Here is a 60,948-nt window from a genome sequence, read left to right as displayed (position 1 = left end):
TCTCCAAACCTTCTATCCCTGACTCCCTATGTACAGGAGTCTAGTCCCTCCCTGATGCTTTGTTTCTATGGAGCCTGGTTAGTAGGGTGAGTGAGCTTCCCCCAATGTTCTTTGTTGCCCAAAAGCACACTTTATAGTAAGCACATTAATGGGACTATAGCACTGGGAACAAACTTTTCATTCTCCATTCCCCCAAATTATTGAAAATTGATGGGAAGATTCAGAATTGGTAAAATAGCCATAATACAATTGTGTCGTAAATATGTGAATATTAAAATCAATATAAGTCAAATAAGATCAATATAAATCAAATAAGTGAATATTATAAGGGAAAGACGAACCCAAGCCTAGCCAGAAGTTTTGGGTGATTGAAAGATGATTCAGTGAGCCATCTGGCCAGGAAAAGAACCAAGCCCAAGATTCTGGGAGCTTTCTGTGATCCAGTGGGTTAAGGATGTGTTCAAAGTAGACAAATCACCCAGGAATGAGATGGTCAAGGTGGAAGGGCATAGTTAAATGAAAGCACTGTGATCAAAATAAAGACAAGCTTGGGATGCGTTGGTGGCTCAATTCCTGAGTCAGGGGTATCCCTACTTGGGATCCTCTCTCCCTCTCTGTCTACCCTTCCTCTGCTCGTCATTCTCATTCTCTCTCTCTCTCTCTCTCTCTCTCAAAACAAACTTTAAAAATAAAATGTTAAAAAAATAAAGATAAGCTTAACCATTCTGAGAATTTCCACAGGGAGTTGTAAATTTAGAAGATTATAATGGCAAGCAGAATTATTCTGTATCAATGTAGTGGGGTGTTCCATGGAGGAGGAAGTGGGAAGCACCATGAACTCAAGACAAAACAGCCTGTTGTGGTAGTGATTGGGGAGGGTAAAGGGTGGAAGGCAGGTAACAAACTGACAGCAATTCACTCGTGGTAGCATGGACCCCCAGATGGAATTTCTCCTGCTTAAGGAGCACTCCAAGAATACAGAGAACCAGTCTGCCTGGGAATCGTCTTGACATGGAGAACGCAAGTCCAGATCCCTTTACTTGAATAAGCAGACTCACCTATCTCCCATTTCCAACCACAAAGGGGAGTCTGTATCAGGAGTGAGAGATGGTGCCTCAAAGCCAGCCAGGCAGATTTTTTTTTCTCCAAAGGGACTTAAGCTAGCGTCAGTTTCCTTGTGGAAAAGTACGTGTTTTCCCACAGATCATGAAACAGCTAATTGATCTCTAGGGAACTTCCTTTCTCCCGGTATCTTCAAGCCCAACTGTAAGATCTCAGATCTGTGGGGTCATCCTTAGATTCTAAAAATAAATTGGCTACTTCTAGGTATATGCAATGCAGCACTTTTATATGAGACTATGGAGATACTGAATGAATAAGGCAACTGCCAATCTCTATTATAAGCCAGACAAATTTACTTGAGAATAGTATGGAATTTCCCCGTTATAAACACAAACATGCCATCAACATCTAAATTCCTCAAAGCCATTTGCTTCTACTCCCCCATCTGAATTCATATAGATTCCATTTCAAGGAATGTGTGTGATACATCACACGCCAAGAATGGACTGGCTCCCTTGTTGCTAGAAGATAGTGCCAATCTGGGGGCCCTGATACTGAAGACTACCTTATCTCTCCCAGTCACCTTTGGGGAGCAGAGAAGTGAGGCAGCTAGAGGCTCCTGGAGGAACTCAAGCTAAGCCTTACCCACACAGCTGTAGTAAATATTTATGAACTTAACACAAGATGATTTGCCACGTGTTTACATGTACCTGAATGTACATGCTTACATTCATTTGAACTTAAGGAATCTTCAAGGTATTCTAATACCCTCCTCCTCTGCAGAAAGGATAGTAAGGAAACCTTTCTGGTCGGCAACTGGGCCCAATTTATATTAAGAACTTAAAAATTGTAACCCCACTCCCAGTAATTTAAGGAAATAAACAAAATATGCCATGATACATGCACAGCAAAGATGTTCACTGTAATATGTCTAATTGTGAAAAAAGGGCACACAGCATGTTGAATAATATGGAAATGGTTTACTTACCTATGTAAGGCATTATACAACTACTCATAACTACATTTTGAATAGTACTTAATGATACAAAGAAACGTTTAAGATTAAGAAAGTAAAATGTGGGATTAAAGTAAAATGTGGGATTAAAACTATATCCACTGTTACCCCAATTTTGAAAAATAGTATATATTTAATATGTTTATACATACAAAAAAGGACTAGAACAATTGATGTACATGGAGGAGTTACAATTGACTTTTTATGTTTTTCAGTGACTTCCAAAATTTCATTTTATACACGGAACAATTTCCTTAGAGAACCAGAGGCTAAGAGAACCAACATCCGAAATACCCATATGTGGTAGACACTGAGCTAAGAATTTTACCACTTATATTTTTGGGTTCGAGCCTTGCATCGGGCTCTGTGCTGACAGCTCAGAGCCTAGAGCCTGCTTCGGATTCTGTGTCTCCCTCTCTCTCTGCCCTCGCCAGCCCCCCCCCCCCCCCACGCTCTGTCTCTCAAAAATGAATAAACATTTAAAAAAAAAAAAAATTTTACCCATTATCTAACCTCCAGAGCCATCAGGAGAGGGAGGCATCTCAGTCCTTGTTTTACAGATGAGGAACTGAGGCTCCACTATTTAGGCCTGGTTTCTTTTTACCCCGGGGTGCCCTGGATTCAAGCCAAGGACAATGCCTTGTTTCCTGCTGCCCCACAAGCCTCACCTGCTGCAGCTCCTAGTGGGCGCACCGGAGGCTTATAGTGACAAAACAGGGCCGTGTACAGCTTGCCCAAGAGCAAGGCCTTATTTTACTTTATAAACACTTCATATCTTCTTCGCAAAGTAGAAAACCTTTTTATTCCTGGGCAAGAAACAACCTTTATTGCGAGGCTTCGTTCTGAAGTAGTTTTTATTCGTGTGCCCAGCTCTACATGCCTGTACCCAGTCTCAGAGCCTATGGTGTCTGCTGTCCTGCTTATTGGTTTGGCACGTTGTCAGGCTGGGAGCAGAAGGACAGGGCAGAGCTGCACACCCCCAGCCCTTCCACCAGCTGGCTCCTTGGTCTCTGCCCTGGATACTAAAACAAACAGGCTGTGTGCTCTGGCTCCCTACTCAACCCAAGGGGGCGGGGGGCGGGGAGAGCAGCAAATATCCCAGCTATGTGAACAATCAGGAATATCTGGCAGCACATTTGATCTTTTGTAACTTTATTTTGGCTAAATAGTCAGGGCCTCCAGGAGGCTGGGAGGCCATCATACCCTACGTGCACCGTTCAGCTGGGTTCCAGGTATGGCCTTGGCGAAGGGTGCCCACTACGCCAGCTGGCTCTGTTCCAGAGAAGTCTCTAGTAACACTAACTGCAGACTCTCATAGAGGCAGGGGCGAGTTTTTCTCTACCATTCCAGGGTTCTTCACTGCTTCCTGTTCCCTCCCGGAGGCAAAGACAGGAAGTCACTTGGACAGGGTCACAGCAAGTTAGTGACATTCGAGATTGTATCATGCTGCCTGGATCACCACTTTACCCTCCAACAGTTCCTAACTTAAAAAATGGAATTTTTATCTGGGACTTTTATCTGGGGAGAAGGGTAACAAGACTTGGGAATGGCACATGGTGCACAAAATAATAATGGGAGTGACCCGGTCCTTTCTGATTCAGACTGCATCTCTTACTGCACCCATGTCAGAGGACTGCATGTTCAAAAAAGTTGCAGAAATACTGAGTTCAACAGATTAAGTTACTGTAAGACTTCTCAGAACCTTTAGTATGCTCATGTATGCTGTGCAGAGGGTATATTGAAAAGCATTGTTTTATTTTCAGAGACAGAGAATGTGAACAGGGGAGGGGCAGAGAGAAGGGAGAGAGATTTTCAAGCAGGCTCCATGCCATTAGCACAGAGCCCCGTGTGGGGCTGGAGCCTACGAAACTGTGAGACTATGACCTGAGCTGAAATAGAGTTAGATGCTCAATCAACTTAGCCACCTAGGCGCCCCTGAAAAGTGTTTCTTAAACGTAGCCAACCATGAAACTAATGGCTCCATGGGCACTAGGATTCCAATGAACACACTTTGTGAGCTACTGCTCCAGGGTGAGCACACGGGGATCCTGTGAAGATGGAAAAGTAAGGCCTAGGGGTGCCTGGGTGGCCCAGTTGGTTAAGCGTCTGACTTCCGCTCAGGTCACGATCTCGTGATCTGTGAGTTCGAGCCCCGCGTCGGGCTCTGTGCTGACAGCTCGGAGCCTGGAGCCTGTTTCGAATTCTGTCTCCCCGGCTCTCTCTGTCCCTCCCCCGCTCGTGCTCCATCTATCTCTCAAAAATGAATAAATGTAAAAAAAAAATATTTTTAGAAAAGTAAGGCCCAAAACAAAGTCTCTCCAGCAGCCATGGGTCACTATCTTTACAACCACGGTGTTGGATCAAACGAAGGTGTCATTCTCCTCCCTGTACCTCAGCAAGTGTTTATGGTATTTTTCCACTTGCTGGTCAAAGCCCCTGGAAGAGAACTGGGCCTGGAAAAAGTTCACTGGAGTCAGAAGGTATTTCAGTGCCAGGCCCCTGAACTCAGGAGCCAGGAGAGGGGCTGCCTCGCTGCTGTGAGTCAGGGGACAATCCTGGCCCGTCCAAGTGCTCTGGTTCCCTGTGGCTGCTAAGCCATCATGGTTTCCCCTGGGGACCGAGTGGGGCCACACACCAATTTCCTCCCCAGTTTCTAGAGACATAAATTCCTCATCTGTAGACCGTAAGTGCACTGACACATTCAAGGGGGCAGTCAGTACAGTCACCATCTTCTGGGACTCTGAGAAAGGGACTGCCCCATCCCACTCTTTGCTGCAGAGGTCCGGAAGCAACGGTTTTTTGATCTGCAAAGGACGGTGGGAAGCCTGCTTCTCGAGGTGCCCAGAAAGGTTGTCATTCTTGGTCTCCTGCGAGTCCATGTCACCTTGAGATTGATCAGCAGTTTCCGGAAAGGAGTCAAACACGACACCCTGGGTTCTCGGCCTCTTTAGTCTCCTTTCTAACAACAGGCAGAGCAAGCTTGGTTTTCTTGAGGAGGAATTCATATACTGCTGCACAGAGTGCGGGACCAGGGGCACAGAGAGCCTGGGGCTCAGGCTGTCCTGAAAGTAGTCCCTGCAGGGCTGCCGACCAACAATGGGCACCACCTGGCAAGGCTTCAGTGCTGCCACAAAGGCCCGGAGCTCTGAGTAGGAGGAGTGGTCTGAGTAAGGGATGATGTGGATGTCGGGGTGGGAGCTGTGGGTTTTCCGGCTTGTGGGAAGGATGGCAATGGTAGGGTGGGTCTGGTTCCAATGTAGCATGGCAGAACGGCAGACCTCCATGTGGTCCACAGCATGGATGCGGCCGGCCTTCTCCTCCACCGTGAACACGTCTGCCAGGCCCAGAAGCTGCACCAACTCCAGGCGCCGAGGACTCAATACCACCCAGGTCTGAAACTCCAGGGCCAGCTGCTCTAGCAGCGACTCTTTTCCCAGGCTATAGAGTCCTGAACGATGTCAAAGGGAATGGGAAAAGCAAGGGATGAAAGAGAAAGAAGATACTGGAGAATCCTAATAAATCAACCAAATGTTTAACAAAAACACACAAAACTAACAGGGCAATCAGGGAGTGTATCAGGGAGGAGGTGGCATTTGAGCTGAGATACATAGAGGATGGAGGAGGGCTTCACACAGGATCCACTCACTCATTCAGTTCAACAAAGGACAGCATCTACCTGGTGTTAGGCACTATGAAAACAAGCACAAGCCTCAGTCCTCAAGGAGTGTAATCTACATGGGGACCCAGACACAGTGTGGTCAAGAGCAATGTTAGAAGCATGCACACACTATTATGAGAGCATAGGAAAGTATCTACCAGTTGATCACAGGGAAGGTTTCCTGAAAATGGCCACTGAGCGGTCCTAAAGGACAGGTGTAAGTTTACCTGGCAGGGGAAGGGGGTGGTTTGGTGTCACTAAAGTGCAGACAAGGAACTGGTAGGAAATGACACAGGAGAGGTAAGCAAGGCTTGTATGATAGAGAGCCTGTATATATTGCTAAGGAGCTTGAACTTAATTCTGTAAGTGAAAGAGAGCTATTAAAGAGTTTGCACCAGGAAAATGGCTAATTTTAATCACAGGAATACTATGATCTGAGGAGGGCCTTAGGGAAAAAAAATGACAGCAGTGTTACTGGATCGCCTGCATGAGGAGATGCTGAAAGCATAGGTACCAGTTAGAAGGCCCCAAAATGTTTTATGCTGTTGTGGAATCGCTAGAACACACAGTTGGTTTCTCGATGTGTCTGATTTGAAGCTCGGCAATCACTTGAATATCTACGTTCTGATAAATTTCACTTGCTCAGATAACAAAGGTTTATTGATTGCCTCCTCAGGCATTAATCTAAGCATCTGAGATATATCCATAAGGAAAGCAAAGAGCCCTGCCATTGTGGAATTCTAGCAGGGGGAGACAAAAAGCAAATACAATAGCATGTAAATTGTGGAATACATTATAAGGTGATGAGTGCAATATTGGCCCTCTCCTATTTAAAAACCTTCAACAGCTTTTTGTCCAAATGTAACCATTTGGATGAAGTTACATTTGGGATTACATTTAGGATCAAGTTGAAGCTTACAAGCAAGCACTTCAGCCCCTCCTGCCTTTCCAGCCTCCTCACCCACTACGTGTCCACCATACAGGCTGCTGCCTCTCTGTTCCACAAACAAGACTTCTTCCTACCTCCATCCATGCTCTCAAGGAGTGTGAGTGTGTGTGTGTGTGTGTGTGTGTGTGTGTGTCAAGAGAAGTAGAGAACAAACAATAAGTAATAGCTTGGATTGAAGCATGGATAAGAGTAAGGTGATGAGTGCTATGAAAAAATAAAACAGTTGGTTACAGAAGATCAGGAGTTGGGCATGTGAGAGTATGAGAGTAGAGATGGTTGGAAGATTGCCATTTAAATAAGGTGGTCAGGGTAGGTTTCATGGAGAAGGGGACATCTATGAAGACCTAAAAGACACGTGAAACCCTCCCAAAACCCAAGATTCGCTAGCTTTCGGTGAGAGAAAAAGGAAAGGAAACCACTCACCAATCTTTATGTTATGCTGTGGATGCTTTCGAATGAGCTCGATAATCTGGCGGGCAGCTTCTTGTCGGGAGGGAAGAACCCGGGCTGGGTTGCAATTGGTGTTATCTAGGTATAAGGTATGGATCTGTTTCCCTAGTTTCAGGGCTGGCTCCTTTAGCATGGATGGTGTATACCGAAAGTCACCTGGAAGAATATATGGGGGGCAGAGAGTCAGAGACAAAAGTATAGAAGACGAGCCCCTCCCACTTAAAAAAAAATGTTTACTTATTTATTTTGAAAGAAAGAGAGGGAGAGAGAGCAGCAGAGGAGGGGCAGAAAGAGAGGAAGACAGAGAAGCCCAAGCAGGCTCCACACTGTCAGCACCAAGCCCAACACAGGGTTCAAACGCACAGACCGTGAGATCATGACCTGAGCCAAAACCAAGAGTCGGACACTTAACCAACTGAGCCACCCAAGTGCCCCAAGCCTCTCTCACTTTCAACAGCCGATGGACATTTGCTTACCAGCCTGTGGAAAAACTGTCAGGGAGTCTGGCACTAATACAGTATAGCTTCTTTTTAGAAATGTCTCCATTCTGCTTCTGTTTTTATTATTCTTTACAAGGTCTGGACCCATAAAGCATGGGAAATCAGTTGAGAAAGGTCACTGTGCTCACATGGGATGAAGCTAGGAGGCCTCCAGACTTCTGAGTTAAGGCTGCTCAAGAAAAGTAGTATCTAGTCTGGGAAGGTGGGAGAGACCCCTTGGGAGGCCCACCTGTGTAGAGGATGGTTCCAAAGTATCCTTCAAAGAGAAACATGACAGAGCCAGGGCAGTGATTGGCATCCAGGAGGGTTACAGTCATGGTCTCTCGCCCAATTTCATCTAGAGGCAGGACATGGCTCTCACCAACCTCCAGGGCTCGGATCCACTTCTTGGATACCTGGGGGGAAAGTTGGTCATTCTACTGAACACAAACTCTCCTCGATACTGTCTTGGGTTAGGAATCACCCCTTTACCCAAGTGAGGGAAAGCTGACCACATCCTAAACCACCCTGTAGCAGAAGCTGTAGTAGAGATTCTCCCAAATCCCCACTCTTCCCTCCCGCCCTTTCTACAGTTTAAATGAAAGAGTCCAGAACACACTCTAGGCAGCGTCTCTCAAACTATCTGATCATAATAATCTCTTGGGGGCACCTGTTAAAATTCTAACCAGATTTCCAGGACCTGCACCAGCTGTATCTACTGGATCAGACGGGGGAGGGGGGATAATGGGGGAGGGGGTACTGGAGAATGTGTATAGTCACCCAGCATATTAGGTGGATTCTTCTGAGACAAGTTTAGGAAACACTGGCCTAGCTTATATGAAAATACAGGTACAGTTTCCTTGGCTGGACCAAAAGATCTCCCCAACTTATAGCTGAAACATCGCAGGTCAGCCAGTCAAGAAACCACACTCCCATTCTGGGCTTAAGGACGTATTTCTGGGTTCAAACAACTCCCGCACTGGTAAAAATCGGTCCTCCTGGTCCCTAACCTACGAGTCTGAGGCTGTGACAGATAGGAAATCCCTACCCAGATGCTCGGCCCACCTCTCAGAGGACTCCAGCACCCCCCCCCCCCCACCCCCGTACCTGTAAGTGACGATGCACGAGGTAAGCAGTGATTGGGGAGCAGTAGAGGGGCCGGGCCCAGGTGCTAGACAAACCCACGGTGTGGTCCGAGTGCATGTGGGACAAAAAGAAGAGCCGTGCGGAACCAGCCCGGCGCAGGCTCCAAAAGTCCACCGCGATGGGCGTATGTGGGATCAGGGTCCCGTTCATGGTGGCGGGGCTGGAGGGTCACCAGCGAGATCTTCATGGGCACGGAGCTGCCGCGTGAGGCTCCTGCAACCACGCCCTGAAGAAAGTCACGCTGGGGCAAGAACGCGGACAGAACCCCTAACGGGAAGCCAGCCCAGAAGAGGAATAAGTCCCTAGCGTGGGGAGAAAAAGGAAGTGGCCGTGCTCTTGCGAGTCCTGGGTGGAATCGCAAACCGCCAAAGACTCTCGGCCGAGCGCCACTCCTACCCGCGCGCGGGAGCCGGGGCCAAGGCCGGGCACTCAAAGCGCGCGCTGCTGGGCGGAGACAGGCCGAAGCAGCCGATTTCCGACGGCCCGCAGCGCCTCCACCAGAGGGAGCCGCGCGGCTGCGCCTGGAGGTGAGAGGTGGGGGGAAGGGCGCCCTAAGGTCGGCGTCCGGGCGACGCTAGGCGCTGGCCGCGAGAAGGTGAGTGGCAGCTGCTGTGCGCGGTCGGCCTCAAGGAGGCGGGACTTCCGCAGAAAGCTTGACTGGGCCTATCCTTGGCTGCAACCGCGCGGAGGCGCAAGAAGGGCTGGAACTGGAGAGGGAGGGGTCTGCAGACTGTCGGCGGCCCGGCTGGAAATGGGGCGGAGGGCCTCGAGGTAGCGGGAGAGGTGTCGGGGCGCCGCGAGCCGGCCTGCAGGTCCCGGGCAGGAACCACAGAGCCTTGTTCGGGGCTCGCCGGGGCGCGGAGAGGCTTGGTGAGAGTGTGCTGGGGCCTGGGCTCCGGCCCCGGGGAAGCCGAGGCTGGGGCGAGATCACGCCTTTCGCGTCGCCGCTGACTGACCTTTGCTTTACCCAGGTTCCCACGTCAGGGCTGGGAGGAGCCGGCGAGTTACCTAGGGGTGTGCGGGGACTGCCCCGCGACTGTGGACGATGCCGTACCTTGGCTCCGAGGACGTGGTGAAGGAGCTGAAGAAAGCTCTGTGTAACCCTCACATTCAGGCGGATAGGCTGCGCTACCGGAATGTCATCCAGCGAGTGATTAGGTATCCCCTACCGCCCGAACTCCCCGTGGCAGCCCCCATCCCGGCCCTCCACCCCCGGCCGCTCCCAAAGAGTGAATGAACTCAGGGCAGGCTAGGATTTGAGCTTCCTGCTTCTCTGCATGGCCGTCGCAGCCTCCCTTTGTGGGACTTCCTTGACTTCGTTTACTCAGCGGGGTGGTTACGCCCATGTCTTGAACTTACACTGCTGCTTCCCCCCCTCCCCCAGATCTATACAATCTAGTACAGAAACCCCTTTGTATCTTCAGACCCACATATCCTGCTGCTTGGCATTCCCACTTGGACATTTCTTCAAAGACCTGCAAAATAGCACCTTACATCCTTCCCCTCTCCCCAAACCTGCTCTTCCACTTATGTTTGGGTTGATTGAATGTCACCATCCAGCTGACCAAGGGAGGGACTCAGTCTTGATGACGCCCGATTTTCACTTCTCAAGTCAGATGGTATGGATACACAGTTCTAAATATCCATCCTCTTTTTATTTTTAAAAAAAATTTTTTAGTGTTTATTTTTGGGAGAGGGAGAAACAGAGCGTGAGCGGGGGAGGGGCAGAGAGAGGGGGAAACACAGAATCCGAAGCAGGCTCCTGGCTCTGAGCCGTCAGCACAGAGCCCCACGCGGAGCTGGAGCTGGAACTCAAACCGTGAGATCATGACCTGAGATGAAGTCGAAGCTGAATCGACTGAGCCCCCCAAGCTCCCCATCCATCCTCTTTTTAACGAATTTTTGTGTATTTATTTTTTATTGGTCCTGTTCTTCTGGTTTTATTACCAAAGCAATTGCAGTAGCTTGCTAATAGGTTACCTTGCCTCATTTCAAGTAGAATTTTTCTAACATGAATTTGAATGTATATAACTCTTGGCCTGCAATTGTGGTTCACAAACTTAGTATGCACAACAGTCCCTTGCAGTGCTTTAAAAAAAAAAAAAAAAAAAAAGAGGGGCGCCTGGGTGGCGCAGTCGGTTAAGCGTCCGACTTCAGCCAGGTCACGATCTCACGGTCTGTGAGTTCGAGCCCCGCGTCGGGCTCTGGGCTGATGGCTCAGAGCCTGGAGCCTGTTTCCGATTCTGTGTCTCCCTCTCTCTCTGCCCCTCCGCCATTCATGCTCTGTCTCTCTCTGTCCCAAAAATAAATAAACGTTGAAAAAAAAAATTAAAAAAAAAAATAATAATAAAAAAAAAAAGAAAAAGAAAAATCAAAGTTTTCATCCAGTCCAGTAGTGCTGCTTTCAGTAGGGTGGGATGGAACCCAGGAATATGCGTTTTAAACAGACACCCCATCTGACTCCTGTAGGAAACCATAGTTTGAGAAACTGATCTACAGAATAAAGTCCAAATTTCTTATAGTACCCAAAGAACACCCTAACACAACTACTTGCAGACTCTCAAAAGAATGTAGCATTCTTGCTGATGCCTATGTGCCTTATAGCATCTATCATTACCTGTCTACTACACCTGCCTGACAAATTCCAGCTCATTCAACTAAAGTGTTACTTCTGTGGAAACATTTTATGGTTTCTTGGCAGTATTAGACCTCTGATCCCCCACTGCACCTTGTCTGTTACTTCTGTTTTTGTTTTTTTTTTATTTTTTATTTTTTAACATTTATTTTTGAGACAGAGAGAGACAAAGCATGAACGGGGGAGGGTCAGAGAGAGGGAGACACAGAATCCGAAGCAGGCTCCAGGCTCTGAGCTGTCAGCACAGAGCCCGACGCGGGGCTCGAACCCACGGACCGTGAGATCATGACCTGAGCCAAAGTTGGCCGCTCAACCGACTGAGCCACCCAGGCGCCCCTGTTACTTCTGTTTTAATACTTACCGATCATATTGTAATTAGTGGTGTTTTTGTCTTGCTCCTTAATACAGTTTGAGTTGCTAGAGATCTGAGACCATGCTTTTTTTGAAATTATGACCCCAGAGCATACCCCTGGAATGTAGAAGCTGATTTTCACTGGAATGTTCCAGGGATTCAATAACTATTTCTTGAATGAATAGAAGAAAATTTATTGTAGGCCTATCGTGTGAAGTATTGTGCAATGTGATAGACAAGGTAGACCCGGTGCTTTCCTCATAATCTAGTTGGATAACCGGGATGTGTATAGGTAAAACACCTGTTGTTATAGGCTGGGGATCATGTATTTTACTTCTTCCTGCTATGTGTGTTGGTTTTAGGCACATGACTCAGGGCTTGGACATGTCTGGTGTTTTCATGGAAATGGTGAAGGCCAGTGCCACCGTAGATATTGTTCAGAAGAAGTTGGTTTATCTGTACATGTGTACCTATGCCCCCCTGAAACCAGATCTGGCTCTCTTGGCCATTAATACGCTGTGCAAAGACTGTTCGGATCCCAATCCAATGGTGCGGGGGCTGGCATTACGGAGCATGTGTAGTCTCAGGTGAGTACCCTCTTCCAGGACTGTTTATCAGTGGTTGATGTATTCGGAAGATCATGGGACAGGTTTTTAATGATGATAATTTATCTGAGCTTCTTAATCATGGGGAACATGCAGTTGTAACCTGAACTCAGGTTTTCAGCCATTGCTTAGGCTTGAAAAACTATGTCCCATGGTTTCCTTAAAGGGAGTTTAACATCCTCACTCTTGCTGAGATAGTTCGTGCTTTTGGTTAAAGATTTCTAAACAGTTATGTAGACATATAGTTTTGTTGCCCATGCAGTGTTAGTCCAAATGAAAAGTCAAGTATGACTTTTTAAGTTTGGCCAGTGGCTTTCTCTAATTTTTTATGACATGATAGATGTACATTCAAACATCTACCAAACCTTCTGTGTTAAGGGCATAGGGCCTGAATTATGTCAAAACTAGTGTTTTAGGATCTGGCTGACTCCAGGATGTGTTGCTTAGGATGCCTGGTGTGCAGGAATACATCCAACAGCCTATTCTCAATGGTCTGCGAGATAAGGCTTCATATGTCAGGAGGGTGGCAGTCCTTGGTTGTGCCAAGATGCATAATCTTCACGGAGACTCGGAAGTGGGTAAGTTTCAGTGTAATCCATCATGATTTATATTTTTTTGTGTCTCCGTTATATGTTTGACTTTGGAAAAGGTCACGTGGCTTTGGTAGGAAATAGTAATGTGGCTGTGTACTTGTTTCTCTTTTTTTCTTTAAGGTTTATTTATTTATTGTGAGAGAGTGAGAGAGGGAGAATGAGTGGGGGAGGGGCAGAGAGCGAGGGAGAAAGAATGCTAAGCAGGCTCTGCACCAACTCAGGGCTCAATCCCATAAACCATGGGATCATGGCCTAAGCCGAGATCAAGAGTCAGTCAGATGCCTAACCGACTGAGCCACGCAGGCACCCCTGTATGTGTCTCTAAGTAGAAAGGCTGGCTTGGTATTTTCTGAGATTGGAGAAGTCTTTTCTTTGGAGCCCAGGTGAGATCCTTTGCATTAGCTACTTAGAACAGTCTGGGATGGCTTTTTTTTTGTGCTTTGCATTTTATTATTGCCTTTGTTATTTTTGTAGCAGAGAAGTTCAGCTTTATCTGCCTGGAGCTATTGTCCTGGTTCTATTCCTGTGACTCTGAAACTGTTCTTTATCTGAGATCTTTATGCTCTTTTATAGACGGTGCCCTGGTAAATGAATTATACAGTTTGCTGCGTGACCAGGATCCAATTGTGGTTGTGAACTGCCTGAGGTCTCTAGAGGAAATTCTGAGACAGGAAGGAGGTGTTGTCATCAACAAGCCCATCGCCCACCATCTCTTAAATCGGTTTGGATGCCTCAGTCCTCTTTTTGTTATGATGAGATCTGCATCCTAGTGGGGTCTTGATATGTTGGATTAAGGGGACATCTTGAACAACTTCTATAGAGTAGTAAAATTAACCGTAGCTATTAGTTTCCTCATATTTTATTGAGAGAATATTCTTTTATTTGTCTTAGTTTCTTTTGGTCATATAGAGAGATGGCAGAAATATCCTGTGGAAATAGGTTCTGTCCTCCTCTACAATCATTATGTCCCCCAAACTAAGCCATTTGTGTTGTCTTAAAGAATCTGGATCTAGGTATAGCAATCACGGTCTTTGGCCTTAGATGAGTGAGAATGTGTACTGTGAACTCCTCTTGGAATTTAAAGCCTGTTTTGTGTCCACTTTAAATAGTACCTAAAAAGAATAATTCTGTTATGGCACAACCTGTTTTCAAGAATTCTCTCCTTGTTTTGATGAACAGGTGACAGTTGCACGGAGATGGTCCTCATTTGGTTGCTAAAATAATGCTTTCCTTTTTTGGACAGAATGCCAAAACTGGACCAATGGGGCCAGGCTGAAGTATTGAACTTTCTGCTACGCTACGAACCCCGCAGTGAGGAGGAGCTGTTTGACATTCTCAATCTGTTGGATAGCTTTCTCAAGAGCAGTAGCCCAGGTGTGGTGATGGGAGCCACGAAACTCTTTCTGATCTTGGCAAAAAAATTCCCCCACGTACAAACCGACGTGCTTGTGCAAGTCAAGGGACCTTTGCTGGCCGCCTGTTCTTCAGAGAGCCGCGAGCTCTGCTTTGCTGCCCTCTGTCATGTGCGTCAGATCTTGCATAGTCTGCCGGGTCACTTTAGCAGCCACTACAAAAAGTTTTTTTGCTCTTACTCGGAGCCACACTACATCAAGCTGCAGAAGGTGGAGGTGCTGTGTGAGCTGGTGAACGATGAGAACGTGCAGCAGGTGCTAGAGGAGCTCCGGGGCTACTGTACCGATGTGTCAGCTGACTTTGCCCAGGCTGCCATCTTTGCCATAGGTAGGTATCTGCCGCTTTTCCTTTGTGAGCGCTCAGGCCAGCCCGAAAGCTGTGGAACCATAGGGAATAAACAGGAACGAATCTTGCGGCAGAGACAAAGTACCATGCACCAAAGAACTGGGAGTCAGTGACCACAGAAGGAGTGGGGGGGGGGAGGTGTTTTCGTCAACACTGGTGTTGCCATATCTGCCAGGATAGAGGCTACAGGTAACTCAGACTATAGTACCTAAAATTTACATTGCTGTCCAGAATGCTTTCCCATATATCATCTTAGCACGGTCTTGGGAGGCAGTCAGGAAAAGTGGACAAGGGTTAGCGCTTCATTTTAGAAATGAAGAAACTCAGGCACAAGAAGGTTATTGCCAGAAGGTCACGTAGTTCCTGAAGTGCGACTGGAACCCAGCTCTCCAGACTCAACGTCCTGTGTCAATTGACCAATTGTCTATTGAGCTTCTACTATGGGCTGTGTATCGTGCTCAGCGCAGAGCGGCGCAGAATGAATCCTAAATATCACAGGCTTTTTCATACTACTCTGTGTGGAATTCAAAAAGCCAGAATGACTCACAAAATGAAAGCAGCTGGGGAGCTACGTTTTGTTGGAGGGCTTCAAGCGGAAGAGGAGAAGGAACCATCCTATGAGAATAAAGATTGGTTATTTTTAGGGGCAAGAGGAGGGAACAAAGAGGAGAGCGTAGAACTCCTGCAGTCAGGAGACTACTGTCGAGGGTTCCCAGCAGGGACACTCCTGTGCAGCTGTGCTGTACCAAGCCGTGGCCTCGTGTCTGGCTGCCATGTGAATACCTCTGTTACTGAAAGTTCTCAACGTTGTTCAATGGAAAAATCATTTTTACCAAACTTGGGAAGATCAAGCAAGGTGTGATTTTTTTTTTTTTTTTTTTTTTAAGGTATCTTTGGTCCTCTTATGTTTGGCTGGTGGGAAATTATTTTAGAACGAGGTGCTGGTATGTGACTTACCACTTTTCTGTGCTTTCTGTTCCTCTGTAGGTGGTATTGCCAGGACCTACACAGATCAGTGTGTGCAGATTCTAACAGAGTTGCTGGGGCTTCGACAAGAGCACATCACCACAGGTAATGGCTGGCTACCCTTTGAGCATTTTTTTGTTTTGCTTTTTTTTGTCAATTGCTTGCCCTGTAGTAGTTGCCCCCCCAAAATGCTTGTTGTTCAGTAACATAGAGGTTTAAACTTTTCTTTGCGTTATCGTCTGTTGCCATCAGAGAAGCATAGGGTCCATAGATCTAACAGGTAGGGGGTTTTCAGGTTGCCATGACTCTACAAGGCTGTTCTGTACATAATGAAGGGTTCTAGGATGCTGTGCTTGTTAATTCCCCAGTTTTACCCTCTTACTGCTTTATGGCAGCAGTGGCTTCCAGGGCTGGGACTGGGGTGAGGCAAGCAAGGTACCCAGGATGCAAACATTTAAAGAGGCACTCGCTCTCAGGTTCGTGCAAGTGCTAACCCTGCATGTTTTCTTAAATTTTACACCCCCAGCACCTTGTTTGCCTCACCCTAGTTCCAACACTGGTGGCTCCATTTACACCGTCTTCAGAATATCATTGAACATGACCCCACATTTGCTTTACATTTTACCAAGCGCTTTTGCACATGTTAGCTCATTTAGCCTCCTAGCGATCCAAAAGGAGCAGCATTCATGTAAGAAATTATTGCCCGTGTCAGACATTTCTCAGATAATCGTTGACCACCCCTCCAACACCCATTTTACCGAACTTCATCTAGCAAACTAGTCTGAATATGTGACTTCTCTTAAGATTCCTTCCTGCGTGGAGCCTCTAATCCTGTGCTCTTGTATCCTGAGCTGTGTTGTAGTGGTGGTGCAAACTTTCCGAGACCTGGTTTGGTTGTGTCCTCAGTGTACGGAAGCTGTGTGTCAGGCCCTGCCCGGCTGTGAGGAGAACATTCAAGATAGCGAGGTAGATGGTAATTCTCCTTTACTAACAGGCAGAAGGGGAATGCTTGGGACCCTGCTCTGTGAAATGGAATCTAATTCTTCTTTGTACCCAGTCTGAATGTGGCTATCCTTAGAATTGACTGCCACCTCAGATTCTCTTTTGGGTATAGATAGGGTAGAAGAGATAAAAACAGGAGATTGATCTATGGTTTTTATTAAAGATGCTTTAATATCATCGTTCTCTTGAACAGTTTTGAGTCAGAGGCTTAGACAATGGAGTTTTCAGCTGGAATGAGAATCAGAATCATTTGTGGAATTAACAGATATTTGGGCTTCACCACAGGCCTACCTACTTTGATTTGCACTCTAGGTCAATTACCACTTTCATGAAGTGGGTTAGAGGAGTGTTTCAGTTGCTTCCACCGATACATTAAACCCTAACTGAAAAAGCCTTATTACCTAACCAACACGGGCTATGAGAGTCTTGAGTCTCCTTTCGTGTGGTAGCATTTTGTTCGTATTTGTTGTAAAGAGTGGTGTTGGGTGGAGGATCGATGCAGTGCGAGTTGAAGTAAATGTAGGATTATGCTTTTTCCGCTGCCATTGGGTGGGGGTGGGAAGTCGAACCTGCCACCGTGTTTCAGATAGCCGAATGTTGAGCACCTGCTCTTACCCCTTCATTCCCTAGGGGAAACAGGCCCTTATTTGGCTCCTTGGTGTCCATGGGGAGAGAATTCCCAATGCTCCCTATGTGTTGGAAGACTTCGTGGAGAATGTGAAGTCAGAGACGTTTCCAGCTGTGACGATGGAGCTGCTCACTGCGCTGCTGCGCCTTTTCCTCTCCCGGCCCGCCGAGTGCCAGGACACGCTGGGGCGCCTGTTACATTACTGCATAGGTAGGCTCTTCCGAGGAAGTCGCGCTTGCCGTGTCAGATGGTAAATACCCTCACAGCTTACACTGTTGGGTGAGTCATGTCTGGTGCCCAAGAAGACAATGTTAATGATTTTCTGGGGCTTCCTCCCTCCTTCCTTTTGTTTTCCCTGTTGTGGTTGGCACAGGGTAGAAAGAGTGTTTTGGTTTTTGTTTGTAACTAACTCAGTCTCTTGTCTTACCTCAGAGGAAGAAAAGAATATGGCAGTACGAGACCGAGGTCTCTTTTATTACCGCCTTCTCTTAGCCGGCATTGATGAAGTGAAGCAGATCCTCTGTAGCCCTAAATCTGACCCTTCTCTTGGACTTTTGGAAGATCAGGCAGAAAGACCTGTGAATAGCTGGGCCTCGGACTTCAACACGCTGGTGCCAGTCTATGGCAAAGCCCGCTGGGCAACCATCTCTAAATACCAGGGGGCAGAGCGTCGGGGCCCAGAGCTTCCTGACACTGCGTCCTTTGCCACCTCAGGTAAAAATAGTCCTTACTTTAGATCTTATCATGAAAACTCTTTATCTTTTGTAATGACTGGTAGAAAGTAGGGTATCCTAGCTATATCTCAGACTGTTGCCTGAATTGAAGTCTTTGTGAGCAAGAAAGAAGTTCCTAGTTGGTGATTTTAACGATGTATCCAAAGATAAAAGTCACATTGTGTATTTTTGGAAATCTAGATAGAAAACATAGTTCCTATAGATTAAGAAGATCTCTTACAGAAGCTTTCTGACTCTTTTAGGTCCCCTGATTCCTGAAGAGAACAAGGAGAGGGTACAAGAACTCCCTGATTCTGGAGCCCTCGTGCTAGTCCCCAATTGCCAGCTTACTGCTGAGTATTTTGAGAAAACTTGGTTTAGCCTGAAAGTTGCTCATCAGCAGGTGTTCCCTTGGCGGGGAGCAGTCCATCCTGACACTCTCCAGATGGCCCTACAAGTAGTGAACATCCAGACCATCGCAATGAGCAGGGCTGGGGCTCACCCGTGGAAAGCCTATCTCAGTGCTCAGGATGACACTGGGTGTCTGTTCCTAACAGAACTGCTGTTGGAGTCCGAGAACTCGGAAATGCAGATCTCTGTGAAACAAAATGAGCCGAGGACCGAGACACTGAATAGTTTTATTTCTGTATTAGAAACTGTGTTTGGAACAATTGGAGACATAAAATCATAACAGATTCTTGCTGCCTGTCCTAAGTGAGATGAACAGCTATCAGAGTTTCTAGTTTTTCTTATTAGAGTTGCCTGTAAGTCCAGATGATATCCAATGCAATGGAGAATGAGCAATCTCAGCATCAGGATTCTTATGGTTTTGTCCAAAGACTGTTGGCTTATTCCTCTCATACCTATTGGTGGATGACCCCATTTTTTCAGGTGATGTTGAAAAGGTTAATGTTGGTAAGGGGATGGGAACAGGCTAAGGAAAGGATTTGGATTCTTTTCTAATCCGTTTTAGGGACTGTCGTACTCATTAAAGATGCCTGAAGTCTATGGAAACTGGTGAAGTCATCGTTCGTGGAGGTCATCTTTTCTTCCCTGTGTTACTGCAATAAATTCCTCACTGGCCTCATACTCCTAATCGTGCTTTTTAAGGCCAGAGTTCAAAGTCCTTAGTGCAGTATCCAGAGTACCTCTGCCGTGTCACATCTCACTGCTTGCCCAGACGCTGTTCTTGCCCAAGCAAACCACTTGCATTCCTTGAATGCACAAGGCGCTCTCTCACCTCTGTGCTTTGGTACTTGCTTTTATTTCTTAGCTAGAACATTTCCTTACCCTCCTATCTTCTTTCTTTAAGTGAAATCTAGTCTGTCTGTCAGTGTTCCGCTCAGTCATGAGCTCTTTCAGGAAGTGTTCTGTGACCCTCACTGCCTTCATTATGGATCCTGTTCAAGCTGTCAAGGCTTCCAGTGCATGTGTCCCCCTGCTACTGTTGTAACTTTTTTCTGTCACTCTTCCTTGCTTTTAATTTTATTCATACCTACCCACATTTTATACATTAATCGAGGCAACTTATGGCAAGAGCAGATGTAATAAAATGATTTAAAGTACAAATAACCAGTAAATTATAGACAACCAGAGGATCCACAACAGGGAAAGTAGAAATACCTCTTAAGCCCGGCTTGGTTAGAGATGGGGAGTTACACAAATGTTCAGGCTTAAGGGCCTACATACTTGGTAGAGAGGAGTCTCCAATGTAGCTCTGTAAGTGATTTAGCAGTCAGGCTGAAGAGAAGTAGTTATATAGTTGTCATCAGAGAAGAAACCCTCCAATATTAATTTCTAAAAGAAATTTACACATAGTTTCACATGGGTAGCACTGAGTGGTAGGTACAAAATTGTTATGGAAAGTTAGCAATAGGTTTGTCATGACTTAACGGTGTTCTTCAGTGAAAGAGAATGTAACTTTAACATGGAACTTAGGGCATTTCTTCAAGGACGTAAGATAACATGATCCAAATATCATCTAGCTTAATTCAATGACTTCTTCAACTTAGATACATAAATGGACTGCATACCTTAAAAAATTTTTTTTCACCCCTCACTTCTCTCAACTAGGCTCTTAATAAGAAGAGTTTATAACAGACAGTGTTGAATTTTCTGGCAAGGGCCTGGGGTTTGTGCATTGTTCCCCCCTGGAAAATTTCCCAGGACAGTGATTTTCTTTCCTTCTATCTCCATAGTTGGCCACATGGTGATTACTCAATAAATGTTTATTGAATGAGTGGCTGTAAGTAATTAGATTCTGATGATATCTTGGGATTGGTGTTTGAAGTGTGTTTTGTTACATTGTATCAATCAAACACAATCATAATGGAAGTCTATCTAGACTGGGATTTCTCAAAATTGACATTTGGGGCCAGATAATTCTTTATTGTGGAGGGTTTTCCCGTGTCCTGTAGGATGATTGTTAGCAGCATCTTTGGTCTATACCCACTAGATGCCAATAGAACCCCCAGTTGTAACAAAAATATCTGCAGACATTGCCAAAGATGCCTTGAGGGGACAAAATCACCCCCCATTGAGAATGACTGATCTAGATCATGGGTCCCCAGGGATTAGATGTAGAGTGATCAGAACAGCTTCAGAATTGCATTTTCCATAGTTTGACTTGTTTGGTTCAAACATGAATGTTTGGGGCGCCTGGGTGGCTCAGTGAGTTAAGCGTCAGACTCTTGACTTTGGCTCAGGTCGTGATCTCACGGTTTATGGGCTCGAGCCCTGTGTCAGGCTCTGCCATGCTGACAGTGCAGAGCCTGCTTGGGATTCTCTCCTCTTCTCTCACTCTGCCCCTCCCCAGCTCACGTGCACTCTCTCTCAAAATAAATAAACTTTAAAATAAATAAATAAACAGGGGCCCCTGGGTGGCTCAGTCAGTTAGGTGTCTGACTTCAGCTCAGGTCATGATCTCACAGTTTGTGAGTTTGAGCCCTGCGCTGGGCTCTGTGCTGACAGCTCAGAGTCTGGAGACTGCTTTGGATTCTGTTTCTCCCTCTCTCTCTCTCTGCCCCTCCCCCACTCGTACTCTGTCTCCCTCTGTCTCAAAAATACACATTAAAAAAATTTTTTTTAATCAATAAAACACTAAAATTTAAAAAAATACATAAAATGTGAATGTTCTTTGGGTACTGAAAGAAATCGAATCAAAGTGTAAAGTGTTGCCCATTTAAAGTGCAAGGGAACAGGATGTAGAGATTGGATAAATCGACTTTTTAAAAAATTACAGACTATAATTGAAATACTGATCTAAAGAAAAGTAGGTATGGCTCAGCAATTGAGTAAATGTTAACTAAAACGATCCCAGATATTGGAGCTTTTAAAAAATTAAGTCCTGGGGTGCCTGGGTGGCTCAGTTGGTTAAGTGTCTGACTTGGACTCAGGTCATGATCTCATGGGATCGTGAGTTTGAGCCCTGCATTGAGCTCTGTGCTTTCAGTGCAGAGCCTGCTTGGAATTCTCTCTCTCCCTCTCTCTGCCCCTCCGCTGTGCACACATGCATTCTCTCTCTCTCTCTCTCCCCCCCCCCCAAATAAATAAATATTTAATTTAGAAAATAAAAGGTTAAGTCCTACTTGGTTGCTTCTCTGTAATGTGTGGGGCAGAACAGAAGATGAAACTTGTTTTTGAGAAAGTGTAATTTTAAAATCTCAGTGAAAAAACGATGTCTAACTGTAGCCTAGGTTTGCTAATTTACAAGCAAAATGACTAAAGCTTAAATATACCATGGAGTTAATTATATTTCTTCTCCCTAGGAGCTCTCTCTAGCCTTGGCAGACATATGTGACACATGTGATGATGTGATACATAAGTAGATGCATATTTTTTAAATCCTTGAGGGTAGTTGATATTGTGCTTTTAGAAAAATGGCCGTCTGATGTCTGCCTTGGTTGGGAAGTAGTATGTAACGCATGGAATGGGTGCCCTCTGGTGCTTTAGAACATTGCAGAGGCAATCATTTGTGTAGTTCCTGACCATAATTTTATTGCCATGGATTAGTGGCTCTTAAATGCCCCCATTTCCCCCAACCCCCTTTTCGAATGGGAGTTCTGGTACAATAATTCTATCCCTTTCTCATATATTGGGTGTTTGGGGGAGGGGAGGCAAATAACGGATTTTCTTAGTTAATAGATTTACACGTTGAGAGGAGCTGCACTTAAGGATCCTCATTCACACGCAGACCTGGTACAGATGACAAGATCCTGGACTTGAGCCCATGATAAAAGGTGATGAGGCTTTTGAGAGAGGGATGTAAAATGTTGTGGCCAGAGCACAAAAGAAGCAAGTGATGTGAAAAATTTCTGGCCTCATTTTTCAGTACTAACTGGGAGTACAGTATTTGAAGTGCAACAGTCAAGGGTAGATGGGCAGTGGGAGAAGGGATGGGATGATTCTTTGGTAAGGTGCTACAATAAAGGCTCAAGGAGAAATGCACAAAGCAGGAAACTTCACCACACCCTTGTCCAGGAGAGGATATTCTCTATTTCTGTAGCCTTATGACATTGATTATGCAAGATAATGCAAAGGATAGATAAGATCATGCAAAGATTAGATTCCAAAGATGGTATTTGCCCATAAGCATATCAGTTGTGAAATGAATTACTGTGGGAAAGGTTTATTATTTGAGGTAAGACAGGACTTGGTTTTAAATTTCTATTCTGCCACCTACTGATGCCACTTACCTTGGGTAAGCTATTTAACACCAGCTGGATGGTATCTTATAAACCCTTTTTTTGTTTTCTTTATGTTACTTTGGAAGTATGCCAAATTAATTTGTTGGAATCCTTAAATTTTCAGTGGCTGGCTCTAGTGTGAAAGGAGGTTGGCTCAGGATTCTCTCAGAAGGACTTTCTTAGAAGTCTCAATCTTACTTAGTAGAAACCGAAGTTTCAGCCCTAGCGATAGAGGACAAAAACATAATTTGTGTTTCTAGTCCAGGGCCTCCTGGGTGACTCTGTCGGCTGAGTGTCCAGTTCTTGATTTCAACTCAGGTCATGATCTCGTGGTCTCATGGGTTTGAGCCCCAAGTAGGGCTCAGTGCTGACAGCTGAGAGCCTGCTTGGGATTCTCTCTCTCTCCTCCCTCTCTGCTCCACCCCCTCTCAAAATAAATAAATAAACATTAAAAAAAAAGAAAAGAAAACAGATGACTGGCTCTTAGTATTTTGCAAGGAGAACTTTCATTCTGAACAACTGACTCACTGTTTATGCTTGAATCTCCTATCAGTCTACCAATCAGAATACCCTTGAAGGGCTGATAGGTTTGAGTGCTGACACCCACAGCCCAAAACTAAGTGTGGCTACATTAAGAAGGCAGGTCACTGTGGGTAAGTGTCTAATCATGAGATCTCCTAAAACAGTGATGGAATCTAACCCTGTTAGGAAAATCCTACTTAATTCTGTTAGTGAATCTCAGATCCCTTTTACCCTAGTCCTTAGGCCTTGGGCTAACAGGAAGACCTTTAACATTTACTACATTTCAGAAATTGCTGGTTCATCCTATGTAACATTATCTTATTTAATCCTCATAGTTTCTCTGTGAAATACTTTGTATTGTCTCCATTCATAATTTCTCAAATGCCCAAGTTTTTTTTCCACCTTCTCAGTTTTTATGTATCCTATTTCCTCCTGGAATGGTCTTATTTTTCTTCTTTGCCTCATAATCCCTACTTGTCCCTCAGAGCTCATCTCAGATGTTACTACTTCAAGGAAGCCTTTCTAACCCCCTAGGTTTGATTCCCTATTGCACATTGTAATCACACACCGTATCTCAATAAGCACAAGAAATTATGTGATCAGTCACGTAATATCTGTCATACATGCTAAAGTGTAAGCTCCTTGAGGACAGGAACTGTGTCATTTTTCTGTTATTTCTAGTGCTAGGTATGGTTCCCTACCCTTAGATACTCAGCAATTTGGGGTGCCTGGGTGGCTCAGTTGTTTAAGCGACTGACTTTGGCTCAGGCTGTGCTCTCACGGTTTGTGAGTTCGAGACCCTCACTGGGCTCTTTGCTGTCAGTGCAGAGCCCTTTCTGAGCCTGCTTCAGATCCTCTGTCTCCCTCTCTCTCTGCCCCACCCCTGATCGTGTGCGTGTGAGAGTGTGCTCTCTCTCTCTCTTAAAATAAATAAACATGTAAAAAAAGATACTCAGTAAGTTAAATGTATGATTATGGCAAACAAATGCCATATGTCAGGCGTTGAATGCTTATCTATTATAACTTCAGAACCTTCTTTCTTTAACTTCTGCCATACACAGAACCTAACAGGAAGTATTTCTAAATGAAATTGCCCAAGAAAGCTCTTCCTCAACTCTATTTCAGTCCTAAATTGGGTAACAATACAAGTTATTAATTAATCTTAGATACTGGCTAGGGTGTGGCTCTGAGAAAAGGAACTGAAAGCCTTCGAAAAGTCTCCTGAGTTCGTATGAGCCATCCGGAAGAGTCCCACATTTCTGAGCAGCGAGTTTTGAAGGAAATTGGTAGGGCAGGCTCTTGGATTACATGTCCCCTTAGGAAACTTTACAAGAGGTGGATACACCTGGCTTACCAGTATTTCTGACTTACTGCTGAGCTGAAAACTGCTTGTTTTGTGGAGAAGCAAAACTCTGCAGCAACCATCTAAAATGAAGAGCCCCCGAACTTTTGAGGAGCAAACGCAATGCATTGTGGACTCTTTACTCACAGACTTCTTGAGCCCCACAGTGCAGGTTGCTAACCGGGACCTACGTTGTGCAGATGAAACAGATTCAGGTAAGGCTCCTGGCCTGAGGTGGTGATGGTAGGTCAATGAGAGAATCTGGGTAGACTTCCTTATTTCCTCTGAAGTTTCAAAAGGCAAACTAAGCTTTCAGCAATACCTGAAAATCAGTAGTCTCCATGGAAGAGAAAGATATTCTCAGTGAAGGGAGATTTTCTGATTCTCGGTGTTGACAGAATATTGAAGGTGCTCTTGGGAGAGAACAGTGCCCAATGTTGTTTAAAAGTCAAGAACTTTCTCCACTGCCCAGATTCCTGGGAGTTGCCATTCCTTCAAGCTCTGTAACAAATGTGAATGTGTTCCCTCTGTCTTAGGAGAGTCGAGCTCTTTTGACGTGGCCATCATTGCTGGTCGCCTTCGGATGTTGGGTGATCAGTTCAATGGAGAAATGGAAGATTCTGTCAAAAACATCATTTCAGAAACCATTCAGGGACAGGTGAAGTTGCTGCTTTTTTCTATCTTAGATGCTCTTTTCTTACTTCTCTTACATGACTGTGACTAGAAATATCCTAGTGAAAGATTTGGGGGCTTATCTTCATCCAAAGAGATACAGCAGGAATTCTCCAGCTGCTAGTTCTTCAGGAGTTCATCAGAGCCCAAGTGGTAGTGACATTGTTTCCATTTGTTTTCATCAGAGCTGTGCTTAAGTAGCATAGAGCACATCTGTAGCATTTTGTCCCTGGTAAAGCACTTTAGTCTCTAATATACTTGTTTTAATATTTATTTTGCTGAGAGTGGGTGTCTTCCCCTCCCCCATCCCCAGAAGGCCCAGCAACGAAACTATGTACAGGAATGATAGTCGACAAGTATGCTGCACTGAGGGGTAAGTACTTACAGCAACCCACTAGGGCATATCTGGCTTTTTATCAGAATGATGATTATTGGCAATAGCACTTGGATTCTGTATCAGATGTAAAGACCATCGGCAATGTTCTGGAAGATGTTGCTGATTAATATCAATAATGGCAGGTAATATTAACTCATCACTTAACACGTGCCAGACAGTATTCTAAATGCTTTGCACTTATCTCATTTAAGCCTGATACCACTCTATGAGGTCGTGTAGAAACTATTATCCATAAGTGCAACCTCTCCTCATGTGCATGTAATGCTGTGAGAGCAAACATCTCACCTCTTTGTTCACTGCAGTATTCACACAACCTAGAATAGCACCTTGTATGCGGGAGATCCCCGATAAGTATTTTCTGACTTGATATCCATTTAAGCAGATACGGGAACTGAGAGATAGGGAAACAAGAAATTAGGTTACTCCATGAGTGTTGAAGTTAGGATTTGAACCACACTCTTCACCATTATGCTTTATTCTTCTTACTGAATATAGCTTGGATGGTACACCTATTCAGGCAGAACCAGACTTGTTACTCCTAATTGTTTGCACTAAAGCTTTCCTAAGGTAGCTAAGAGATGAACTTACTTTTTTTTTTTAATTAAAAAAAAGTTTTTTGTAATAGTCTCCCAAACTCATAGGAAAGTTGTGCATATCGTACAAAGAATTTCCCTCTTGAATCATTTGCGAGTAGGTGGCTGATAGGATGTTCCATCATCCGCTAATACTTCTATGTTTCCTTCAAACAAGGCTGTGCTTTTATATATAACCATGATCTAAACCATCAAAACCAGGAAACTAGTACTGACACATTTTCATCTTATCCTCAGATTCCATTCAAATTGTTCCAGTTGTCCCAATGATGTCACTTACAACAAAAAGATCTAGGCCAGAATCAGATATTGCATTTAGTTGTGATGTCTCTTTAGTGTCCTTTAATCTGAAATAGTTCCTCAATCTTTCTGTGATTTTTCATGACCATGACACTTGAAGATTATGAGTCAGTAATTTTGTAGAAGGTCCCTAAATTTGGGGTTTTTCAATGTTTCCTCTTGCGTAGATTCAGGATATGTACCTTTGCAGTAAGATCACAAAAGTGTTGCAGTATTCTTCTCTTCGTACCTATTAAGTGGCACAAATTTCACTTTGTCCCATTACTGATGTTAACTTAATCACTTAAGATGGTGTCTGCAAGGCTTCTCTACAGCAGTTATATCTACTGCAGTTAATATGGTTAAATTTGCATAGGGAGGTATTTTGAAACCATGTAAATATCTAGTATCTCATCAACATTTCAATCTATTCATGTATTTTTTTTCTTTTTTTTTTTACTCTTTCATGTATTTATTTTTTATATCAACATGGACTCATGAATTCCTATCTGTTACTAGTAATCTGTTACCACCATTATTTATTTGGATGTTCAAATTGTCCTAGTTTTGGCCAGTGGGAGTCCTTTCAATCTGGACTGTGTCTTTTTGGCATGTCCTGTCGCTCTGCGAGTACTTCCTTAATTTCTGACATATCTCTTGTATTTCCAGGCCCCAGCCTGAAATCAGCCATTGTCCAGGGAGCTCTGGTTGGTTTTAATGGAGAATGGTATTTGGAAACCAAGATCTAGGTACTCATGTGGATGGCCCTCCCAACTTGTTTGGACTCTGACACCCTGCTCTGACTCCCATGGGCCCCCCTACACTACACCACAGTACATCTTGCTTGGCCCCATCTAATGACTTTTGTTTTTTTGTTTTTTAATTTTTTTGTAACATTTATTTATTTTTGAGAGAGCACGAGCTGGAGAGGGGCAGAGAGAGAGGGAGATACAGAATCCAAAGCAGGCCTCAGGCTCTGAGCTGTCAGCACAGAGCCGGACATGGGGCTCGAACTCACAAACTACAAGATCATGACCTGAGCTGAAGTCCGACGCTTAACCGACTAAGCCACCCACGTGCCCCATCCCATCTAATGACTTTTGGATCAATTTTGGGGGGGGGGGAAGGAAAGAGGGAGAGAAAAAACAAATCTTTTTTTTTTTTTTTACTTCAGAATTTTCCAGACTTCAGTCATTCAAGCAGTACCTTCACAATTTGACTATTAAGTACTATCACGTACTTAATATTGTCCTTTCAAATCATTTTGTTGTTCTTTCAGTCATTTTGCTCATCCTAAATAATGACACCTGAAATCATGGGTTTGATGGGCTACTTATGTTTTCTCTATACCCATTACAATAAATAACAAAATCATAAAATAGGAAAAGTTTGGCCTTCTACTCCTTAAATTATCTTAGATACAACCAGTGGTGCATTTGCTATTCTCTCCTATAGGAAACACTTGCTTTACTGGATTCCTACACCTACAGCTCCTTGTAGACTTTTTTTTTCGATACTTGGCTGATATCCCATGTCTCTCCCCAGGCAGGAACTATACTGCAGGACACAGTAAAATCTCTCAGCCAGGCCTGGTGTGCTCAGGATTCCAGCTTAGTTTATGAGAGAGCCTTTCTGGCAGTGTCCGTGAAGCTTCTTGAATGTGTGGCCCGCATGGCTCCTGGAATAGCAAGACAGGTGGCTATCCCCATAGTAAACCTGATCAACGGGAACAGTGCCGTCCGGGAGTTTGTCCAGGGCCAGGGAGGTTGGGTAAGTATGTTGGGGCCCTGGCTCTGATAGGCATTTGCATTGTTTTTGTACTCATACCTGGGACTCCCAATTCCTGATTCTTTGTAAGTTGGAAACCAGGTAGAAAAACAGATCTCCCTACTTTGCTGAAAAGAGCAGTAAAAAGGGGAACAGTCAGAAGCTCAGGACTATGGGTGTTGGACTTCAGAGACACTTTGCCTAAAATGTTGACTACTAACTCTGCAAAGCTAAATCTCACTTTCTATATATAACTGCCTAGCAAGTATACTGGTGATAGAATGCTAATCTCAGCCTGGCTTCACTCTGCTCCCTGGTGAATTTCTGGGTCTCCTCTCCCTAACATCTTTGGATGTATGTTGAAGAAATTCAGAACCATCCCCCTATTGTCTAACAAAAATGATGTCCAGAGGAGGCATTCTAAGGTCATGTCTTAGGAATCATTAGACCCTCTGCTCTCATAGAGCACTCCTCTTCATTTCCAGCATCAGCAGAAGCCTTAGTGAGAGCTGCATTTCTTGAAGGTATCTGCAGATTATTCGTGGTTTCTTTGGGAAGCTCCTGAAAACCATCCCTTTGACTGTAGGCTATCCATTGTTCTTCCTAGGAGAATCTGGAGAGCTGAAGAAGAGGTGGGAGCTGTTTGCCAGCCTGAACATCACTGCCCCTGTGACTGCTCAGGTGATTGATTTCTGGCAGTTAAAGCAGACAACCAAATCCAAAACTGCTTTCTTTTGAACAGAACCTAATTTAGCTGAATAATTTCTTTTCTACTGATTGCTACAGTTGGGAGAAGCCCTTGGAGGTCTACAGAGATTTTGTGCTTTGTGTTTTTATGTGAGTTTTAATGAGGTACCATTTAAGCAAAGACCTCTAGACACAAAGTAATGACTTGTTAGGAGCGGAATTGGAAGCATCAGAGCCGGGCTTGGCTGGAGATCTTTTGGGAAAGGGAGCACACAGTAAACTTCCTTCAGATTTCCTTTTGTCCTTTGGGAAGGATCTTGTCTGCTCATTTTGCAATCTAAAGGATTTCAGGGAGATTTCAATTCTTTAAATTGAGAATTTCTTTTGAATTCATAACCTGAGTCTTGTGTTAATTTCACCAAAGCAGAATTATTTTATGCATTTTTAGGTTGAAAGCAAAAAATAGCAGTTTCTGCATCTGCCCTCCTACCAGAAAGGCCGACAAAAGATAAAACAGTGAGTGCATTTTTACTGCCACAGGATGCAGGAAGTGCTGGCCCACATCTAGGACAGAGGGGCCATCCCAGCTTAGATGAAACTAGCTGCATACCACAGTGTTTTTCAAACCAAAAAGGGGCCTACATACCACTTGTGGACCTTATAAATTGCTGATTTCCAGGCCCCATCTCTAGAGATTCTGATTCTGTAGGGGTGGGCTGGGACCTAGGATGCTACCAGTTCCACAGGGGATTCTTATGTACATACAGAATTGAGACCCATCATTTTAGAGCAAGGATTGGCCATATCCTGCCTGCTCCTTTTTCTGTAAATTCTTTTATTGGATTGCAGCTACACTCACTTGTTTACATATTGTCTATGACTGTTTTAGTACCACAACGTCAGAGTTGAGAAGTTACAGCAGATACCATATGGCCTGTAAAATATATTTACTATCTGGCTCTTGACAGAAAAGTGTGTAGACCCTTGCTTTAAATGAACATCTCTCCTTGAATAATTTAAATTCTGTGGCAATACTGATAATTCCTGCCAAACACAATTGTACATAGGATTACTCTGTTTTTTAGATTTTCAAGTGTTCTGTTGGTTCTGGCATCGTCCACACTTTCTTGAGAACTTTAGCAAATCAGAAAGCTTTGTGACTTCTGAGTAGTCAGTCAGTAGAGGGTATATATTTTCCCTGGCCCTACCATAAGTGATTGGAAGTGATTGGAAATGAGGCATACAGTATCCATGTTATGAATATCTTGAAATAGTCCTTAATAATCTCATAGATTCATAGGCAAGCATCAAGACTCCTTAAGTCCCAAAACCAGACTACTTACCTGACTGTCAAGAAGAAAAGCATTGCGATATCTATTTTGTTTTTTGGGTTTTTTTTTTTGTTTTTTTTTTTTTTTTTTGCTATATCTATTTTGAAGAGAGGCATTAATGGTTTGGTTACAGTTTGGCTAAAGTGTAACCACATCCCCTCCTTTCAGCCAGCCAGCTATCTGTTTCCCCTCAATGCATAGAATTAAAGATGTAGCGCTGGGACTATATCTTGACTTTTTCAAGTTGTGTGATTTCCTCAATTCTTGGAGAAATCACAATAGGTTTGTAATCCCAAATGAGATTTCATGTTTCTTTTAAGTAGCAATTAGCTTTTTTTTGCTACCAATTGAAGACACTTGATGTACTTCTTTGTCCCTTACATTACTGTAAATTCAACAGGGTGGGTTTTGTGGTATTTTACTTCTTAGGTGAAATCACTATTTTCACATTGACCAATGCTGTTTTGTTCATGAAATAAAATTGTGTCTATGTATTTGAACTAATTCTCAGCAAATCCAATTCAATTGATTGATACAGAAACAGATTGGGGGTTGCCCTGGGCAGGGGGTGGGAGGTGGGGAGATGGGTCAAGGTGGTCAAAGGGTATAAATTTCCAGTTATAAGATGAGAAAGGTCTGGGAGAATAATGTACATCATGGTGACTATAGTTAACAATACCATATCCTGTATTTAGAAGTTGCTAAAGAGTAGATTTTTAAAGTTCTTACCACACCCATACACACAAAACACTTTATTTATTTATCTGTCCTATGTTTATGTATTTATTTAAAAAAAATTTTTTTTCTACACCCAGCATGGGGCTTGAACTCACAACCCTGAGACTGAGAGTTGTATGTTCCACTAACTGAGCCAGCCAGGTGCCCCAAAACACACATTGTTTAACTAGGTGAGATGACAGATGTGTTAACTAACCTTACTGTGGTAATCATTTTGAAATACATACATGTATCAAATCATTGCCCTGTACACCTTAAACGTATACAATGTTACAACGTCAATTCTCTCTCAGTAAAGCTGAAAAATACACGATAAAGGTCAGAGGCCAGCAGCCTCCTCTTTGTCTTTTCCGTCTTAGCTACGCTAGCTCCCCATTTTATCCTATACTGTCAGCAAGACATCCGAATAGGAATCTGTTGCCGAGTATACAGCAGTATCTGGAGACTGAGGACACAGTGCTCCTGGGGATTATACCAAGTAAATGGATGAAGCAGCTCTGGCTTAGGTGTTGTGTTCGTTCCTAGGCACCCTCTCCTGGGAGAGCTGAAGTGTTTGGGTGGCAGGAAGAAGGCACTGTAGCCCAGAGATGAAGAATACATTCAGGTTCTCTGATGTTCACAATGTAGTTTCACCAAGACTAATCATGTGACATTGGGCAAGTAATCCAAATTCCCCTGAGCCTTTGTTTCCACACTTTTTTTTTTAATATAAATTTTTTTAAAACATTTATTTATTTTGGAGAGAGAGACAGAGCATGAGCAGGGGAGGGGCAGAGAGAGGGAGACACAGAATGCAGAGCAGGCTGCGGGCTCCGAGCTGTCAGCACCAAGCCCGACGTGGGGCTCGAACTCATGGACTGTGCAATCATGACCTGAGCCAAAGTCGGACGCTTAACCGACTGAGCCACCCAGGCACCCCTGGACTATTTTAAACACTGCACCATGAGGAGCGCCTGGGTGGCGCAGTCGGTTAAGCATCCGACTTCAGCCAGGTCACGATCTCGCAGTCCGTGAGTTCGAGCCCCGCATCGGGCTCTGTGCTGACAGCTCAGAGCCTGGAGCCTGTTTCAGATTCTGTGTCTCCCTCTCTCTCTGCCCCTCCCCTGTTCATGCTCTGTCTCTCTGTGTCTCAAAAATAAATAAACGTTAAAAAAAAAAAAATTAAACACTGCACCATGAACAGTTTGGGGCTGCTGTCACAGTTCATAAAGTTTTGGCTTAAGCCAATCTTCTGGCTTTACCTCTCGCCTCAGTGTGATTCCTAAGATTCCTAAGTCTGACGGACTTATTTCCCTTCTTCCTAAATCCATATCCACGAGCTCCAATTCTTTGTATCTATATACCTTTTTTATCCCTATACTGCCTCAGATTGCTGTCCAGCTAGCTCAAAACCTCAGTCATGTTTCCCCTTTTCCCTGCCTCCAGCCCTACTCACCTAGTCTTTCTCACTTATTCCTTGCTTTTTGTCTGGATTCTTTCTATGAGAGTTTGTTACCCCATGCCTGGACTTTTGGTAAAGTCTCTTAGGCTATTAACTGATTGTCCTGTTCCAGGCTTGCCCATTCCCATCTGTCCTAATACGGCCACCAGATTGACCAAAGCTGTGGTTTCCTTGTCTAGTCTTGTGAGTCATTTTCAGATATAATCATTTTGAAATTTTACATACTACTGAAGTAGATTATGAGACTTTTAAAAAAATTTATCAGAGGGGCCATTTCTTCAAAAAAAAAAAAAAAGAAGAAGAAAGAAAGGAAAGAAACATTGCTTTGATTGCCATTTTCTTAAGATCTTCCAGCAGAACTTTTGAAGGTGATTGGATATGTTCATTGTTTTGATTGTACTGATGGCTTCTTGGGTGTATATACATTTCAAACTTCTCAAGCCACACACTCTGAAGTGTGTAGTTTGTTGTATGTCAGTACTACCTCAGTAAAGTCGTTATATTTTTAATTTTTTTTAATGTTTATTAATTATTTTTGAGAGAGAGGGAGACAGAGCGCAAGTGGAGGAGGGGCAGAGAGGGAGGGAGACACAGAATCCGAAGCAGGCTCCAGGCTCTGAGCTGTCAGCACAAAGCCCCACACAGGGCTCAAACCCACAGACCATGAGATCATGACCTGAGCCGAAGTCGGATGCTTAACCGACTGAGCCACTCTGGCGCCTCCTCAATAAAGTTGTTGTTAAAAAAAATATAAAACCTTCCCCAGTTTTCCATCGCCCATCAAATAAAGCCTGACTTTTTAACCTGGCATTCAAATTCCCTCAGGGTCTGTCTCCAACTGCCCTTTCTAGCCTTGTGGATCAAGACTCTTCTCTACATGACCAATCATCCAGTCGGACTGAGAGCCACTCACTAAGCTATCCTCCTCCTGCTGTTCTCTGTTTTATATTGCTTCTCCTCAGGCTCTTCGACATATTCAAGATCCAGCTCAAAGGTCACTTCCTCGATGAAGGCTACCCAGAAAACCCAAATACAAAGTGATCTTTGCCTTCTCAACATTCTGTTTGCATATTCCCACCAATGGCCTTAAGTTATAGTTATTTGTGTACTTCCCTCCTCTACTAGAAAAAGATCCTTGAATGAAGACAACTTGTTGTACACATCTGTAGCACCCCTCCTCCCCATTCTCTTGCGTACCTATGGATCTCATAAATATTCATTAAAAGAATAAATGAATAAAAAAAAGAATAAATGAATAGACTCAATACTGAGTCAACAAATGAAAGATAAGATTTCAAGTTTGATTACGTTTTGAACACAATGCCAGGTCTCACCAAGAGTCCCAACTCTGTTTTAATAGAAGGAAAATTGGGTCAATTGCAAATTATCAGTTGTCGTTAGCCTCCTGAGGGTTGTACTTCCGAAACCAAAGGCAGAGCGTGATTCCCTGTGGATGGCTGGAAGCTGACTATGAAGTTCACAGCGGGTGAACCGAAGAGACTGATGAGGTCTCAGAAAGCTGTAGCGATGAGAAGCCATCATGACCAGGAGATGCATGGGGGACTTTCCTGCTGTGGGTGATGTGTGCAACAAGCCTCGTCAGAGGCGTTTTATCAGCCTCTACTATGTCCATTTATAGAAGGGGAAATGGGTCTATTCTGGGAGATAAAGGGGTCGTTTTTTTCCTGGCCATTGTAGCAGCACAGAGCTGGGCTCTGTTGGTGGCAGCATCATTCCTTCCATAACAGTGGCCCGGCTGCTCGGGCAGCAGCTCTCAGGTACATGCTCTTTTCCAGGTTCTGGGACCCCTCCCTGTAGGGAAGGCCCATCTGCTCCTGGCACAGCGAAAAGTGCCTGGCCAGAGACAGGCATGGTCTATGCCAGGCAGGAGACCTGGAGTACTTGACGGAGAGAGTAACCAAGTCAGGGTGGACCCCTCACCAACACCTAACCACATTACGTAGTGTGCTTGATCACAACAGGTGTAATTTAGGTGTGCTTAAGAGCACGTTAAGCACTGTGGGTCCCGCAAACGTATGTGGAAGGCACTACCGTGGCCTTTGATACATTTAAAACTACAGGGGGTGGCTTATGTGTCTTCTTTCGAATAAACTCTTTTCAATAAACTTGTGGGAGGCAAGAAACCTGTGGAGAAACAAAGCAAACTTCCACAGCTGAAAATAAAGACTTCGACCGAAAGGAGGCAGACTAAGAAAGTCGTGCTGAGATGGAGTTAGGGGCGGGTGTTGTGAAGAAAAGAGTAACTAAGCTTTACAGCTTTATTTTCATCTTGGCGAACATTAGGGGAAAGGTGAGAAGTAGCAAAAGAGGTGGCAGTAAAATGAGTAAGGCCTGTGGTTGATGTGGCTAGATGGTTTGGGTGGGGGGGACCCACCCAAGCCCAGGAGGGGCTTGGTGACAAGCTGAGGAATCTGGACGTGCGTGCAGTAGACCATCGGTAACTACTTCGGTTCTTTAGCATTTAAGTGGAGTTTTAAGACCTTTCACCCACGCTTGGTTCCTAGGAGACGCGAGCATGGGGTACAACTAAGAGCCTGTTGCTGATGGAATTCACATGTGCAGAAGGGGGGGCGGGGGTCAGCATGGGAATGGAAGAGACTGGTTGAATCTACAAGACATTGAGGAGAAATGACAAGCAGGCCTTGGTGACCACCAGGATGCTCACAAAGAACTGCGTGTTTCACGGATACTACACGGAGCCCGTATCAAATCAATGACCCTAGTGAAACCGAAGCAAAGATTGTTAAGTGGCTTCCCCAGGGTAAAACAGGCCTCCCCATAGAGAGAGAAGGATGTTGTGAGAAACCTGAGTGTATTTCTTATTAACTGATAATACTTGTCCTAATGATCTCCCCTGATATTCTCTTTGGTTAAAGTTTCTTTCTTTTCTTTTTTTTTTTTTTTTTTTTTTGTCATGGAATTCCAACCTCCGTGACACTGATGTTGGACATTATACAGGCACGCTCCCCTCTTGCCAGTGCAGGTGACTACGAGGGTCACTCCTCTATGCTGTCATCCACCTTCTGAATAAACAGCAGAACCACAGGAGGCAGCAGTGAGGTGTTCCTTCCTGGCTCTTCTTCAGGTGCTCATTCACTTTTACTTTCCACTAGAACTCACCCTGGCGGGTCCTGACAAAGTGCTCATGGGTCTTTCACTTCATGGAATTGTTGTGTTCACTTAGGGCTTAGGCCGGACCGGTTTAAATGTTTCACCATAAATTCGTCAATTCTTTTACGTATTTGCCAGTCTTTGCTGTAGAACATGTTCCCCCTCCCCAGTTGTTGATCTTCCCACAAGATATAAATGAGTCATCAGAATCTATATCAAAAAGCATGATGCTCCTGTCGCCTTCCCGTATCGACAGAAGGAAGTGTGAAAAATTAAGTAGCAGCTTAGATTTGTTAAAATAAAACTGTTAATAAAAGTTTTTTTTGTTTTCTCCTTCGGTTGTGTTTGTCGTTTGCTTGAGTGGTCTACTCAGGAAATGGTCTTTCAGCGAAGTGGGTTTTTGAGGTTTGGTTATTTCACGATGTTTCTGTATCTTTTGGTTTTAGTGTGGAACAGACTCCCAAGAATTGCTGCTTGCTTTTGAAAAGAAATCTGCAGTTCGGCTCAGACGCTATTTTTAGATTTTTATATTTGGGGTAAAAGGAGGGGCAACTCAGCGAGTTTTTCTTTATCTCGTAGCCATTACTATGTTAGCTCTCCCTAAGAAGAGAATAAAGTTAGAGATCATTCTGAAATATGAGTTTGAGAAATATAGATTTAAAACTTATTTTATTAGGTATCTTTTTGTTTATTAATTAGTAAAGTTCTAGTTTTGTTGGAAGTAATTACATTCTAAGGGGACAGAGGGATTGTGAAACTATCTCTTTTACTTGTTAAAATACAGAAAATCATTTTTCTTTTAGGGTTATGCTTTGCTACTCTGCAAATTAACCGGTTAGTTTGGAACGTTTTTATTTTAATGAGTAATTACAGCCATGTCTTAGTCCTGAGATGCTTTATTAACCAGTTTGAGGGTGTTTTTTCACTCTATTCTGGCTTGTTTGCTCTCGTATATCCAGCCCTACCATAATACTTAGCATTTAGTGGGTACTCAATAAATTTGTTGAACAAATTAATGGATTTTTGCTTTTTTCTAATTTAAAAAATGGTATAATAATGTTTAAAGAATTTTACAAAGCATCCTTAGGGGCACCTGGGTGGCTCAGTCAGTTAAGTGTCTGACTCTTGATCTGAGCTCAGGTCTTGATCAGGGTTGTGAGTTCGAGCCCTGCATTGGACTCCGTTGGCCATGAAGCCTACTTAAAAAAAAAAAAAAAAAAAAATCCTTAATTCTAGCACTCACACAGTTCATTCTTTTCAGTGCCATTTAGTCTTCATTTAATCATGTACATACTTTCACATGGTTTTAGTTATTGTGAATTTTCGATTTTGTACTTTTAAAGTTTTTCCCCTGTAAGTCTTAAGATAGCCAAATAAAACATTGCATTATTTAGTACAACAAAAAAGTCTCCTTTAATGCTAGATGGGGACTGAGGAATACTATCCTGTTCTCAACAACTACTGTTTCACATGCAGAATCCCTCAAAGACCTTTCTTTTCCTGTTGCGAGGCTCAATAAAATGGATGTAGCTTAGTAGTGCCTCGAATTTCCTAAAGAGAGTTTAAATAATCCAAAACAGAAAAGATTGCTAATAGAGGAAGTTCTAATGGCACATTTCCCGGTTTTCTTCAGGATTATTTCAGACTAATTTTGTTAACAATTTTTTATGGAACTTCTGTCTTCAAACAGATGATATACTGATTTTGAGTTGCTCTCACTCCGCATGAGACAGTCTTAGGTAGGTTTGTACCCACTGAGGAGAGGATTTACGCAAGCTGAGATGTGGAAGCTTTCTCTCGAACAGCTTGTCTGTCAGGGACAAAATGCCACACGCACAGCGTGGCTTCCTGAAGCAATGGCCTTTTCCAAGGCACTAGTTGGATAGTAGAATGCCTTCTCTAGAAATGGTTCTTCAGCCTTTCGGCCCTGAAAGTTATACTGCTGCCAGCAAGGTGGCTGATTTTACTCTTTTTCTGTTCCTTATAGTTTACTAGCATTGCCTACAGGGGATATTGTGCCAGCTTCCTGGTCAGGTGCTCCTCATGGGGGCCACTGTCCTCCTGGATCTTATACAGACCAATACTCAGTCCTGAAATCAACAGCACTTCCCTTAGTAGAGGTCAGCACTTCCCCAGCCCACGGAGAGACACATACTGTCAGAAGCAGCTGACTTTGCTTCATCCAAAAGAGAGTTTGAGGTGTATATGGCAGACATAAGATTGCTGAATAAAAAAGCCTTCTCTGATGAACAGTAATTTTCCACAGATCGCATGGACAAGAAACTTTGGGGGAGAATAGTGCAGGCAGAAGGTGTCTTAATTCCAAACGGTGTCTGTCTCCCTTTCGGACCCTAACTGAACTTGGCTGAGTTCATTTGGGACAGGAGGAAACAGAAAGGATCGACAGGGCCTTTGTGTTCATTGAGGAAATGGGGAGAGGCAGACCCCGTTCCTAAGACCTGTAATTCTGCCTTTTCTCTAGGAAGCAAGAAAAAGGGTGAATTTGACTTAAAGATGATGGAGTGGAACGGTGTCAGAGCTAAGCAGGCCATGTGTTATGCTCTGGTTAGCCTCTTGTTTGTTAGCACTTGAACTGTAACCAGGTTCCTTCCTCGAGAAGGAAGGCGCTAGGGCCCTGGAGTGATGATGGCTTTGTTGTGTGACCACAGAGGCTGGTTGCGTACTAATTTCCTCTAGGGCTTGTGATGAAGTCAGTTAACCACAGCCTTCAACATGCTCTGCTCTGGAGGCAGCAGTGGCTTCTTGGTGGTATCTCGGCCATGACATCCACTTGACATGCCCTCTCTTAACCCACTGGTAGACAGTTTCTCTTGCCCTGCAGCATGGACCAAAGAGAAATTCTGCAGAAGTTCCTGGATGAGGCCCAAAACAAGAAATCTAACAAAGAGGAGTTTGCCAATGAATTTCTGGTGAGTCCTACGTGTGACACTCTCAGAGTGGTTACACAGACTGTTTAACTGACTAGGATGGTCCAACTCTCCTAGACCACACTGCTCTTGGGATAAAGTGAGTATCAGGCCTTGCAGCAGGGGAAGAAGGGAGGAAGGTGACCTAAAAGTTTGACTTTTTGAGCGGTTTGTGTGTTTTAAGTATTCTGTCCAAAACCCTGTTTTAAATACTGTGTTTGCTGGTTCTTGGAGTTTGACCAAGATTCCCACGGAGGACATACATAATTCCAGGTGTATAAACATTCCTATTAATTGAACATCTGGAGTCCCTAGGTATCCGAGTTGTGGTTTTTGCTTCAAATGACTACTTTTAATTAACATTAAGAGGAAAGAAACCAAGATTAACTTCTCATGGAGCATTATGTTTTTAGCCTCCCCACGGAATCCCACTCGGGTGACAAAGGCTCTTGAGGAGCACCGAAACTGCCTGCTGCCATATTTCTTTATTGTTTCTTTTCCTTTTCTTCTAAGGAGAAAAATGAGAACGCGTGTCTTTGCTGTTAAATAACAGGGTCTTTGGAAGCTTCTCTTGCGTGGAGGGGTAGAATGGGATGAGGAGCAGAGACAAGTGAGGGATGTGGGGAAATACAGGTGCCAGCTGGCCTAGGGCCGACTGGATCTGATCTGCCAGGGGAACCCTGCATCTCCTCTGAGGGGACTGTGGTGATGGGTGTTGAGCCCTGGGCAGGCCTCGCTCATCCTGTACCCAGCACGTCCGATGACATAGGATATCTGATGGCATTATGTATTTTGGAATACTTCCTTCCAGCTGGTGTTTCAGGGCTTTAAGAACTTGAAGGCTTGGCTCTTCAGCTGTGAAGGAGCAGGAAGAACAAGGGAGTTGAAGCAGAAAACCTGAAATCAAATCACGATTCTCTTGTCCACCAAATTATCAGCTCTTTGATCTGTTCCTTCGTTTCCCCAAGTCTTTGTTTCCTAACTTCCAAAATGGGGATGATCATTCGTAGCCTACCTGTCCTCACAGGTTGTCGTGATGATTAAATATCAATGAGAATTAAATGCGCTCCTTCATTCCGTAATATGTAGTGAGCACCCACCGTGTATCAAGTTCAGTTCTAGGCACTGAGGGTATAGCCGTGAACAAGACAAAGCCTCTGTGCTCATGGAGCTAACATTCTGGTTCCGGAGGGCAGATGTGAAAACACTCTGTAAAGTTTGGAGTGATTAGATATCATGACAGTGATTCTATGTTAAGACAGAAGCCCCTGTGTCAACTCAACTTGGATAATATTGTGGCATTGTGAAAAATGTGCTCTCGGTGCCACTGGCCAGGCAGTGTGAGTCCCTCTAAGTGGAGCCACCAGGGAGGGAGGTTAAGGGGGAGGTCCTGGCCTGTCTTTATAATCTCCCACCAAGTTATAGCAGCCACCTCACCTCCTGTTTTCTCTGCCTCTAGCCTTGCCCCACCTTCAATCAATGTTCCATTCAGCAGCCAAGTGATCTTCTAATAATACAAATCTGGTCATTTTTCCCTGCTTAAAAACACTGTATAGTTTGTGTTTTTTTCCAGCTGTTTGAAATTGTAAAATATAAGACACATTTAGAAAATTACATAGAGCATGTGTCAGTATAATTATGAAGCAACCACCGCAGAGGTCAAGGAATGGAACATTTTCGGACCCCGGAAAACCTCTATATATGGCTTCTCCATCAGGTTCCTTACCCCCACCCCCCCCACCCCCATCCCCACCCCCACCCCCGCCCTGCCCTGACCAAGGAATAATCACTATCCTGACTTTTATATTAATCACTTCCTTGCTTTTCTAGCTCTTGGTTTTAAGGACCTTGTTTTTGGGTGGTGATTAAGTAGAACCTCACTGTTCACTGACTCATGTCCTCCAGTGGAAAAACAGAGTCTTGCCCTCAGCCCCACCTAAAGGTTCAGCTGAGATACCAGAGACATTCATTTTTGGGGGAGTTGGGTAGTGGTGAATGGGTTATTTGCTTGCTTCGACAAGGTAAATACTGTCTTTAAATTGAAGGGCTTTTCATCTGGTCATTTCCCCCTTCCTACCTTAAGCCCCTTAATGTAGTTTCCCAGGATTGGATGTTTTTGAGGTTGGATCCCTGATTCTGTGACCCAAGGCCACTGCTAGCCTAAATGGTGGTTCCTTGGTGGGAATTATCGAAAGTCATCTCTGGTTCCAGGTAGACAATCTGTGCCCCCTGCCCCCTGCCAGGTCAGTGGCTCGGATTTTGGTCCACACTTCCCCCTTGGCTGTGTATCTCTGGGCAGAGCACATAGCCTTGCTATGACAGCTGAAGCCAACACCATGCTGTGTGAGTCTTTTCCTGAGCCAACACTAAATCCGATCACATTTCTGTAGTGGAAACTGCCAAGACCATTCCTATAAGGTTTTCATGCATTCATCCACGTGTTTACTGAGCGCTTACTATGTGCAAAGCATTATGCTAGATGCTGCACTATGCAATGCAGTGCTCCATGCTTTGGTGGGGTTTATCTCCTAAGACATCAGAGGATGTCTTAGAGAGGCAAACATTAAACAGCTGATTACTCTAGGAAATATTTAATTGTGATAATCTTGGTGGGGTGTCAAGGAAGCATCATATTCATTATCATATTTACTACTCATTAAAACATGACATAGTTATGTTCTCTATGATGAGGAATGTCCTCTCAGAGGAGGAAACTGAGGCTCTGAGAGGTTAAGTGATTGGCCTAAGCTCACTCAGCTGTTCAGCCATAGACATGAAACTGAATCCAGATCTATCATTTCAGAGACTGGGAAATTAATCCTTGCGCAATAAGTGTCTTGCTTCAGCCAATAACACCGAACCCCTCAAAGAGTCTAGCCTGAGGGTAAGTCCCCAGTTAGTAGAGTTTCTACACAGCAGAGACAGAAGTATGCAGCCACACTACTGAAAATTTCTTTTTTTTTAAATTCTTAATAATTCCTCTATATTTGTAAATGTTTATTTATTTCGAGAGGAGAGAATGAGAGAGAGAGAGAAAGAGAGAGGGGGCCAGCTGTGTGTGAGTGGGGGAGGGGCAGAGAGCGAGGGACAGAGAGAATCCCAAGCAGGCTCTGGCACTGTTAGCGGAGAGCTGGACTCAAGGCTCGATTCCATGAACCGTGAGATCATGACCTGAGCCAAAATCAAGAGTCAGACACTTAACCGACTGACCCACGTGTGAGCCCCTAAAAAATTTCTTAAGCATAATTAAAAAAAAAAACACCTTATTGTTGTTACTCTTATGAAACAATATTATTGCAAGTTAAAAGAAAATAAATTCACCATAGTACCAATATCCCAACAAATACAGTCTTTTTGGTGTAGAAATCCTAGTTCTTGTCCACTTATATACTGCCTTTTACATTGTTGTAATTATAGCATAGATACAATTTTGTATTCTCATATTTTCACATAACGTTACACAAAAACTATCATTGTTAATTAAAACCTATATTTACAGCTTCTGATGCAGCATGGTGTAATGGAAGCATAATACTCTGAATAATAGCTAATACTTCTGTAGCTCTTAAAGAAATTGTTGTAAACACTTTTATGTATCACCTCATTTAAACCATTGAGGAAGGTACTGTTATTATTTCCATTTCATAGAGGAGGAAACTGAGACAGAGAGGTCAACTGACTTGCTGAGGGCCAGGTAGCTAGTAAGTGGTGGAACAGAGGTTCACGTTCAAGTGGCCTGCTCCACCATCTATATTTGTAACAACTGTGGAATCGTATACACCTTAGTTTGAATTCAGGTTCTATCGTTAGCTGTGTGACCTTGAACAAAGTCGTTAAAAAGTGGGAACAAATAAATAGTCACATTGCAGAATTGCTGTGAAGAAAATGGAGAAAATATATGAAATGCCTGACATGTAGTAGGCACCCAAGTAATTTAATTTTTTCATACACTGGATATTTAGATTATTTCTAATTTGTCATAATTATTGACATAACATGCAACAAGTATGTTTGTCCATGTGATTTTCCCCTTCTTTTGGTTTATATCCTGGGCTAGATCCACAAAGGTGTCATTACTGGGTCAAAGAGTATTAGCATCTAATTGGCTAAGTATAGCCAAATGTATTTTTCAAAGAGCTCTTCTAATTTGCAAAGTCTGAATTTATCATCTTCTCTACCACCTTCCTAGTCTTAGTAACTATAAAAGAAAATAAATAAATCTTTTTGACTGCCTACTGTATGTTAGGCAATAAGTGGTTTACCATATATGATCTTAATCACTACAACAACCCCAAGAGGAAAATATTATCTTCATTTAACCCATAAAATGGCAAGGCCAGGATTGAAACTTGTGTGATTCCAAAACTTCTTAACCTGTACACTGCATCATAGCATGCTTTTTTTTTTCTTCTGATTTAATTAGTGTAAAATAAGACTTTGTTATGTTAATTTTCAGAGCCTCAAAAATATTCAGCATTCTTTTCATTTTCTTTCTTTCTTTTTAATTGAAGTATTGCGAACACACGGTGTTACATTAGTTTTAGGTGAACAATGTACTGATTCCACAGCTCCATACTCCACAGTTATTTTCAACCTGCATTTTCTCATACAACTTTTCTGTTCATCCACTTTCTTTTTTTTTTTTATTTTTTTCTTTTTAAAATTTTTTTTTTTCAACGTTTATTTATTTTTGGGACAGAGAGAGACAGAGCATGAATGGGGGAGGGGCAGAGAGAGAGGGAGACACAGAATCTGAAACAGGCTCCAGGCTCTGAGCCATCAGCCCAGAGCCCGACGCGGGGCTCGAACTCACGGACCGTGAGATCGTGACCTGAGCTGAAGTCGGACGCTTAACCGACTGAGCCACCCAGGCGCCCCATCACCGTCATTTTTTTTAAGTTCCTTTTTTTGCCCCCAGCCTCATAGCATTTTTCATAGTTCAATTTGACATCTATTAGTGTGTTTATTCGATTAATGTCTGCTCTCCCATTAGACTGAAGCTCTACAAAGGCGAGGCTCACATTTGGTTCCGCTTGTCTTGGTGTCCTCAGTGACCGGCACTGGCACACGTTTGGCAAGTAGTAGACCCTGAGGAACAGAGAGGTTAAACAACTTGCCTCAGGTCATGCCCTGCATTAAGTGGTGGAACTTGGATTTGAAATAAAGCTATCTGTTGAGCCTGTGCTAGTAGCCCTTCCTCCGATCCCTGACTCTAGTGCCCCCAATTTGTGCATTAGTCTTAACCTTTTAAACTTAAAAAAATGATAGACTATCACATATGCACAGAAAAGTACTTTAAACACACATATGCAATTTAACAACTAGTGATAAAGCAGGCATCCATACGAGCTCCGCTCAAATAGAGAAACAGAACATTGCCTACACCTCAGAAATCCCTTGGGTGTCCTGGACCGCATCTCCCTCACCCCCCACTGCCAACCCCTGCCAGAGTGGAGGTAGGTGTTGCCCTGAAATGGTGATGATTTTTATTTATTTTTTATCCCCTTCACCTATTTCGCCTATCCCCCTCCTCCCCTCCCCTCTGGCAACCACGAGTTTCTCTTTATATTTACGAGTCTGTTTCTCTTTTCGTTGCTGTTTGTTGTTTTGTCTTTTAAGATTCCACATCTAAGTGAAATCATATTTGCCTTTCTCTGTGGAATTATTTTCTTTGTTTTTCTGAATAGCTTTAATATATATATATATGTATATATATATATATATATAGAGAGAGAGAGAGAGAGAGAGAGAACAGTAGGGATTAATTTTACCTGTTTTGGAACTCTATGTAATGAAATCGTGTTATATGTATTTGGCTTTTTTAAAGGCCTTTTTTTCTTTCACTCTACATTATATTTATAAAATCCATCCATTTTGTTGGATGTAGCCAGGTCTTGATTTTTTTTTTCTAGTACTTTTTATGAATTCCATCAAGGTCGAATAAATGCAATTACCAAACTGTTGGGATCACAGAGTGCATTGAGCGAGGTCACGTACTCACTTAAGAACTGCCTTGGATCACCACCATCCAGTGTCTTGGCTTTAGTTTTGCAAGTCTGAAAATTCAATTTTGTTACTATGCCCAGAGTTGATCATCAGGATTAGGCATACATAAGAAATCCACCAGAAACAAGATTGCCAATGTATTAATTTTTCAAGGAGACAAATCACTGTGAGAATAGAAGTTTGCATTGACTGACAGCATATCCTATAGTTTGGAGAAAAACTTATGTGAGACGCCAACCATAATCAGAAAGTTGCCTGCTGAGCAGAATGATTTTGGTGGCCTCAGCTGTGATGGTTCAGACAATATTTTTATAGGTAGCCACCTCCTTGTCTGAACCCTCAGGAGTGGCCACCACTCTTTCCTGGACAATTCTAGGGACAACAGTGACAGTGTTGGGCATCTTACTGGTCTTTTAGGCTTAATGAGGACCATCCACTTCCATTAGCCCATTCTTTATCAGATAGATTACAGTTAATAGGCATTTCCTTTGGCCAGTTACTGCAACTGATTGTGGTTTTATGATATGTACACTCCAGCCATTATATTAAATATGGGTCAAGGCTTGGTTATATATATCACATGCTGGTCAATTTGCTGCATGTCTTTGTTTAAAACTCCTTTGATGTACCTTTCCTTTACTACATTGGAGGTAGTTGAAGCATCTTCATTTAGAAAGCATGTGTAAAGGGGCATCTGGGTGGCTTAGTCAGTTGATGTCTGACTCTTGATTTTGGTTCAGGTCATGATCTCACAGTTGGTGAGTTTGAGCCCCACATTGGGCTCTGTGCCGATAGCATGGAGCCTGCTTGGGATTCTGTCTCCCTCTCTGTCTCTCCTCACCCCTCTTTCTCTCTCTCAAAAATAAATAAATGAACATTAAAAAAAAAATACAACCAATAACATTTAACCTATCAGATGGATCTATACTTAAAACATTATAGTCCTAATGTTGGTCAGAGTTCAGGGGCACCTGGGTGGCGCAGTCGGTTGAGCGTCCGACTTCAGCCAGGTCACGATCTCGCGGTCCGTGAGTTCGAGCCCCGCGTCAGGCTCTGGGCTGATGGCTCAGAGCCTGGAGCCTGTTTCCGATTCTGTGTCTCCCTCTCTCTCTGCCCCTCCCCCGTTCATGCTCTGTGTCTCTCTGTCACAAAAATAAATAAACGTTGAAAAAAAAAATTAAAAAAAAAAAAAGTTCAGAAATATGCATTGGTGTTGTAACCTTTCTGGAGGCAAAATTTGTATACCATATCTCGTATATATTTGATAATATGGATCAAAAGCCTTTAAAGTGGGCAAATTCTGGGTGCACCTGGGTGGCTCAGTCGGCTAAGCATCCGGCTTCAGCTCAGGTCATGATCTTGCAGTTCGTGGGTTCAAGCCCCACGTCAGGCTCTGTGCTGACAGCTTGGAGCCTGGAGCCTGCTTCGGATTCTGTGTCTCCTTCTCGCTCTGCCCCCCTCCCACTTGCACTCTCTCTCTCTGTCTCTCAAAAATAATTAAACATTAAAAAAAATTTTAAGTGGGAAAATTCTTTGACCACTCCTGAGAATTCATCTGAAGGAAATAAGGAAAGACATTTTTATAGGTTTTGGCTACCTATAAAAATATTGTTTAGAACGATGGTTTAGGAAGATCGGAAGCAACTTAAAGGTGCAATAATATAAAGGAACAGGTTAAGTAATTTATATTACACTCCATAGTATGGAATACTCTGCCATCATTTAAAACGTTTAACACAAATTCATGAGTAAAAAGAGCAAGTTGAAAACCCCCATATACAGTGTGATCCCGTCTTTATTACACAGGTAGATAAAACATTGGAATGTAATATAAAATCTTAAGAATGATTAAGTCTGGGTAGAGCGGGATATTAGGTGATTTTTAGAATTTTTTTTTACTTTTCTGTATTCTAAAATTTCTTCAATGAATATGCCATTACTTTTTTATTTAAGAAATCTGTATTTAAAATTTTGCTTTAGTGCTTGATTCCATTTGAAACATAAAAAGAAAAAAGGGGGGGGTGAATTTTATGTCTCTTAGGGATAAGATATATTTGCAGAAAAGGTAAATACTATATTCATCAGATACAAAGACATATTTATTAAATATGAAGGATTCAATGAGTCCTAACAGAAAGAACATACCCAGTTCTAAAGGCCACGACAGTGTTGGTTTGGAATACACTAGAAGTCAGACTGATATAGTAACAACTTCTGGAGACTGATCATAGACCAGAGAAGGCATGGATACATTAGAACTGAATATATCCTACTTCTATATTTACTTGTATATAAATAAATACACTCATGAACATAGTTCCTCCTGTAGGAGCCAGTGCACAAACATGTGTTGAATTGAAATTGATGAGGTTTTGGGGTGATGGGGGGTTCTTGGGGTCTGGAGCCGAAGTCAAGAAAGAATTCTTGAGATGTCTTTGGGACAAAAAGGTGATTTTATTAAAGCATGGGGACAGGATCCGTGGGCAGAAAGAGCTGTGCTGGGGCTGTGAAGAATGACTGGTTTAACACTATGGAGCTGGGGGAGGTGAAGTCACAAGGGAAGCCTCCAGAAGGACTTTCATAAGCTAAAGAAGGACTTTCCTAAGATACCTGAGGCCTTGCTATTGTCACGCTAAGGTTGTTTTCCCTCCACTAAGGCATTAACATTAGGACGGTAGGGGGTTCCTGCAGAAAAGTTCTGCTCTGTATTTGCCTCAGGTATTTGCCAATGGGCTGCAGGTTATAAGGACACTGAATTTTACTTGCCGTTTCCTTCTTGCCTTCGTTCCCCACATCACTATGGAGGGGACGGTGATGTTGGGGCTCCGGGAAACAGTCTACAGTCTTCTGGAGATTAAGGTATTGACAAGATTGCTTTTTTCTTGTAATTTACTAAGATATTTGTAAACTGGTGGAGACCCATGTCCTGTATGACTGGGACCTATATCAGTTGGCCATTTGTCTTTCCTTTCCTTTGTCCTTGGGCAGCCAGGAGTGCCTGAGGAATATCACACACGTTCCACCTGGGGGGGGGTGGGGGTGGGTGCACTAGCTTGCACTTTGTCCTCAGCCCGCCCCCTGCTCCCTCATCAAAATGATTCATTTATGTGAAACAGCCTATCCCTTGAACACACTTATCAGCATTTTTTCACTTTTGTGCACATTAAGTTGAATTTTTTTTTTTTTTGCTACTACTGATGTGGTTTTGGAGTGGTGGTAGGGGTCCAGAGCCGATGGCCAAGAAAGAATTCTTGAGATGTCTTTGGTGCAAAAAAGTGATTTTATTAAAGCATGGGGACAGGGCCCGTGGACAGAAAGAGCTACCCTGGGATTGTGAGGAGTGACTGATTATATACTTGGGAGTTGGGGGAGGTAAAGGCAAGGGGAAGTTTCCAAAGGTATTTTCATCTGCTAGGATCCCGGAGGCCTTGCTATTGTCAGGTTAAGATTGTTTCTCCCTCTAGCAAAGCATGCACATTAAGACGGTAGGAGGCTTCTAGAGAAATGTTCCACTGTGCCCGCCTCGAGTATTTGTCCATGGGCTGCTGGTAATAAGGAAATTTAATTTTATTCACCATTTCCTTCTGTCTTTGTTTCCCACATCACTACCACCAGAATAAATATATCGCATCACTTCTAATTTCTCTCAACTCTATACCCAGCCTCTCACTCCACATTTTCAGTTATTCCCAGGATTTTTTTTAAATCACACTTTTTGTCATAGCCTCACATTTTAAGTATCTAAAGTTGATCTCCTTGGTTTACTCACCCCACTTTGGCTATTGCTTATCTACCTGCTCACTTACCTGACTATTGGACAGCAGCCAAATCCCCACATGTTTGGCTGGCGAACTGGAGCGGATTGGAGGCTTGGAATAGATCATACTGACTTGTAGTTGTAGGCATTGGGGAACTACCTTGAGAGACAGCCCAACCTGATTCCCCCTCTCTCATCTAGCACAGCGGGGGGTGGGGGCGCAGATTTGATTTATCCGGCTCTGAAATGTAACTTATGCTATGTCTTCTATACCGTGAGGAAGTCCTCCAAGGCAAAGATATTCTGGTCTTGTGCTTTCTTTTTCTTTCTCTTTCTGTTCTCTTTTGGAAGTGACCCTAATCCATTTATTAGTAATTAACTAATAAATTAGTTAATTAACTAATAATTTAGTTAATTTAATTTAGTTAAAATAGTCAATGAGAAGTACCTGAAAATGGCTCCGTCCTGATTTCTACTTTTACGGCCAGGACCTCAGTTTTCCTGTCTTGAAAGGAAAAGGATAGTATAGACCATAAACCAAATGCACTTACTATAAGCTTATCAAGCTTATACAGAATCTGGTTGGTCATGTGTTTCAACCAATCAGGGCCCAGGAGGGATGCTGGCCCTGTTTCTTGTTCTCTCAGCAACTTTCCCCCGATTTCTCTTATTACTGTGAATGCATATCCCAGCGTTGCGGTTGGCAGAGAAATGCCTTCTGCCTTTGACCAACCCTTTCTCCCTCAACTTCCACCCACCCCCATGGCCATACGTTCTCTTTTTTTTTTTTTTTATTTATTTATTTTTTTTTTTTTAATTTTTTTTTTTCAACGTTTATTTATTTTTGGGACAGAGAGAGACAGAGCATGAACGGGGGAGGGGCAGAGAGAGAGGGAGACACAGAATCGGAAACAGGCTCCAGGCTCTGAGCCATCAGCCCAGAGCCCGACGCGGGGCTCGAACCCACGGACCGCGAGATCGTGACCTGGCTGAAGTCGGACGCTTAACCGACTGCGCCACCCAGGCGCCCCCCATACGTTCTCTTTTATACCCTTTTGCTGTCTACTCTCAAGGCTCCTCCTTTTCTGGTGAGGTGGATCAGTTCTTCCGTCCTACTTCGGCTCTGTTTTGTTCTCTGTTGGGGGTTTCGAGCCCCTGGGTCTGGTAGGGAGAGTAGGGGAATTAAAAAAGGCCTTCACAGTGGTCTGAGCTCAAGGTAAGATATCTAAAAACAAAACAAAACAAAAAACAAACAAAAAACAACAACGACAAAACCCAACTTTCACACTTACCAAATTAGCCATTCCATAGGCATTTCCTATGTGATGTTTTGCTAAAAGAGCATGGTCTCCTTAAGTCATCCAGGAGGATGACTGCCGGAAGAGGAATGAGTGGGAAGAAAAAGTCATCCTGTTCCATTGTTGAAGGCGGCAATCGAAGGAGCGAAACTAGCACAGGCTGATGAACGCACGTGCGCATGTGTGCACGCAAATACACAATGTCTCACACACACAATCTTTATCTGTGACATTTCACCAAATTAACAGAGGTGCATCTTACCAAGAAAAGGGCTTTTTGCTTATAGCATTCTCCCTAGAAAACATTCCACAAGCAGGCAAAACAAAACAAGTAGAAACAGTGTAACAGGCACTGTCATGCACAAGCTCAGTTCTGGAGATTTCGAAAAGGAGCAGTTCTGGGACTTGACATCTTTTCAGCAGCTCTGGAATCAGTGGCAGCCTGAAAGTGAGCATTCTTTTTTAAAATTTTTTTTTTTTAACGTTTATTTATTTTTGAGACAGAGAGAGACAGAGCATGAAGGGGGGAGGGGCAGAGAGAGAAGGAGACACAGAATCAGAAGCAGGCTCCAGGCTCTGAGCCATCAGCCCAGAGCCTGACACGGGGCTCGAATTCATGGACCGCAAGATCATGACCTGAGCTGAAGTCGGATGCTCAACCGACTGTGCCACCCAGGCGCCCCGAAAGTGAGCATTCTTTAGTGGATAAGAGCAGAGACAGCTGAAAAAGTTGGTGTAACTTGAGTGGAAATTAAAAAAAAAAAAATTTTTTTTCTTTTTTTTTTGAGAGCTTGCACATGTGGGGTGGAGGGGCAGAAGGAGAGGGAGAGAATCTTAAGCAGGCTCCCCGCTGGGTGTGGAGGGCTCTGCAGGGCTTGATCTCATGACTGTGAATTTAACTAAGGACATGCCACAGGCACATGGGAGACTATAAAAGATTTCCACTCAGGGTGCCTGGGTGGCTCAGTCAGTTAAGCGTCCGATTCTTGATTTCAGCTCAGCTCACGATCTCACAGTTGTGTAAGATTGTTGTTTGTTTGAGGGGTCAGCTTGCAGTTTGGGTCATATATATATATAAAAAAAAGACTGCTTCTGGGACTGAAACTTTTGAAATTTTGCTATATAGAGAGAGATTTTATTTGGCTTAAGCTCCATTTCTACTTAAAATAGCCCTGTAGTAGCCGTAGAGAAGGTAAACTTTTAATGTTTGACATTTGTGTGGAGCATATAGTTTGTTTTCAAAAAGACATTGGCTTTTAAAATATTCACTAGTTTCACCTCTAGGTTTTAGCTATTTGTGGCTCAGCTGCAGTTAAGTGTGATCTTTTCACTTCTCCAAACTGAAGTCTGCTGACCTTATACTCAGGGGCTCTGTCCTGAATTGGAGGTAGTTCTAGAAGATGCTACAAGGGCAAAAGCGGTCTGTTTGGGCAAAAGAGAAGGAAAGGTCTCTACAGAGAGAGCTTCTTACCTCTTTTCTCTAGGAAGATTTAATTTTTGGAATTTTATTACAGTGGCTGAAAAGACAATCCACTAAGTACAAGGCAGACAAAACCTATCCTACAACTGTGGCTGAGAGACCCAAGAATATCAAGAAAAACAGATACAAGGATATCTTGCCCTGTAAGTTTTTGTTTCTCCCTATAAATTTGTACCTTCTCCCAAATTCAGTCAAATTTTTACCCATTGCCTGCTGTTCCCAATCCTGGTACAGTGCTTTGACAAATGAGTTTGTACTATATACAACCACAAAAGAACATTTGCTCACTCACTCACTCACTCACTCATCAAACACTTTTGCACAGCCACTATTCACAGTGCTAGTTTCTGACTTACGGTAAGTCCTCTGACTAAGTCCTTTTAGTTCTAATATGTCCATCATTTGTATTATAGATGATCATAGCTTAGTAGAGCTGTCTCTGATAACCTCGGATGAAGATTCCAACTACATCAATGCCAACTTCATTAAGGTACACCCCATATTCTATAGTTTTCTAGGTACCTTAAAAGGGGTCGGGATACTAGACCATATTTCTTTAGGTACCTAAGAAAGAGGTGGAGGGGATTCTAAACAAGAAGAAAAGGATATTATCTGTAGTCATCCCATATAATTTCTGTTCCCCTTTAGGGAGTTTATGGACCTAAAGCTTATATAGCCACCCAGGGACCTTTGTCTACAACTCTCCTGGACTTCTGGAGGATGATTTGGGAATACAGTGTCCTGGTAAGGGCAGAAATGCTTTTGTTACTATATTCTCTAGTTTTTAGAGATGGAGGGAGGAGGGTTATCAGGGTATGTGACTGAGGTTTCCTTTGTATTAAAATCAGTGCCTTTTTGGGTCAGTCGCTAGAATTTCAGTGTTCAGGCACATTTTTGTCAAAATCACAAAGTCACCTTTACTCAAGGAAATGAAAGTTCTCATCTTGACAGGCTCATTTGTTAACAAGAATTTACCGATTTGAATAGAGAAAAGGGAAGTAAGGACAGAAAGAAGGGTAGGAGCAATATTTTAAAATTTATCAAGATTTCTGTTTTCTTTTTTGTTCAATAACAAGAAAAAAAAAAACAGAAAAAACAATGACTCTGGGACCCGTGTGTTAACTGCTTTTTCTAACTGTATCAATGCTCAGGTTTCTATTTATTTCATCCCCTCAGATCATTGTTATGGCGTGCATGGAGTTTGAGATGGGGAAGGTGAGTTAAAGGAAAGAGAAGGGGGAAACTTGGTTGCAGAACTTGCCTTAAGTATTCCTACATAAAAATTATTCTGGGATGCCTCTGTGGCTCAGTCAGTTAAGTGTCCGACTTCGGCTCAGGTCATGATCTCACGGTCCGTGAGTTTGAGCCCTGAGTCAGGCTCTGTGCTGACAGCTCAGAGCCTGGAACCTGCTTCAGATTCTGTGTCTCCCTCTCTCTCCGCCCCTCCCCCACTTGCGCTCTGTCTCTCTCTCTCAAAAATAAATAAACATTAAAAAAAATTAATCTCATCTTGCTAGCTTTCAGTTTGGGAATGCCTAATGACTCTCAAGTATTTTTTATTTACCTCTAAGAACTCCTTTTGTCCATTTGCCCAGGCTCTATATTTTTAAGTAAAAAGAAGGTATGCTTTTAAAGTAACAATTCATCTTCCCATTTTTATTAATCAAGCATCTTAAATGGCAGTCAGCACTTCTAACCCTGTGCTGTCCAACAACATGACATCCACTAGCTGCATGTGGCTATCAAGCAGTTGAAACATAGCTAACGTACCCAAGGAACTATTTAATTTAATTTAACTTTATTTTATTATTTTAATGAGTTTAAATTTAAAAACTCAGTTTTCCAATTCAGTGATTGGAGAACTTTAAGCATGATTTGAACAACTTAGGTACGTGAATCTTTTTCACCTATACATTTTATGAACTCTAAATGGAAATTAAATGTTCTGATGAAAATTTAGTGGATTAATTGAGATGTACTGTAAATATAAAATGCACACCAGGGTCTGAAGACTGAGATAAGAAATGTCAAATATCTAATATCTGTTTTATCCGGATTACATGTGTTTTGATCGGGCTAAGATATATTATTAAAATCAATTTCATTTTTGACTTTTGAACGTGGCTATTAGAAAACTTAAAATTGAGTGTGTAGCTTACATCTTGTTTCCATTGGAGAGCACCTATTTTACCTACTGTTGACATTCACAGTTCAGTTAAAACCAAGGAATTTGGGGTTTCACTTCACTCGTGCCGCTTTGTTTTAGTAGAGGTGATTTCTGTTAATCCTTTCGAAATAGAGCAGTCCCCTCCTTATTCGCGTGGGATATGCTCCAAGACCCCCAGTGAATGCCTGACACCAATAACAGTAACGAACTGTACACGCACCATATTTTTTCCTATACGTACATACCTATGGTGAAGTTTAACTTGTCAACTAGGCATGTTAGGAGGTTAACAACAATAATAAAATAGGACAATTGAAGCAATATACTATAAGTTGTGTGAATGTGGTCTCTTTCTTTCTCAAAATATCTTATTGTACTGTACTCACCCTTCTTCTGATGATGATGTGAGATGATCAGATGCTGACACAAAGGAAATGACGTAGGTGTTTGTGATGTAGGGTTAGGCTACTACAATACTTGGTATTGCCAACAATACATCCCAGACGGTAGGTACCCGAAAGGCTGAAACTGGTAACTGTAACCATGGAAAGCAAAGCTGTGAACGAGGAGGGGGACTACTGTGCTGAAAATGCCAGATCCCTATTTCTACTTTTTCAGACTTCTATGAAGTTTGTAATTTATATATCCTTTAGTGTTTTCCCTGTCCTTGGAGATTCCAGACCACCATGATGTTGGGGGCGAAGCCCAAGGGGGTAGGACATTGCTAACGTAAGGTGAAGGACACAGAACCTGTGTCTCCCTCATTGAGAGTGGGTTTTGTTACCTAGGAGAGACTAGAATATATGGAGGGAAATCATTACATTCTGTTTTGTGTAACAGAAAAAGTGTGAGCGCTACTGGACTGAGCCAGGAGAGCTACAATTGCAAGTTGGCCCTTTCTCCATATCCTGTGTAAGTATGATGGCTGCTTCCATTGCGGCTGAGCAAATGCTCCAGGATCTACTTTATAGAGACTAGTTTTTGAATATTAGTCTTTGAAGTAACTACTATTTTAATTTACTTCTTAGGAAGCTGAAAATAGAAAATCTGATTACATAATCAGGACTCTAAAAGCCAAGTTCAATAGTGTAAGTATAGAACAGGAGTGGTAAACTCAAGAGCCTACAGAGACAGAGGTAAAAACATGTATGTGGGGCGCTTGGGGTGGCTCAGTGGGTTAAGCATCTGACTTTGCCTCAGGTCATGATCTCACAGTTGGTGTATTCAAGCCCCAAATGGGTCTCTGTGCTGACAGCTCAGAGCCTGGAGCCTGCTTTGGATTCTGTGTCTCCCTCTCTCTCTGCCCTTCCCCTGCTCATGCTCTGTCTCTCTCTATCTCTCAAAAATATATAATCACTAAAAAAAATAATAAATAAATTAAAAAAAACATATGAGGGGTGCCTGGGTGGCTTAGTCGGTTGAGCATCCGACTTCGGCCAGGGTCATGATCTCATGGTTCATGGGTTCAAGGCCCACTTCGGGTTCTGTGCTGACAGCTCGGAGCCTGGAGCCTGCTTTGGATTCTGTGTCTCCCTCTCTTTCTGCCCCTCTCCTGCTCATGTTCTGTCTGTCTCTCTCAAAAATAAAATAAACATCTAAATAAATAAATAAATAAATAAATAAATAAATAAATAAATAAAAACATACGTATGTGTCTCAGGCTGGGCATAAGACAATGGGGTGTAGTTGGGCCTTTGATGTATATGCAAAAGAGACCTTTGGTGTAATCTCTGCTCCCCAATCTATTACACACGATGGCACACATATGAAATGATAATATCTGTAGGATGAATAGAGGCTGTGCAGTGAGTAGAGACTGGGAATTGAGAGCTCACGCTGCCCAGTCTCTCTAAGGCAAAGGGGTTTAATATACCAGCATGCCTGTGACCCACCTGAAATACACCAGTTGTAATATCTATCTCCTCTTGTGTGTGAGTGGGGCAGATAGGGACAGACCGATAGTCAGTGACCTGAAATCACTTTTAATTGTTCTCAGAAGGCATGTGGGCACCAGAGGCCTATAGGAAAGGAAGCAGCATAAATTGCCAACAGGACAGAGATGCTACTTAGGAGGTCAGAGTAATCTTGTGCTAGAATGAGGTGGGGTCCTAACGCTGAACCCTCCTTTTATTCTGGCTATTTTTTTTTATAGGAAACTCGAACTCTCTACCAGTTTCATTACAGGAATTGGCCAGACCATGATGTGCCTTCATCCATAGACCCTATTCTTGAGCTCATCTGGGATATGCGTTCTTACCAAGAGGATGACCATGTTCCCGTGTGCATTCATTGCAGGTATGATGCTGTTCTTTGAACTTTCTACCCAAAACCAACCACATGTCGTAGCCTGGCCAGGACTCCTGCTGAAACTGAAGGAAGACTGACTTTGTTGGAATGTAAGCTGGTACAGGCATGTAGCATATAGGCTCTTGATACTAGTCTCACTTTCTCCAGTTGATTAGAAAGGAATGAAGCTGAGACATGAAAGTGATAGGAAGAGAAAGGTCGGTAGCAGAAACAGACCATAATACAGTCAACCTGAGCATTAAAGTAGTATTTTCTGACAAGTTACTCGAGAACAGTGCCGCTCCAGACACCCTTGCGGGTGAGAAGTGGCCGAGGATCTGTCCCGAGGCTCAGTGTGTGCATGTGGCAACCAAGAGACGTGCTCTGGGAAATGGGGGGTTTAGAACGTTTTGTTGCCTCTCGGTTACTTCTTCCTCAATCTGCTGGTGAAATTTCCCAGCTACTGTCAACAATGCAGTCTCTGCAACTGTATGTGCCACTGTGATCTTTCCTTTCAGTGCCGGTTGTGGAAGGACTGGTGTTATCTGCGCTATCGATTATACCTGGATGTTGCTAAAAGACGGGGTGAGTTTCTCTCCGCAGGCGCTTCCTGTTTGCCTACCCTGTTACATGCAGACTTAGGAATTGTTTGGTTCTTCCAAACACCTATTTCCATGACTCCTATTTTCTAGAATATTCACTTGTAGACTCACTTTGTCAGATGATTAAATCAGTCCCTAAGTTGGTGGTCCTCGAAGTGTCCCAGAGAAGCAGCATCAGCATCACCTGAGAACTTGTTAGAAATGCAAAATCTTGGGTCCTACCTTGGGAGAACGGAAGCAGAAACTGGAGGTGGGGGCCCAGCAAGCTCTCCAGGTGCTTCTGATGCTTCTGAAGTGTTTGAGAATCACAGCCCCAAATTACACAGGTACCCTTCCTTTATCCAAATGGCTGTAATGGATGGACTCAATCTACCCCAATCAAGCCTTGTGTTCCAATCTATAAATCATTTAAAAAATTTTTTTTAAATGTTTTGTTTATTTTTGAAAGAGAGAGAGAGAACACGTGGAGGAGGGGCAGAGAGAGGGAGACACAGAATCCTAAGCAGGCTTCAGGCCCTGTCAGCACAGAGCCCGACGCGGGGCTCGAACTCACAAACTGTGAGATCATGACCTGAGCTGAAGTCAGTGCCTAATGGACTGAGCCACCTAGGTGCCCCTAGAAATCATTTTCTTAAAGTCTAATAATAGGAAGTGAGAAGTGTGAAATATGGGCTTTAAACCTATCTGCCAACTTCTTTTATTTCATAAAATTCTCATATTTGCTCACCTACCCAGGCTCCACCTTCATTATATGTTTAACTTCAGACATCTGGTCACCCCATGTGAAATCATTCTCAAGAGTTTCTTCAGTCTTTTCTGGGGAAAACACCAGGCTCTAAATCATGACACAAGTGAAGAGAAATCTCATTCATTTTAAAGACGCATTCTTTTTCTGATATGATCTTGTGTTAGGACAACAGATGCCATGGGGGTAACAAGACCGTGAGAAATAATTTATTAGCAAAGCTAGGAACAAAGGAATAAGATATTGTTTCTCTTTATTTGATAGATCATTCCTGAGAACTTCAGTATTTTTAGTTTGATCCAGGAAATGCGAACACAAAGGCCTTCATTTGTTCAAACTCAGGTATGCAACTATTGTGAATGGATGGTAACATGTGTCTGGGTCTTCCTACCTCTCTCGGTTTCATAGTAAGGCATCCCCAAATAGCTGATTTTTAGCTATAACACCAATTTACTACTAAGTGCATGAGTCCATTTGCATTTCCTCAAACTCTGAATATATCAATATTTTTCCTACATCCCTGGCTTGGGTCACATTCCTCTCATTCCTTGTATTCTACTGTCTGTGCAAAAAATATGAAGAAACTCAGTAACTTTATGTTTCTTACAAGGGATGTTGAAAAAATTCAACAAGCTCTTTGATGTACTCAAGATATAATACCTGGGTCAGGTTAACTTGCTGGTTTGTAGTAGTGATTCATTTCTGAAACCAGAGAAAATCAGAGACTTGTAATTTCTACTTCAGGAAGTGGTAACAGAATCTGGGGAATGCATTTTATATACTCATTTTTTTATTTAATTAAAAATAAAAATAAAATCAACCATAATCCTATCACCTAGAGGTAGCCACGATTATTATTGTTCTATAGTCTCTCCTGATCCTTATTGTGTGCAAACTTAAAAAACATAATTACAATCATACTATACATATGATTATATATATGTATCACAAGATACATGTATTATATATACGGATCACATATATACGGATCACATATATACGATCACAATATTATATGCATCACAATACATTATATGTATATATATGTATGTATGTACATATGTATATATGTATCACCATATTTTAATCCACCCCAAATTACTCATGCCCCTTCATTCCATTCAGATGCTCTTCCTCGGTTTTGTCCTCTCCTCCCCACTTAAGCTCCGCCTCCTCGATGAAACATTCCCAGCACAGATCTCTCACTCTCTACGATGTTAATTTCACCCAGATTTCCACGCCAATCGTTTTACCCACATTTCTAAATAAATGGTCTCCATCTTTAAGATGGAGTTTGGCATTCCTCATTCCTTATTCACCAAGTGTTTACTGATATTTATTAAGCAACAGACACTTTCACACAATTTGTTACAACTAATTTTTGCTGCTTAAGTAGCAAGACCTTCAAGTGTTTAAAGCACTTACAAAGTGAACTTGCACGTAGATTTGGAGGTAAAATAATTGACAGCGACAGTTTAGATATTTTCATCTAGCATTTGTGAATGGGAGGGAAAAAATGAAGAGCTATTATAATATAAGCCTTCTGTTTGGCCCACACAGGTTTTCCACTAATAGCTAGTGGAAAAAAACTTTTTTTTTCATGTGTTGACTGTAGGTGTTTCTATATTCAGCTTGTAAGGGAAAAAGTTTCTGTGAAATGTAAGCATTGGCTGGTTTAGTACTACCAGACTTCAAAGAAGGCTGATCCCTGTAAATGTATAAAGATTCCAGGAGGTTGCATCCTAGTTGTCTAATATCACACTGTGAAACTGCATCAAGAAATACAACCATACCCCATTTCAGAGAAAGTTCATTTCAGGCCTACTTGTAAGAGTTGGAAGACAGCCGAAACGATTTTAAGTTAGCCTTCCCATGCTGGCACTATCAGCAACTAGCTGAACAAATACCTTACCAGTTGTAGCTGCTTTTTCTGACACCACGCTAACCAGGAAATAACCACTGTAACCAGCTGGGTGCTTCCTGTCTGATTTTTCTCTCTTCTTAAAAAAAATAGAAGAGTGTACCAATGGATGTGTTGGGTGATAGACTCTATTGTTCTCCTGCTAAAATTGTAATTGGCAAAGGTTGTGCTTTATTTGTATGGAGTTGTGTAAAGTGTCAGGGGAAACCCTGTTTAGGCTCTTTCAGATGAAAAGTAGATACAAAATCAAGTGCTTGATCAAGTATGGTGGCAGAAAACTCCCCACAAATCTTGTAATTGTGGTGGTCTCATTTTCTATGGTGAAATCCTTTTACAAGCACAAATTTCCAAACCCTTCAGTGCTCTACGTCGCTTCAGCATCTCTGCTAGAACGTTTCAGCAGCTTGATCCAAGTGCACTAAACTAAGAGTCAGAAGATTCAAGTTCTAATTCAAATCTGGACCTTACTTCTGAATGACCTTGCACAGTGTGAACAGGAATAACAGGCTACCTACTTTACAGATCAATTGTGAGGGTCAAGTTTGAGAATACATATTGAAGCCATCTATCTACCCATCAACCACAATTCTATCTAACTTTTTCTGGAAAAGATGAAGGTAACTGACAAAAAAAAAATGCATCCAGGATCCAATACAACTTTTAAAATGTAAGCAAGGAAAATAGAACTGCAGGGATGATGGTGGAGAGAAAGATAAGTGAGAAGGTGGAGTAGAACATAAAACATGCTGGAAGGCCCTTCCTTGTATATTTAGAGGTAGACGATCAAATATTTAGCTGCATTTAGCAGCCTAAAAGCGCTTTGCAATCCGAAATGGGCCACACAAACATAAGGGCACTACAATTAAACTACTGTTGATGATCTTCAGATCTGCTACACTAAGATTTGACTGATATGCATACTCCCAAACTCTGGTTCTGTATTTCACCAAGTTTTTTGTTTGTTTTCCCCTGTTCCGGTTTGTGATGCTCTGCAGGAACAGTATGAACTGGTCTACAAGGCTGTATTAGAACTATTTAAGAGACAGATGGATGTCATCAGGGGTAAAAAGTCAGGAACAGAGGTAAACATTAAACTTGATATTTTGTCTCTCTTTCTTTTTCATATTTGATTTTGGTCAAGGGATCTCAGATCAGTTGTCGAACTTACCTAATGATCCATTGTCACAAGTAAATGGGACATGGGGTGCGTGGGGCTACGCTGCCGATCTCCTGTGGAGAAGGACAAATTAATTGAAGTACTCCAATGTAGAAAATGAATCTCTTGGTTCACCTATGGTATACGATTTTCAGCGAAATTTAGAAACCATAGGAGTGAGTGACAGGGCAAGTGTATATTCTCTTTCCACGTAAATAGCTGTGTCGCCAGTTAAAAGTGAGAGTGACAACCCTAAAGTGAATTCAGAGTTGAGTACTGATGTGAATTTTCAGGTTCTTCTAGCTGCGTTTTGATTGCGTATGCCTCATCAAATTTTGTCAATATTTTAGAGCATGTAGAGGATTTTCAACTGAAGGTCTTAGGTATAAAAACAATTATGATTTAACCAAATTCCAGTTAAGAAATATTGAGCATTCTAGGATATGCTATTTTGATCTCATCATGAAAACTGAGAAGTCAAGTACTTGTTCTATATAGTCACAAAGTATTAGGTTCTGAACAAACTTTAGGAAGACAAAATTACTGTTTTACCTTACAAGGGTATATTTAGTTACATATACATATTAACTTAATTTTTAATATTAAAATTTTTTTTCAACATTTATTTATTTTTGAGAGAGAGAGAGAGAGAGCACATGTACACACAAGTGGGGGAGGGGCACAGAGAGAAGGAGACACAGAATCTGAAGCCAGCTCCAGGCTCTGAGCTGTTTGCATACAGCCTGATGTGGGGCTCAAACCCACGAACCGTGAGATCATGTCTTGAGCCAAAGTTGGAAGCTTAACCGATTGAACCACCCAGACACCCCTGGATTCTTAATCTGAAAATATTCACTGAGGACCTACTGTTATCACAGTATTAAGAATACAAAGTATGTAAGACATGATTCTGATGGTAACTCCTGTCAGTTGAACGCTGAATCATGGGGAAAGGAAAGAAAGCCAGAAAAACTGTTGAGGCTTGAAATGGACTAAGTAATCCTAT

General features: G+C 43.0%; 4 protein-coding genes and 1 long non-coding RNA gene across 10 annotated transcripts in view; 3 read left to right on the top strand and 2 right to left on the bottom strand.

Annotated features, from left to right (window-relative positions):
* Window positions 1-2,022: 2,022 nt before the first annotated feature.
* DCLRE1B (DNA cross-link repair 1B) lies at window positions 2,023-9,409 on the bottom strand. The gene is made up of 4 exons (XM_086717889.1): window positions 8,721-9,409; window positions 7,864-8,029; window positions 7,108-7,290; window positions 2,023-5,525 (listed from the first exon to the last, which is right to left on the bottom strand). Exons 1-4 carry the CDS (start codon window positions 8,907-8,909, stop codon window positions 4,438-4,440), a joined length of 1,626 nt encoding a protein of 541 aa, XP_086574015.1. The 5' UTR covers window positions 8,910-9,409; the 3' UTR covers window positions 2,023-4,437.
* On the top strand, window positions 9,119-19,025 carry AP4B1 (adaptor related protein complex 4 subunit beta 1). Of its 3 annotated transcripts, none has more exons than XM_086717887.1 (11): window positions 9,119-9,286; window positions 9,731-9,917; window positions 12,109-12,333; window positions 12,799-12,929; window positions 13,518-13,665; window positions 14,188-14,684; window positions 15,690-15,773; window positions 16,531-16,634; window positions 17,301-17,508; window positions 17,731-18,012; window positions 18,275-19,025. In XM_086717887.1, the coding sequence occupies exons 2-11, from the start codon at window positions 9,805-9,807 to the stop codon at window positions 18,700-18,702; spliced, it is 2,220 nt and encodes a 739-aa protein (XP_086574013.1). In that variant the 5' UTR covers window positions 9,119-9,286; window positions 9,731-9,804; the 3' UTR covers window positions 18,703-19,025. The 3 variants fall into 3 exon arrangements, with proteins under 3 accessions (XP_086574013.1, XP_025790640.1, XP_025790639.1); XM_025934854.2 differs by lacking the exon at window positions 9,119-9,286 and adding an exon at window positions 9,428-9,629; XM_025934855.2 differs by lacking the exons at window positions 9,119-9,286; window positions 12,109-12,333; window positions 12,799-12,929; window positions 13,518-13,665 and adding an exon at window positions 9,426-9,629.
* A 1,362-nt stretch (window positions 19,026-20,387) lies between these two features.
* On the top strand, window positions 20,388-35,565 carry BCL2L15 (BCL2 like 15). Of its 3 annotated transcripts, none has more exons than XR_015255004.1 (5): window positions 20,388-24,775; window positions 25,097-25,218; window positions 28,047-28,271; window positions 28,876-28,949; window positions 35,445-35,565. XR_015255004.1 is itself a non-coding variant. In XM_025931435.2 (4 exons), exons 1-4 carry the CDS (start codon window positions 24,649-24,651, stop codon window positions 28,891-28,893), a joined length of 492 nt encoding a protein of 163 aa, XP_025787220.1. In that variant the 5' UTR covers window positions 20,388-24,648; the 3' UTR covers window positions 28,894-30,790. The 3 variants fall into 3 exon arrangements, 1 of the variants encoding a protein (XP_025787220.1); XR_015255003.1 differs by lacking the exon at window positions 35,445-35,565 and adding an exon at window positions 29,404-30,790; XM_025931435.2 differs by lacking the exon at window positions 35,445-35,565 and having other exon boundaries at window positions 28,876-30,790.
* Window positions 35,566-38,290: 2,725 nt separating this feature from the next.
* The window catches only part of PTPN22 (protein tyrosine phosphatase non-receptor type 22), a 60,272-nt gene continuing 37,614 nt past the window's right edge, over window positions 38,291-60,948 (top strand). The window contains exons 1-11 of one of the 2 annotated variants that reach the window (XM_025933921.2): window positions 38,292-38,527; window positions 51,100-51,208; window positions 51,479-51,555; window positions 51,714-51,809; window positions 52,242-52,280; window positions 54,073-54,144; window positions 54,261-54,320; window positions 55,385-55,527; window positions 56,037-56,103; window positions 57,130-57,207; window positions 59,782-59,868. In XM_025933921.2, the coding sequence (XP_025789706.1) occupies window positions 38,441-38,527; window positions 51,100-51,208; window positions 51,479-51,555; window positions 51,714-51,809; window positions 52,242-52,280; window positions 54,073-54,144; window positions 54,261-54,320; window positions 55,385-55,527; window positions 56,037-56,103; window positions 57,130-57,207; window positions 59,782-59,868 (915 nt within the window). In that variant the 5' untranslated portion in view covers window positions 38,292-38,440. Of the gene's footprint in view, window positions 38,528-51,099; window positions 51,209-51,478; window positions 51,556-51,713; window positions 51,810-52,241; window positions 52,281-54,072; window positions 54,145-54,260; window positions 54,321-55,384; window positions 55,528-56,036; window positions 56,104-57,129; window positions 57,208-59,781; window positions 59,869-60,948 lie in introns of both variants that reach the window. The other variant, XM_086717875.1, reaches the window with a different exon arrangement.
* LOC147578262 (uncharacterized) overlaps window positions 47,792-60,948 on the bottom strand; it is a 53,524-nt gene continuing 40,367 nt past the window's right edge. The window contains exons 2-4 of the long non-coding RNA XR_015255000.1: window positions 59,955-60,016; window positions 49,339-49,448; window positions 47,792-48,072 (exon numbers count right to left, since the gene is read on the bottom strand). This is a non-coding gene — a long non-coding RNA (uncharacterized LOC147578262). The remainder of the gene's footprint in view (window positions 48,073-49,338; window positions 49,449-59,954; window positions 60,017-60,948) is intronic.

This window comes from Puma concolor, chromosome C1 (genome assembly GCF_028749965.1).
Source record: "Puma concolor isolate L17-30 chromosome C1, mPumCon1.1.hap2, whole genome shotgun sequence".
In the NCBI taxonomy this organism is placed as follows: Eukaryota; Metazoa; Chordata; class Mammalia; order Carnivora; family Felidae; genus Puma; species Puma concolor.
Note: the sequence above shows the minus strand (reverse complement) of the source record. Positions and strands in the feature narration are given on the sequence as shown.

Excerpts from the sequence above, each read along its gene's own strand:
- DCLRE1B (XM_086717889.1), bottom strand. The coding sequence starts at position 8,909 with ATGAACGGGACCCTGATCCCACATACGCCCATCGCGGTGGACTTTTGG. Across the intron at positions 8,030-8,720 it reads TCGTGCATCGTCACTTACAG|GTATCCAAGAAGTGGATCCG; the intron begins GTACGGGGGTGG and ends CTTTCCCCCCAG. Across the intron at positions 5,526-7,107 it reads ACAGCATAACATAAAGATTG|GACTCTATAGCCTGGGAAAA; the intron begins GTGAGTGGTTTC and ends GACATCGTTCAG.
- AP4B1 (XM_086717887.1), top strand. The coding sequence starts at position 9,805 with ATGCCGTACCTTGGCTCCGAGGACGTGGTGAAGGAGCTGAAGAAAGCT. Across the intron at positions 9,918-12,108 it reads GTCATCCAGCGAGTGATTAG|GCACATGACTCAGGGCTTGG; the intron begins GTATCCCCTACC and ends TGTTGGTTTTAG. Across the intron at positions 12,930-13,517 it reads TCACGGAGACTCGGAAGTGG|ACGGTGCCCTGGTAAATGAA; the intron begins GTAAGTTTCAGT and ends GCTCTTTTATAG.
- BCL2L15 (XM_025931435.2), top strand. The coding sequence starts at position 24,649 with ATGAAGAGCCCCCGAACTTTTGAGGAGCAAACGCAATGCATTGTGGAC. Across the intron at positions 24,776-25,096 it reads TGCAGATGAAACAGATTCAG|GAGAGTCGAGCTCTTTTGAC; the intron begins GTAAGGCTCCTG and ends CCTCTGTCTTAG. Across the intron at positions 25,219-28,046 it reads CAGAAACCATTCAGGGACAG|GCAGGAACTATACTGCAGGA; the intron begins GTGAAGTTGCTG and ends GTCTCTCCCCAG.